The following is a 72,089-nucleotide window of genomic DNA, read 5'->3' on the forward strand; positions in this document are numbered from 1 at the left end:
GCAAAATTTTACGTAAAAGTATGAAGATGTTAAATGTAATTAATTCTTCTTATTGCACTTATGGTATGTCAAATTTTTCTAAAACTAACTCCAAATCACCTTTGTTACTATAACAAACACAAGAATAATTCTCCAGTCTCACCCATGATACTAATGTGATAATGTCACCCAAAATAAACCAACTAGGCCTAGCTTAGTTGGCCATTATGCCTTCCTTAGGATTTAGTCCCAAGAAGGTCATATGTTCAATTCCCCCTTAGGGGGTTGAATTAAGAGAGTGCAAGCACTTGGGTGCTTTGCCAATGGTGGTGAGATTTTCTCTCATAGGTGCTAATCTAACAACTAACATTTGTCGATCAAAAAAAATAATGTCACCCAAAATAAAATATAAAAAAAAAAACCCCATAATTGATTTATGTGAGAGCCAAGTGGATTAGCATTGTCACTACAGACATTGAATAATTTTTGCAGACTCATAATAAGAAGCAACAACAAAACACTTAAATTAGCAATACAACAAATTGCATTATTATTATTATTTTCAATAAGCTAAGTAGATTACATGTTGGGTCAATGTGGTGGTTGTCTATGGCAAGCCATATGGAGTGGAATTGGCGGGTCTGAAAATGAACCATCCACAATTTGATCAAAAATCCATTTATTTGCAGCCTCGGTGAAGTGGACCCCATCCCAATTGATCATCACTGATGGATCTTTGCATGGCTTCCCAACTAAAATTTCTTTGCCATGCACTGTTTTCTTTCCTCCACATCCTATGTGCTTGTTGTAATTGTACTTTCCTCCATGCCCACAACATGCTTGCAATGGGTGCACAAATCCTACAAATTTCACATTTATCATAGTTAATTAATCAAAACAAACCATGGACCCTCTCTTGAGATTTGAAAGTGCATCGAATTAATGGGCCAGGTTCTAGGCCAAGTAAATGGGCCAAACCATTGGCCCAACTCTTAGACCCAAGCCCGACCCACAAGTTATAGGACTGGACTGGACCTCGGACCCTGGTCATTGGGCTTTTTGAAGAGGCCCAACTCACTTATATATATACTACTAAAATGGGTATAGAAGGGAATATATTTACCATGCTTTGTAGCTTGGCTGATGAGGGAGTACTTCACTGAATACACATCTACATATGCGATTGCTGCCATTGGAAGATCCATTCGGAGTCGGACCACAGTTTCTTTCAACTTGACATTGAAATATTGGGCCACGTCATTGAAAGGACCCGAACATCCGGCCTTGTCCACCTGTCCGGCTGTGATTGGTAGACGGTCCATGATATACGGTAGACATCCAACTGGTCCTGTGTTGTGTATCCAAAATGATCTACCTCCTTGATTATATATATTCTGAAAAAAAAAAATGCACATTATAATAATCATCCACTTTAGCTACAACTAAAGCCAAAAATAGTAATATAATAGCATCCGATTTTTCATTCAATTTTTTTTTTTAAATCAATTTTCATTCTTTTTTTATAACAATTAACTCACTCACTCAATTTATTTTCATATGATTAAACTCTAATCATAATGGTTAGTTTGAGACGAATTAAAATTGATACATAATTTATCATATCATTATGAGTAAAATTAAAATAAACTTTTTAAGAATTTAATATTTTTTCCTAAAGTGAATATTTTTTTGGTGTACTATTAGTTAACAGTAATACTATACACCTAAATAATAGACTACTGAAAATGCTATAAATATTTTTATTTTTTTATTTTTTGGAAAGGAAGAGATTGATAAGCTATATAGATAAAACATGGTGACTCACCTTAATGACAGATTGAAATTGACCCAATACATCAGGAACATAAGCTCTAACTTGATCAGTTGACATGTTGAGAAAGTAACCAGCTGTGAGATCATTTTGGCCAATATCAAATGTGTACAATGCTCTGGAAAAGTCCTCTGCCTTGGGTAATAGTTTCATGAATACTCCTCCTACATATACCAATTGCTTTATTTTTAGACCTTTGCAATCATTTTAAATATTTAAAAAAAAAACATTATTTATAAATGAATCTTTTTATCCAATGATTTTATTACTACAATAAATTATAATGTAATCATGTAATTTATCTCTTGTGTTAATCTCTTTTTGTTTGGATCATAAATTTAGAAAGAGAAAAAGAAAATGTAAATCAAATGTGAATAGAATATAAATTTGTAATCCAAACACAACCTTAACTTGTATTTGGTTCATGGATTTAGTTAGAGATTTTGGGGAAAAAAGAAAAAAAAAGTTTGTAAAATATAATTATATTTCATTTAAATTTTTCCTTTTCCATTTCGGTGTCCTACCCAAATCTATAATCCAAACACAACTTAAAAAAGTTCTAACTACATCAATTTTGCGCTTAGGTTGTGTTGGAGCATGAATTTCAATAGAAATTTAAAAAGAAAAAGGAAACATGTAGGTTGAATATAATTATATTTCACATACATTTTTTCTCTGTCCTTTTTTTTTTTTTTTTTTGTGGGAACATCCGAAATCAATTACACAGAAACACTAGACAAAAAAGAAGCTAGAAGAGGAGGGGGACTAGCCACCCAATTCAAAGGAAGAGCATCTCTAATTCAAACACAACCTTAAAATTTCATATTGTGTCAATTAACAATTGATAACATTGTTATGAAATTGAACAGAAATGAAAAGCAAAATAATTTATTTAAAAATAAATGAATTATTTTAAATTGTACATCAACCTTTCAATCAATCTGACAAGAGTAAATAGAATATTTTACCGCTCCATTTCAATCAAATTTCAAAACTAATATTTGTAATTGAATAGAAAGTGTAAAAATCAAACTGACACAATAAATAAATTAAAGGGACTACATATTTAATTTGTGATTTAAATAAAGTTTGCATGTTGAGAAGTACCTTGGTTACGGAAAATTTGGGAGCGACGATGGAAATCATTGAATTCATACCACTGAACGTTCAAAGAGATGGGACTAAACCCACTTTGATGAAGAGTTGTATTCTGAGGTCTAATTGTGGACCCTGCTGTTGCAAAATTGGCTCCGTGTGTGAAGTTAGACCCCACTGAATCTAGGTATGCACTCAAATATGGCAGTCCCAAGCTTCCAGCTGAAACCCCCTCAAATCAAAACATGTTACGATAATTTCTTTTTAATAATAAGTTTGTGAATACAAAACCAATTATATAAAATATGTGTAAAATAATTTGAGTGATCACTTTGTTTAGTTTCGTTTTTCCAAAAACACTTTTCAGAAAATTCTACTTTCTTGATTTTCATTTTTTTTTTAGTGAATTTTTTTAATATTTTAAGTAATTTTTTTTACTTTTTAGATCTACCTAATATAAATATACTTAAAAAGTAAAAAAATTATAAATTTTTTTTTTAAATTTATTAAATACCAAATATATAAAAAAAATACAAAAACTCAGTATATTTTTTATATATTTATTAATTTTTTAAAATATTTTTCACAAATATTTTGGTGAATAAAGAAGATATGTGGATAGACTTTCTCTCTCAGAAACAAACGTGATTCTGTGAGCCGTCGGTGGATTTTGTTCAGAGATTGTAATCTAAAAGCATCCCACAATAAAACAACATTGCTTACTCAGATATCAGGGATGGGTTCACATGATCCTTTAAAACAAAGACCATTTCTTTTTTAAACTCACAATTTTTAAGGTGGCTTCTATTTTATAATAATAAATAATTAAAAAAATCAGTCCAAAAACATTTCAATAATGCATAAAAAAATGTTAATTTCATATCACTATCAAAGAGAATTGATCAGTTAAAAAGGAACAAATTCTTGACTGCGAATGGGGTCATTCCAAACACTACCTAGAGCCATCACGAATGGACCATCAAAGGTCATTTTTAATTATATAATATGATAAAAATATGATAAAAAAATTAATTATATAATTGAAAGATCATTGTGTAACTAAAAGTACACTAACCACAAGAGACCGAAGATTTGGTTAAAAGTAAATTTTTAATATTTATTTTGTCAATTAATTTTTATTAAAAATAATTTTTAAAAGAAAAAAACACTTAAATGTTTTAAGTTATATGGCATTCAAATTCATTTTTGTCAATAATTCGTCAATCAAATAAATTAAAAAATTATGTTATCATTGTTTTATTTATCCTTAAAACTTTGCACCATCTACTTAGTTCAAATCCTTTTTAACTTTATTAAAAATTACTTAGTATAATTATGTTAAAATTATAGGATTAGTCTAATTTACCCAATTTTTTACGTGTTAAGTAAATTTTCAGGCGGGGTGTGAAGCAAAACTGTTTAGTATATGGCACAAGCATACCTATAAAATCAATTACCAGACGGCCATCGCAGTACCGTCCGGCGGGCGCATGGAAATATGTCTCTCCGTGGGGCGGAGGGGCTTGTCCGAATGCCGCCGACAAACCGCCCGTGTCGGAATTCGAGTCTCCAAAGTTGAATACTGCCGCAAACTCACAATGGGTGGTGGTAGTTTTGCCAAACACTGAATTGGAGACTAAAATTGATGAAAACAAGACAACTAGAGTGAGTATGAGAAGACTCGGGCAATTAAACTCCATGAGAGAGCTCTTGAATTTGAAAGATATTGAAATCTCAAAGGAAGAGAAGATAGATAGTATAGTAAGAAGTAACGAGTGAGGACAATCAGTCACAAACAAGACTGTTGATGATATTGCATTATTGTTTGTTTGCTTTAAGCATGAGAGAAGTACCAAAATACCCTGGCCATGAAAGAAATTTTGCATGGTTTTTTTTAGCATAATCGTTTTGTGGAAGATTTACAAGGGTATTTTGGTCTATTCACTGGCACATGATCTCTCATTGTTAGATCTGGTCTATCATGTGAACTGTTTATTTTATAAAATTCATTAAACAAAAGCTAATGATTAACCTTCCCTTAAGTCTGCTTGTAAGTCCTCCCTGGCAACTTGTAAGTTTGTTGCAGATATTGTCAACCTTTTCTGTGAGAAGCATTAACTGTGGAAATTATTTTATATTTTCGGAGTATTACGTGTTTTTGTATTCTCTAATCAATAATTATTTAATATGTTTTTTTATATTCTTTAATCACTTAATATAATATATCATTTATTCATTTTTTTTATCAATCATAATGTTATGAAATATAACATATCCATATTTCAAAATTACTGAATAATTAGTCATTGCCCTCTTATACTCTGTTGTTGTTATTTTAGATTAATCCAAAAAATATATACTCTATATATATATATATACTAATCTTATAAGAGCATCTACATTAGTCTCACCAAATATAATTTTTAGTTAAATATAGTTAGTAAATCATAAAATTCTTACTCCATCAATCTCAACAAATTATTTCTAAATTAGCTTTTGATTGAATTTGCTACAGTACCTCAACTATTCATTAGTTATTTCATAGTTTATTATTTTTTTGAGACAGGTTATCTATTTTTTATTATATTTTCTCACCACCGGACGTCCAACGTCTTCCCGAATGTCCACCCGGATGTCCCTGCTGGGAAGGAAGTTTGCTGAATTTCGGCCTGATCGGTCGACCGTCCAGTCGTCCAATTAGTCGACTGGCCGGTCGACCGCTCCTCAGTAGGTTTGCTTCTTTCGGCTGCTGCTCTCTGTTGCTGCTGTGGTGCACTGAAAAAATTATATTTAAATTGAAAAAGATTAAACAACAAAAATAATATTTTAATACAATAGAATTTTAGAATAGAGAATTTGATGGATTGTGTACATATAAAAAAAGAGGTTGACTAAAATATAAAAGTGAATTTTAAATTATAATTTGGCTCAAAATTTGTTGAGGTTGAGGCTGCGGATGCTGTAAGCCACTTAAAGCTCCACTCTTCCTATTACTAGATTGATCTTCTTGTGTAACGGGTAAACTTTGTTAATGTATTTCTTTATTTAAATTATCTAATCAGCAATGCTAAATGTATTAAAAATCTTATTAAAAGCATAAGTGTCTAATATCATTAGATGTTTATTATTTTTTTGACAATTAATTATGAAATCTTGTATTTTTAATAAAAATTTTAATAAGAATATTACTATCTATAGAATTATTCTTATTTAATATATCTGATTTATAACACATATCATTTCAATAATAGAGAAACATATGATAATTTTATACCTTATTTTTAGTATTAGACACACTAACCAATATACTAATTAGATACCGTGTTACTTCGGCACCACATCAAGTGATAAAATTTATTTGCAACTCGTGTTTTAAACAAAATGGTGATCGATCCATCTCCTTATTATTGAATTAACAAATAACTATAGAATAGACCAGGATTACAATATAAAATTCTCCTCTTTCACTTGCTCGTGGAGGCCAAACTTGTGGAGCTCGCGCAGAGTTGCGTAGTCAGGAATTTAGTCGAGAAGCAGAAATTAATGACAATATTAATTTTTTTTTATAATAAAAAATAATAAGGTGTTATTAAATTTAAATATTAAGAGTTTATTTGGATATATGTAAATTTTAAATTAAAGGATTTGAAATTAAATTTTATGCAACTATTGGGGAGTAACTATTTTATAAGTGGATTGGAAATTTAAAAAAGAAGATAAGTTGAGATAGAAATGATATATTTTAGTAGAGAAATTTTATAAAACTTACTGCAATAAAAGTGTCTATCATATGATACAATTATGATCTTTGTGGTCTTTAGTTATAACACATTATAGTGTTAGATATAATTTAGTTATAACTTTTTGTGGTTGTTATTTTAGTTATGACTATATATCAAATAATAGTTAGTTATAACTCATTCTGATATTAATTATGATCTACTGTAATTTTATTTATTTATTTTTTTTATAATTGAAGATGTGTTACTTGATTATAATTTATATGGCGGTCATTTTAGTTATGAATGGAAAGAAACATATGGAGGATAAACTCCACATGTCAAATGTAACTAACAGTCCAATAAATTTCATATCTTCATTGAAATTAATTATGTTTGCATGTCAATAGTGATAAACATTACCATTACATTGAAATTTTCATAAATAATAATATGACTTATCATAATCTTTTTATTTTCAATTAAAATAATCATTATTGTTCTCATAATTTTAAAATATCATTGACATTTCACTTTAAATAATATTTTTAAACAAAAAAAACAAAATTCCCAAAACCGAGGGAGGCACGTGACCCCTGCGCCTAAAGTGCCTCCGCCACTGCTCACACGTAACGATCTTACTATGGATAGCATGAAAAACAATAACAAATTATCTTCATGGTCTTGAAATAGCATTTAAAATTTGAATCATTGTTATAAAAATTAAAAGCATAAATTGCATTAACTTCTCTTAAAATTTGAAAAAAAATATAATAAATTTTATAATTTTGACATAATTATGCCTGTGTTTGGCAAGGGCTTTTTCAGGTTTTTTTAGCTATTTTAGCCACAAAAAACAAAATAGGCTATTTTAGCCATAACAAACAAAACATCACATCCAACCTATAATCATTACATTCTTCTCTCACAAAAAAAGTCAAAAAAGCCAAAAAGCCCTTCCCAAACCAAGCTTTTTAGCCCAGGCTAAAATAGCCAAAAAAGCCAAAAAACCAAACCCACTTCCCAAACGGAGGCTATATTTAAGGCTATAAACGAGCCGAGTTTTGCTAAGCTCAAGTTCGGCTCATTTATTTATTGAGCTCATTTATTAAATTTGAGTTCGACTTGATAAGGAACTAGGCTCGAGTTTGACTCGGTTCGTTAATATTAATAAAACTTAAGCTCGGCTCAATAATTTTTTAATATTATTTAAATAAAAAATATTATTTATATTATATAAGTTATATTTAGCTTCTTTTTAGTAAAGTTTAATGAATTGAAAATAATCCAGATCTCCTAAAAATAAAAATAGTAAACCACGTAAAATATATATTTTCATATAAAATATATGATAATATCATTTTTTTTATTCATATAATTAACAAATTAGTGATGAAAATGAGATTAAATGTTATATGAATTAAAATCTCAAATAAGCTCAATATAATTATGTCAAAATTGTAAGACTTATTAGATTTTTTCTAAATATTAAGAGGTTAGTGTAATTTACCCAAATTAAAAAAATAATAATAATAATAAAATAAATAAATAAATCAAATCAAATCAAGGGTTAGATCACTTGAAGTCCCCTAAACCCCATTGTACATCCGAAAAGGTTGAGTAGTCTATATGGCCCGTTTGTTTGGAGTCATATAAAGAGGATTGAAATTGATAGTGAGGTAAAATTTATTATTTTAATGTTAATTTTGAGAGATAGAGAAGCGATTTGTAATCTCCTCTGAATTATGAGTCCCCTTGGGAAGGGGATTTGGATGAGCCTCTAACACTTGGCATTAGAAAAATAGTTTGCTGGACGATTTTTTTTTTATTTTTTATATGTTGGACATTTTTTTTTTGAACATTAATTTTTAATTTTTTGTATTTTTTGTTAAGTAAAATCATTATTTTATTTTTTCTGAAATTTTTTTATTTTTTATTTTTACATGTCAGGCATTTTTTTTTGAACATTAATGTTTAATGTTTTTATATTTTTTGTTTGTTTTATTATTTTATTTATTTTATATAAAAAAAAATTTAACAATCCCTACACCAACAACTATTATCAAAGCAAATACAATTTTACTTAATTCTGTCACTATTAATCTCCTCTTTATTAATCCTTTCTATTTTATCTCTCAAAATCAACGGGGGCTGTATATACATCGAGGTGGGGTTCGTTAATTTTATATAATTTATAATCCTTTTATCAAAAACACATTAGCGTGGGGTTGACTCCATGGCCCAATGGATAAGGCGCTGGTCTACGGAACCAGAGATTCTGGGTTCGATCCCCAGTGGAGTCGACGTCTTTCTTTTATTGCATTTTGGCCCTTGCAAACTTTTATGGTATTTGCTTGCAGGGTCACTTTTGTAAAAGCCAGTTAGTACTGTGTTACTTTATTCACATGTTCTCTCTTCACTTTTTGTTTGACAGCTTCAAAAAATTTAAAGGAATCTCAATCATGGCATATTACACTTTGCTTCTTTATGTTTCCTTATTTTTTTTATTTTGATCTTTTAATTGTTTATTTTTTATTTGATCCTTTCATGTTTTTAATTTTTCTAAATTTAGTTTAAAATTAATTTATTTTCAAAATTAAATAAAAAGTGACACTTTGATAGTCACGTAACATAAAAATATTATTATATAATCTATATCTTTGACACAAATTCAAATTCTAATATAATAATATATTTTTATGTCATGTAACAATTAATATAATATTTTTTGTCTAATTTTAAATAAAAATTCACTTCAAAAAAAATTAAAAAATAATTGAAAAATATGAAAAGTCAAAATAAAAAAATGACTAAAATAAAATAGGCAAAATAGAATTTCAATAATGCTTGAGGCATCGAATTCAAAGTCTTGAAATTGTCTCGAATTTCCTTTCTCTTTTTTTTTTTTTTTTGGCTGTGTTAGTTTGGTTTTTTTCATAATTTTTTTCCTCTCTTTTATTTTCTTTTTTTTTTTTTTTTTGCAATGATGGTTATATATTGGGGTGTGCCAAAAAACTAGACATCCCACGCCAATTCAACCTGTATGATTTGATAAGGTGAGTGAGTTAGATTGGACTGGTTGGGTGATAAATTGACTGATCAGTTAGGCTGCTGGTTAAAATTTATTAATTTCATATAATTTTGTATGAGTCCATACTGTATTTTTATTTCAAATCAAGAGAACTCGGAGGAAATTGAAATCAAAGCCATTTCTATTTTTTTGGAATCTTCTTAATTTGAAATAAAAATATAGTAGGGACTTGTACAAAACTATATGGAATTAACAAATTTTAACCAGCAGCCTAAGTGATCAATCAATTTTATCACCCAATCAGTCTAGCCTAACTCACTTATCTTATCAAACCACATAGGCTGAGTTTTTTTTTTTTCCCTTCTATTTGTTGGGTTGTGTTGGTTTGTTTTTTTATTTTATTTTATTTGTTAAGCTGTGTTGGTTTGGTATTTTTTTTAAAGGTGGTTATGTATAGGAGTGTGCAAAAAAATAGATATCCGACACCAACTCATCGAATAAAATTATATAAAATTAACAAAATTTAATTAGTAACCTAGCTGATAGATGTCTAATTTTTTAATACACTCCTACACATAACCACTTATTAAAAAAAAGAAAAAAAAAACAAAACAACGACGACAACAGCCACTAAAAAAAAAAAAAAATTCGTAACAAAATCGAAGCGTCTAGCACTGCGGATATAATTTATCCCTCAATCATCCATCCAGGCACGTGCAATACAAAGTCGAGTCCCTTTCTGATATATCAAAAAAGTATATGTATAAATTCATTTTGAAAAAAGTTCCACTTTACACATTGAGTTATGGACACACTCAACCCAAGAGTAGGTGGCAACCTGGTACAGGCATGGGGTTTAAGCCTTTAGGTCGTGGGTTTGATCTCCTTTTGAGCTAATTTTTTAGACCTAACACAGTTGGTTAGGAGGTTGATCTCAGAATGCCTAATTAGCAGTTTGGTGTGGGTTTAATATTCTCCCGCTGTGCGAGTTCTAACTTAAGCGAAACTTGTCTTGGAAGGTCGGGACAAGCTTCCAGGTTATAGTCTCTTACTCGGAACGGACAACAGGATACCCTGGTGATCTCCTCAAGGGGCGCTGCCTTGGACCTGTAGGAGAGTGGACGGATTTTCCTGTAACCAAAAAAAAAAAAAAAACTTATGGACACATGATTTGCATTTTGATTGGATTAATGTATATAATTAAAGATCTTTGGTCTTCAAAATCTTTTTCTCTAATGCATTTGTTGGAAATGGTTATAAAATTTTGGATAAAATCAGAATTTTTTTTTAAATTTGGTCTATTTTTTAGGTGGGCCCCGTGCATCGATTTTCACGAGTTAAAGTGGTAACGCGTTCTATGCCGCGTTGTGATTCACGTGGTATATTTGGTTGCTCAAAACCATTACCGAGTGAATGAAAAATTGAAGCCAAAGTATGCTCCATGGAAATGGAGTTTTAGTAAAAAAATCCTTAAAAGTATTGAATAAACTTGTCCCACAATGATTTGGTAGAAAGTTTTGAATGGGTTTATAAGGCATGGGTTTGGTACTTAGGGTGTGCCCCAAGGGGTACCCAAGTGTTTTAGAGGGAAAGGTTATGGGCAAAATAGGCTAAACACATTGGACCCAAAAATCACCACACGCGCATCGCCACCACCAACCGTCCGGGCTGGGCTTGGGTGTGTGGTTGGGTTGGGCTTGTTTGACCCAATACTAATCTTTTTGGGCCAAAAACATTTGAATTTTATTTTATTTTTGGTAAAATAACTGTTTGAATTGTGAATCCAACAAATTCAAATCTGTTTAAATTCAAAACCAAAACAGGTTTCATACCTGTTCAAATAGGTTTACACCTGTTTAATTTAAAATCTGCAGCCACCAATCCATCTATAAATAAGACAGCCCTCATTTGGATTTTGTAACTCTAATAATTTCGTCCTTCATAATTCTGCAAATATTCTTTTCATATTGCTGCATTATTTTCTTCTGTGAGAGAGTATAAACACTTAGTGTGTTCGTTAGGCAAACAATTTGTAGTGCTGCTATTGTTTATAGTAGATCATTTTATCCTGGGAGATAGACGTCCAAATTCTGAAAGTACCGCAGAGAGAACGAATCTGTTTTAAGGACACAGTGTCAAACACTGGACTTAATCAGATAGTTATTCAAAGAAATTAATCAAGTAAACTGTTTAATTTATTATTCTATTTTATTTATTTATTTAAATCAAATTTTAATATATTTTTGTAACAAAATAAAATCTGTTTTTATTTATTTTGTTTTATTTCTAGTTTGATTTTTATAATCAAACAAATTCTCTCATTTTCTTTATTTTTTTATATTTTAATTGTTATTTAATACACAAAAGAATTTAATCTACTTAAATAGAATGAAAATTATCCAACAGCATTTTTAATAAGAATTTTGAAATATTATAAAAATCTCACTGTACAACCATATACTTGAAATACATCCATAAAATAAAAAAATAAAACAAAACAAAACAAAACAAAACAAAACAAAAATAAAAAGTAACAGTAATTATTAATGTGACACGGAAAATTAAGATGGTGCTAAAATCCAAAGATGAAGAGAAGTGAACAGTTATGTAGGCACGTCAAACTTTTAAAAAAGAAAAACAGACAAAGAACAGAAAAACAAATGCTGAGCCATGTGTCCTATGTTGTTTTGTTAGTCATTACAATTATCAATGATTCGTTTGCACAAAAATCCAATGTTCCCTGGAAATTGTCATTTGTGTCCATTTTAATCATTATAGTTTTAATTGTATTATTTTTGTTCTTAAAATTTTTAACTAAGCACCTAAGTAGTAGTGACATGCTATGGATTCACCTCGTATATGGCTAATATGTGTATGTACTTCATGCGCCAAAGCCATGGTCACAGTGATGTTGATGATGATATTCCCCTGTATTCGTGTGGATTGTATCTGAACCATCATTGTGATGGTGGTTTTGATGGTGATGGTGGTGACCATCCATATAGGTTTGCATCATGGAAAGTTCTTGTCGTTGTTGATTTTTGCGATTCTTGTGATTTTTTTCAGGATCATGTAAGCAGATGAAGAGAATCATAGATATTATGGACACCGACATAACAATGGCACTCAATAAGAATAAGCCGCTGGAGATTTGAATCACACCACCATTGTCGTTGCCGCTGAAAGCATTCAAGATTCTAGTCATTTTGGCCACTCCTCTTCTGTCATGCCTTGGACACAAAAATGGGACGTATTATTGTCATATAAATTGGTTTATTACAGGCCAACTTAAACCTTATGTTGTCCTTCCTAGTTGCAGTTTGGCATTTTATGTGATGCTTTACTTTATATGGCATTAATCACTTTATTTGATTATTTTTATTTTTATTTTAAAAATATTAATATCAAAATTAATATAATTATGTTAAATTTGATAAATTTATTATATTTATTTCAACCTTTAAGAATAGTCAAAGTAATTTATTGTTTTTTATTTTAGGGCCTAGAGTCAGATTATTAATTTAGACTACCTAGGTAGGTCGGCTATGACATCAATCCAAACATGATTCGATAAAGAATTTCCCTTTCATGAATATATAACCCATCTAATCAGGACTCTTTTTATTTTTTATTTTACTTTTAATGGGTAGATGTCTTATTATAACAACAATGATAGAGAGCACTAATTTTGGAGCTCTAAAAATATCACTAATGACATGGCACTCAATAAAAAAAAAAAAAAAAATACAACACCAAGGTCAAAACATCAAATCATTCATGGTGGGGTCCACTGCCACATCATTAGTGGTAGCACTAATTAGTGCTCTCACTCATTTTCCTTATTATAATTTCAATCCCATTTCGTAGCTCGAAGGAGCATGGGTCGAAAGGTCCGAATTGCTTTGTACACTCACTTCTTTTCTTTGTACACCCACCTTTTCTCTGTTCATCCCCTCCCTCTGGAAAACTCACACACACCCACACACAGCTCCGTTCATCCCCTCCCTTTGTGTCATTTTTTTTTTTTTTTTCAGAAGTAGAAAATCAGAGGAGGAGGAGGAAGAAAGAAGGAGGGAAGAGGAGAAGAAAGGAGGAGAAGTACTGGAGGGGGCCGAATTATTAGGGCTGGAGGCGGAGGCAGGGGGCGGAGGCGACGAACGAGCTGCGAGCTGCGACGAGGACGGCGGGCGGAGGCGACGAGCTCTTCTCTCCTCTCCTCTCTCTTTCTCCCTCTCTCCTCCTCTTTCCCTCTGTTCTCCTGTGTTCAACGAAGTTCAACGAAGAAGAAGAAGAAAATCGCAAAACGACGTGGTTTTCAAATTTCGGGCCATTCGACCCTCACCCATTTCGAGCTACCACCTATTTTTCTTATAATTTTTGGTCTGATTTGAATGAATAAACAACTCAACATTTGGATTAGAAAAATTATGAATGCACTCATTTGGATTTATCCCCGTAAAATAAATACTCGAAACAGATTTCACAAAATAGTATAGAAATTCTCAAAGGAGAGAGAGAAAAAAAAATAATACCTGAAATTACTCTGTATTTTTATTTTTATTTTTTTCTATCTTTTTTAACAAAATCCCTTCCTCAATCTTCATTCTTCAATTATTTCTTTCTTTTATTCTTTATTTTTCTCTTTACCCTTCTTTTTCTTTTTCTTCTTTCTTCTCTTTTTCTTTTTTTTTTTTTTTCTATACTCTTCTCTTACTTTTTTTCTTTTTTTCTTTTCAATTACCTTGGATGGCCCTTTTTTTTTCTTTTTCTTTTTTTCCTCCCTTGGAATGCCCACAATGAATGCCTCTTTCCTCTTTTTATCATGCAAAGAAAGAGGGCAAGTGGGTGGTTTAAAATCCCCTTTTCTTGCAGACCATAAAATCATTCTTAGCATATTTTCATATTTTTTGGAACATCACATTAATTGTGTCTTCCTCTCCAACATTTTTTTTCCCAACGACCATTCAACGGTTTATCTAAAGACCACAGCTAATAAAAATAATTAATTATTAAATTGTGATATTTGAATCAACTATTTAATGACAACTAGATGACAAAGGTGGATGAAGAGAATCATATCCGTTTTGTTTAATAATGAGAGATTATATGCTTACATAGTCCCAAAAAAATCTGTTGTGTTTGGTTGGATTTTTAAATCAATTTTTGAACACCCATTTATTCAACTATTAAAAAAAAAATTACAAATCATTTCAAAACTATTTTCAAAATATGTAATCAAACAAGTTTTCAAATATTATCAACTCTTTTAAAAGAATTATATTTTAAAATTGATTCTCAAAACTAAAGCAAACGGAGTTTGTCACTTTTCTTTAACTCATGTACCAGGAGGAAAGGAGGCCCAAATTGAAAGCCTCCCCATCAAGGTTGTTTAAGAATTAAATAATTTTAAAATTTTTATATTTTATTACATATTTCCACCATATACGCGAGATATGTCTTGTTTATGATTCCCATTGAGGTTGTGCAAGAATTAAATTATTTTAAAAATTTTAATATATATTTTCATATATGAGTCTTTAATATACACTTTAAAAGCACATGTCAAGTGGAGATGTTTGCGGGTTGCATATCATCTACCATCTCATCTCATCTGCCATCTTATGGCTTTGAAATTTAACCGAAAGAGTTTAGACCAGAAAATCTCATCCACATGTAATTATTGGCTTTGAAATCGACCCATTTTGACAAAATAATTACTTATGACTTCTAAATCAACGGAGTTAGGCAGCAGAATGGCAAATGGGCCAATTTTGGAAGTTGGCTTAAATGTTAAAACTTATTTTGAATCCTATCATCTTTCTATTTTTTTATATATATTTTTCAAAAAAGTCAAAAAAAAAATAAAAAAATTAACTTTTAACCAACTTCTCAAAATGCAAATTAATTGAGTTAGCAAATTTGAACAAATATGGCCAACTTTAAGAACCACATAAAATAGGCAAAAAGTAAATTTTTCTCTTTACTATGTTACATCTTTTTGCAAAAAAAATCTACTTTTTTGCACAATTTTTTGTAAAAAATTAATAAATAACTAAAATAATTAATTTCTAAAACAACCTAATTTTACAAAAAGAACTTTAATTTTTACCAAACAAAAAAATTTAATATTTTTATAACTTATAAGCCAACTTATTGCCTTTTTGATTTATTTAAATATCTCATCATTTCCCTAATTTTTACACATTTTTTATAATAAATAAAAAACCAACTTATTTAACTCTTCTCAAAATAAATAATGGAGGTTGAGGGTTATATTTAAAGCCATGAAAAAGCAACTGATGCCACAAATTTTAGAACTGTTCCGGGTTTGGGTGCACCAGGCCGAGGCAGTAGTGCAAAGCCCAGATGACGCTCGAAAGCCCAAGTAAGCAGCAAGCTACCGTAAGTGGGCCTTCCCCCTAATAAAAAATAAATTTAATATAATGTGGGCCGATGGTGCATGTATTATATTATATATTAAACTCATAAGAGCAAATACTACATACCCAAAAAATCATTAAATACACTTAATTTTTTAATGCATCCTATTAAATTATTTAAAATTATAAATTACGCTCAATATGTTGGATGTTTTTCCTAGATTTTCTTTCTAGGTACACTTAAATAATTGATGGCTCGCTACACACACCAAAAATAAACACTAAACTATACCAAATTCTTTCAGAATAATGACAAGTCCAGGTATCGATCCACAAGGACAATTATGAAATTAGACTAATTTAATCGCTAAATTTCTAAATTAATTTTGATTAAAATGATTGAGAGATTTTATGACTAAAAAGAAATTAAATGAAATTAAGAAATTAAATTGACAATTAAAAATTAGGGTTCGAGATATTAATTTTTGGAAAAAATCCTAGGGCAATGAATTCATCACTAGTTGCGTAAATAGGATTTCAAATTGAAATCAATTATGTTACGATTCGAACGGAATAATGTTTCGCAACTACAAGTTCAAAGTATTTAATAAGAAAATAATCACGTTCAATGTACAGGTACGAACCATCTCAAGTAGTACAAATCGTTCACTCTAAACTAAGGTAGCGACACGACTCGTCCCTCGTAGTATGGTTCGTCTCATACATTGAATGTGAAAGAATATAAAATTATTGTATGAAAAACATTCAACAATCACAGAAAGCCGAATACTTGAAGAAATAATGGAAAATATATATAAGAAACTTCTAAAACACCATACAATTGTTCAAACCTTTACATAATTAAAAATCAAAAAGAAAACCTAATTACATGATTAGGGTTTCATCAAAACCCTAGAAAAGAATAACCTAGCCACTCATGGAGGAGTGGGAAGAGGTGGAAAAGATGGGAGAAATGGAAGCCCCCATGGAAGTTGTCTTAAAAGCTTGAGAATCCTTCTTTCTCTCCTAACCCTAGCCTCTCTCTTCTTGGAATTAATTTCAGAATCCTAATCCAACCTCCTTCTTGCCTATTTATACTTTTGTTGCCTTTTAAACAGGTTTAAAACATCGGACCCGTTTTCCAAGAAAAGTCAACGCACGTGTGGGAAGCTATTTTCTCTCCAAATTCTGTATTTTTGCTCATTTTATGCTCCGACTATGTTCAACTTGATTGACATTAAACACGCATAAAATATACAGTTTGACAAGCAAGTAAAATTAAAAGATCTTAATTAACGGCCTTAATGTTGTACAATTCGGCCTTAATCACATCTCCCAACTTACAACTTGCTAGTCCTCAAGCAAGTAATAAATAAAATAAAATTAAACAAAATCTAGCTATGTCCTCTTTTGTGGGAAAACGATTGCATTTAGCAGATGCAACAAGCCTTTAAACTACAAAGTTACCCCAAGTGAACGAGTAAAGTCTCGTGAAAGTTTCCAGAAATGATACCCACAGACATTAACATATTCATATATGCCCAACAATTGACCACACTACTCCACCTAACAATCAACTTATGTGCTACTACAGTGTGATATTAAGACATAATGAGTCATTAAAAGCACAGTGGACAAGCATGAAGGAATCTATTGAGTCAAAACCACAATTCAGTTAATACAAAAGTAAAGTCCTCTGCACTTGTGCATGCTAGTAGACAAATCATCAGTACCCTCGGTGTAAAGTGCAATCTCCATATTAGTTAACTGTCCACTATATAAGCCCAGTATAACTCATAATAACACCCAACATATATAGAAAAACTAAACTGTTGCAGCCAAGATTCTCAAAAGTTTTTTTTTTTTTTTTAAATGACTGTGCAATGTCCTGATCCATTAAACTTTCTAATCAACCCATGTAACAAGCATTGGGCCAATGACTTCCAAACCAGACGGCTTTAGGACACTAGGTGTGAAGACACCCCTACGGGCTTAATAACTCGAGTTGAAAAGGTTACGAATCCGAACAAGTCATTCTACTTATTTTTCCTTAACTGTGCAATGTCTAAATCCCTTAAGCTTTCTAATTAACCCATGTAGCAAGTATTGGGCCAATGACTCTCAAACCAGACGGTTTTAGAGCACTAGGTGTAAAGATACTCCTACGGGCTTAATAACTCGAGTTAAAAAAGTTACAAACCCAAAAAAGGCTATGGGCTTAATAACTCGAGGTGACTGTGTCATTCTAAAAATAGGCGAGTTGGAATTGTGTGAGCTTTTGAAGTGGGCGTGAAGCCCACTTCGGCCGTGGCAAGTCAATCGGTGGTGGTGGCGAGGACGGTGGTGACGGTGGTGTCGAGGAGGTGGAACCTCTAGCCTTTTTGGAGGCCTGGGCGGATATCCGTCGACTCATGTCCTGCACACACCAACAATAGACACATATACTTGTGAAACCAACATGAGAATCAAATAAAATATTAAAGCACAAGTCTGCCCACTGATGTACCACATGCAATTCTCATCATTTTTTTTTATGTTTACTTATTATTTTTATTTTTTTTAACAAAAAACAAAATAAAATAGAATAATATAAACTTACATATTAACATTTTGACAAGTGTTGAATTAATCTAACAAATAATACTGAGATAATAGAATATATCTAAACAACTAAATAAATAGATGGACAATACACTGAATTAGAAAAGCTAGGTATTAGAAATTTTTTTTTTTTTTTTTGTATGTATTTATATAAAAACGAAAAGAAATAAATAAATGAATAAAAATGACATTAAATTAAATTAACTACTGAACAACAGTACAATTTTATTGAAATAACTAATGACTAAATAATTAAACTAACAGAACTAAACTATCAAGTAAAGAATGAAGTAATAAAATTAACAGAAAAATAAGCAACTAAATAAATAACCTATGAAGTAAACAAAAAAACTAAACAGGAATTTTATTTTATTTCTTTATTTATTTATTTATTTTTAAATAGGGCTATTTGATTTATGTAACTAATGATTGAATAATTAAAACTATCAGAACGAAATTATTTGCATGAACTAAACTATGGTAAGCAAGCCAAATAATAAAAATAACAAAACAAAACAAAATTAAACTTTTTTTTTTTTAAAGATGAGCCATAGATCATGATTTGAACAAAAATAAAAACAAAACTCTATTTCTCTACTCCTACACCCACAAATCTAAAGAAAAAGTAAAGTTTATCTTCAAAAGGTGGAGAAAGAGGGGGAAAAAATGAAGTTTCGCCGGAAAAAATGGTGGTCACCGGAGATTCGACAGACGGAGAGGAAACAGTGATGCCGGTGGTGAGATGGTGGTGAAGAAGAAGGAAGGATGGGTGAGAGTTGATGCAAGAAGAAGGAAGAAGAAGTTGGTAATGGTGGGGATATGATGAGTTGGTGGGTTTGTGGGGTTGTAAGAAAGAGAGAGGTAGATGATGAAAGGTAGAGAGAGAGAGAGAGACAAAATCTGTGAGAGTGATGGGGAGAAAAGTGGGTCTAGGTTAGACAAGTTTTTTTTTTTTTTAAAAAAATTGAAAATAAAATAAATAGAATAAAATAAATAAAATAAGTTGAACAAAGAAATCAGATTTTTATTTTTTTTTATATATGTAAATAAAATAAGGAAAAAAAATTAATAAAGAAATAAAATTGTACATTTATTTTTTTTATTATTTATTATTATTTTTATTTTATTCATTTATTTTTTTTTGAAATAAGTAAATAAATTAAAATAATAATAATAATAAATAAACAAAACAAAATCTACAGGTCCTTATTTTTATTTTTTATTTTTTTTAATGTTGAACGTCGTCACGCACATGCGAGATTGTTCCACACACGAGCAGACTCACCCCGCACCAAGCCACGCACTTGCATATAAAGCAAGTGTGGAGTTGGATTCAAAAAAGTTCCCGCACGTGTGGGGCCCAGGCCACATGTGCAGCGTTCCCTTTTTTTTTTTTTTTTTTTTTTTTTGGGAATGGCGTTTCGCATGTGCAGTGATCAAGCTGCAAGTGCGGCTAGGTTAACGCACCTCCTCCACGCACCTACAATTAATGCAGTACGCAACTGAGGATTGAAATTTTGTGCCGCACGTGCGGGACTTTTTTCTTTTTTTTTTAAGGCAATCCAAATAAAATTATAAAGAACTACAACCCCGGTAAAAATTCAAATCATTTCTACCTTAGTTTCGCATCCGAAATAAATAAAGCATTATAGAAATAACTAAATACTCACTAAAGGTATAATCCTCATGCGAAAACCATGGGTACTACTTTTCTCCCTAACAGTGTTTGTAACTTTCTCTATTCTCTAACAGGGTGACAGACTAGGTTGATTCGGTATCCAGAATCGAGGTGCCTAAGGCTAACTCTACCTATGGGGCTGCCATACAGAGTTCAAGCCGGGATGGTTTTGAAGCAATCTCCACACCCCTGGGTATTCAAACCAGACTTTAATCTCGGAAATTCCAAACATTTGCGTTCTAGGCTTTACCATTCAAACTCTAGTTTCCACAGTCTAAGTTGGTCTCCTAGGAACTCACTACAAACACAATTAGGTGGCTATACCAGACCTTCCGATGTCGTTCGGGCACGACAAACACCAAAGGAATTTCACATTTAGAGAATTTAAAGTCTCCTAGACGCAAATAAAGCACAGTAAGAATAAAGAAAAATATAATAAAATAGAAAGGAAAGAAAAAAGGAACAAGACATCAATCTCTCAATCATAGTAAAAAGGGTCCATCAAAGCAATAGACTCAATCATATCTCCATTCCTAATCCCCTCTATATATGGTTTCAATCTTTGGCCATTCACTTTGAAAGTATGGCCATTCTTTGGATCTTGCACCTCAACGGCGCCATGAATAAATGCCTCTACAACCACAAAGGGACCATCCCATCTTGATCTAAGCTTACCCGGAAAGAGTCTCAATTTTGAATTTAAAAGTCACACTTTTTGGCCGGGTTCAAAGGATTTTCTATTAATGTGCTTGTCATAGAATTCCTTAGTCCAAGCTTTAAAAATTCTCGAACTCTCATATGCATCATTCTGAATTTCCGCCAACTCATTGAGTTGTAATTTCCAGTTGAGCCCAGTCGCGGCCATATCGAAGTTAAACTTCTTTATGGCCGATAATGCTCGGTGCTCAAGTTCAACCGGGAGATGGCAAGCTTTGCCAAACACCGCCCTATATGGTGACATTCTAATAGGTGTCTTATAAGCAGTGCGGTAGGCCCATAATGCATCAATCAAACGTTGTGACCAGTCTTTCCTATCTGGTCTCACCGTTTTCTCTATTATGTGCTTCACTTCCCTATTCGAGACTTCCACTTGGCCACTAGTTTGAGGGTTGTATGGAGTGCCAACTTTATGAGTGATAGAGTATTTCTTGACTACCGACTCAAAGAACTGGTTACAAAAATGCATGCCCTGATCACTTATTATGGCTCTAGGAAGCCCAAAGTGACTAAAGATGTTTTCATGCAAAAATTTGATTACAACTCTATGATCGTTTGTTCGGGTAGCTATCGCCTCCACCCACTTAGACACATAATCCACTACCAAGAGAATATACTCAAACCCGAACGACGACGGGAAAGGGCCCATAAAATCAATCCCCTAAACATCAAAGATCTCTACCACAAAAATAGGGGACATTGGCATCATGTCACGCCGAGATATCGAACCCATTTGTTGACAGCGCAAACAAGTTCTACAAAAATGATGGGCATCTTTAAAAATTATGGGCCAATAAAACCCGCTTTGTAAAGTCTTGGTGACCGTTTTATGCCCACTAAAATGACCGCCACATGCAGAAGAATGACAAAAAGTAATAATGCTATGCACCTCACTCTCCGGCACACATCATCTGATCGCTTGGTCAAAGCAATATTTAAACAACTCCGGATCCTCCCAAAAATAATACCTAACCTGCAAAAAGAATCAGTCTTTGTCTTGCTTAGACCAATTTTGAGGAATTTTTCCAATGGCCAAGTAATTCACAATATGTGCAAACCAAGAGAGGCTCGTTCGTGACACCACAAGGAGTTGTTTGTCCGGAAACGAATCATGCAAGATTAGAGGGTCATTGGTATACTCAACAAGGATTCGGGAGAGGTGATCTGCCACTACATTCTCAGATCCTTTCTTATCTTACATCTCTAAGTCAAATTCCTGAAGTAACAAAACCCATCTAATTAACTTAGGTTTGGTCTCTTTCTTTGATAGTAAATACCGCAAAGCGGCATGATTAGTGAAGACTATTACCTTGGAGCCTAGAAGATAGGACCAGAATTTATCTAAGGCAAAGAACACAACGAGCAACTCTTTCTCGGTAGTAGTATAATTCAATTGTGCATTCAAGAGAGTGCGACTAGCATAGTATATAGCGTATGGTGCCCTATTGACTCTTTGACCCAACACAGCCCCAACAGCATAATCTGCGGCATCACACATGATTTCAAAGGGAAACGACCAATCCGGTGATTTCATGATTGGGGTGGTGGTAAGGGCCATTCTCAGTGTTTCAAAAGCCTCCAAGCATGCATCATCAAAGATAAAAGGTGCGTCCTTAACAAGTAAACTACACAAAGGACGTGATATTTTACTAAAGTCTTTAATGAACTTACGGTAAAAACCTGCATGCCCTAAGAAAGGCCTAATTTGACGTATGGAATTGGGTAGAGGAAGGCCTGCAATGAGGTCAACCTTAGCCTTGTCTACCTCTATACCTCGAGGGGACACAATGTGTCCCAACACTATACCCTCACGAACCATAAAATGGTTATTTTCCCAACTCAAAATTAGGTTTGCCTTAGTACATCGTTCCAACACTCTAGTCAAGTTCCTAAGGCATTCCTCAAAAGACAGTTCAAACACCAAAAAATCATCCATGAAAACCTCTAAGAATTTCTCCACCATATCGGAGAAAATGGCCATCATACACCGTTGAAAAGTCGCTGGTACATTACATAGCCCAAAGGGCATGTGCCTGTAAGCAAAAGTGCCAAAAGGGCAAGTGAATGTGGTCTTTTCCTGATCAGCGGGGTATACCGGGACTTGATTATACCCCGAGTAGCCATCAAGAAAACAATAGAAACCCTGCCCCGCTAACCGCTCTAGGATCTGGTCAATAAAAGGTAAGGGAAAATGATCCTTCCTAGTCGTGGAATTCAGTCGTGGAATCCACTCGCCACCCAGTAGTGGTTCATGTGGGCACTAACTCTCCTCTCTCATTCTCAACAACAGTGATGCCCGATTTCTTGGGCACCACTTATGTGGGACTCACCCACTTGCTATCCGAGATGGGGTATATAATACCCGCATCCAACAATTTTAATACCTTTTTTTTCACCACCTCTTTCATATTGGAATTAAGCCTCCGTTGCATTTCACGAGAAGGTTTGGTGTCCTCCTCTAGGTATATATAATGCATGCACACGGAGGGATCTATCCCTTTCAAATCAGCCACCGACCACCCTATAGCACTATAATGTGCCACGAGAACACTCATTAACTGACTCTCATGCTCTGTAGTCAAGTCAGATGTAATGATGACTGACAAAGTATCTTAGGACCCTAAAAATGCATACTTGAGTATGGCTGGGAGCAGCTTTAACTCAAGTGTAGGTGGTGTGACCAAAGATGGTATGGAGGGCTCTCTCAACAGAGGAGAAAGTGACACAAACTGGGCTTTCCACGGAGGAAAATCCAGTGTAGAAGAAGCATTAAGTAAGGCATTCACCTCCTCAACCGACCCGTCAATATCAAAATTTTCAAACCCAAAATGAACTAGACAATCCTCTAGACCCTCTACAAGAATGGAGGGCAAAGCTTCCAACACAATCCCATCCACAACATTCACAAATAAGCACTCCTCTCTCTCATGGGGTTGTTGGGATGCTTGGAAAACATTAAGTTTCACTTGCATGTTACTAAATGAAACTTCCATAACCCCAGTACGACAATTTATGCATGCGTTGGCCGTAACCAAGAGAGGTCGACCTAAGATCACCGAGATTTGTTTCCTCGAACTGGCTACCGATTCCATATCTAACACCAAAAAGTCAACAGGAAAGTAAAATCTTTCAACCTTTACTAGCACATCCTCAATCATGCCACGTGGCACTTTGAGGGACTGGTCAGCCAACTGGAGAGTAACAGTAACAGTAGTGGGCTTCAACTCGCCAAGCCCAAATTCCTCGTACACAGAGTACGGTAACAAATTGACACTAGCCCCTAAATCTAATAAGGCCCTATTAATGAAATGGTCCACTATAATGCATGCAATCGTTGGGGCACCCGGGTCTTTAAGCTTAGGAGGTGTGTCATTCAACAAAATTGTGCTTACTTGCTCCGTGAGTATGACCTTTTGGGACACGTGTGTCCTAGATTTACGCTTTTGCGTACAAAGGTCCTTCAGAAATTTAGCGTAGGAGGGTACTTGCTTAATCGCCTCCAACAAGGGGAGGTTGATTTTTACCTGTTTAAAAACCTCCATCATTACTTCCATGGATGCCGCCTTCTTATTGAAAGGGGACTGTGTATCAAGGCATTGGGGAAAGGGTGCCTCGGGCTTATTTGAAGTGCTAGGGACTAAGTCATCCCTCTTAGATGTTTCCCCCTCACCCTTTCTCTCATTGGGTGGACCACCGTGGTCACCATTTTTAACCTTAGTTACATCAGACGCAACTGGCTGAGGCTCTAACTCCCTCCCACTTCTCAAGGTAATTATCGCTTGCACCTGCTCATGGTGCTTTCCATTTCCACCCGACCCTTCTGCCCCGTATTGACCCTTAGGGTTGGCCACAGTCTGACTAAGTAATTTTTCCTCATCTTTCCTATTCATGTTGTTAGCCATTTAACCTAATTGGGCCTCTAGCTTGGCAATGGAATGAGTATGGGAGTGAACTACTAGTGCTAACCCCTTAAGTTCTGAGAGAACTTCTAACACCTGAGTCTCAAAGGTAGAGTTGCCTTGAGGAACAGGTGGGGGTTGTGGTTGCTGGTAACGTTGTGGGGGTCAGTAAGGTTGTGGTGGCCGGTAGGAAGATTGGTTGGCAAAATTATTAAAATTCTGCCTTGGTGGTGAAGGGTTGTAAGAAGTGTCTTGTGAAGGAGGTTTCCATGAAAAATTAGGGTGATTTCTCCATCCTGGATTATATGCGTTGGAGTATGGATCATTACCTGGGTTAGAGAATCCTTGAGCCGCATTCACATGCTCTTGGACTAATTTTGAAAATTATGATGCCGCAGGGCACTCACTCAAGTCATGAGCAGAGTTCGCACAAATAACACATGCCTCGTGAAATTGAGGCTGATCTTGCTGTGTAGGGGTATGTCCCGCAACTAATAATTGGTCCATTTTGTGGGACAGTGCCTTTACTTGTTGGGCTAACTCTAGGTTTTGCCCCGACCTCATAAATGCCCCCTCTTTTTGAGGCTCCAACGACTGGTTGCCGGACTTGCCGGGCTGCGGAGGCATGGTGAAGGGAATTATCACTTAGGTTCTCAAACAATTGCCATGCCTCGGCATCATTTTTGGACATAAATGTCCCACCACATGAAGAATCCACCATTTGGCAGTGAGGCTCAGTTAAGCCATAGTAAAAGGTCTGCACAAGTTGCCAATTAGGCACTTGGTGGTGGGGACACTGTTAGAGAAGGTCACAAAGTCTCTCCCATGTTTCGTGAAATTACTCCGCATCAATTTGAGCAAAATTGGTGATGGCTCGCCTAAGTGTAGACACCCCATTTTTGACCGACCTTAAGACTCAGACGTCACCGATTGAGTGCTCGGTGATGGTGCATATTGTACTCGTTCAGAAGTTTCAGAGCCTCGGCTGCAAGCCTTGCCTCCGGACTTTCGAACTCTTTCATGCCTTACCTCGGTTTGCGAACCAGGCTCGGTTTTCTCTGTTTCTCTTCCCGAAGGGAGGGAGAGGTCTCGTAGATCATCTCTTAGTGGCCGTAGGCTACGTTTCATGGTCATAGGCCATTTTGCCCGTTTGAAGTCCGGTTTCCGGTTTTTCAGAGCCGTTGGCCGTGTGCCTCGGTTCGGGACCGCTTAACCACCCCCGTTTGCTCCGGCTTTTGGCATACATCTTATTTTCTCCCTTTTGATGGACACTATGGCTCGGGAGACCAACTTCATGGTCGAACACCACTCCCGGTGCCTAACAGCCAGTTTTCGGGGTCTCGGGCTGCGCGTTTCGGCCCCCGAACCTTCATTTTGCATCGGTTTTGGTTCGTTTTTGGCAGGGACCTCTGTTTCATTGGTAAGAAGGCCGTAGAAGGGTGGGAGGCCAGCAATTGTTCAGACAACCAGCTTTATTCCTCCATCGCCCTCCGTCGCCCGTTTTTCCTCACTTCAAAGCCAATGTTGACCACCCTTGGGCCATTTTCTTGAACCCTAAATCCCATATTTGTGATGTACACATCTGGGAGGCCACCAATATTTGGTGGCCGGCCAGTAATTGCTTCTGAACCTTTTGAACCCCTTTGAAAAGTGGGTTGTTCTCTCTCCTGGTTCACTTTCTCCAGTTTTTGACCACAGGGTTGTGTTGTGCACACATGGGAGGCCCTCTTTCTGTGGTGGCCGGCCACTAATTCTCATTGACCCTTTTGACCCTTGGCCGGCCGGCCATGCTCCTTGCTGCAGGCACATTCCAAATATGCATCTCTTTTCCCCACAGATTGTGTATCCGGGGGGGTGCATTTTTAGAGGGAAACTTGGATTGTTTTCCCTCCATTTTTTCCCCCATTTTCCCCCCGCTTTGGTCTATATAACAGCAGCTCTAGCTCTGTTATGAGGGTTACAAAAATTCCCCCCTAAGCCTCTTGTTGTATCTCTCTCCCTCTATACCTCCAAGCTCCATACCTCTTAAGTCCCATACTCATTTCTTCATCAACCCATACCCCCACCCTTCCATCCTCCATTCCAGCAGTTTGAGGTTGTTCTTCAGAGCCTAGGAGTGCTGCATTTTGGTCCAAAAGTTGTCAAAGGCATAGTCTTCAAGGGTGAGCTTCCTTTTGCCCTTTTCTAGCCTTTTCTTGATTTATTTGTAAGCCATACTTGCTTGCTGTTTTGGGCTCCGACCCTAACTGGAACTAGGCTTATTTTGATCTATTTTTCATGTTTGTTTAAGGGCCTCTCACTGTTTGAGGCCTCCTTGTTGCACTTACTTCATTACCCCTCTTGTATGCCATTTTCTTGTGTAGTATTTTTGGCCTATGTATAAATTGTTTTGAGGCATGTCATAAACTGTAAAGTTGCTTATTTTGAGCCCTTCTTCAACATTATTGAAGGGCTCATCACTGTTTGAGGCTTTCATTTACCACTTGCCTTTATATCTCTCTTTTGGCTCCATTTTTGCATGATTTATTAGCCTCTTGTGCTCCTGTTTTTGGGCTCTGGTCAGAAATTAAAACAGCCTTATTTTGATCCCCTCTTCATATTTCATTAAGAGTCTTTCACTGTTTGAAGCATCCTTTTGGTACTTTGTGTTATAGCTCTCTTTTTGGCCTTGTTTTGCATGGTATTTTGAGCATGCTTGTGTACTGTTTTTGGCTCGGTCATAAACTGTAAAAGGTCATATTTTGGGTCCCTCTTCAACATTGTTGAAGGGCCCTCATCTGTTTAGAGCCGGAAGCCATGACTTGCTTCTTTATCTCACATTTAGGGCCATTTTTGCATGCTAGTTTTGCCCTATTTGTGTTTATTGTTTGACCTTTATTAGAACTGTAAATGTGCTTATTTTTGGGCTGTATTGACTCTGTCTTTACATTCCATGTTCAAATAGTGCATTTTTTGTATAGCTATAGGCCAATGCATAGGCCTAGTTTTGTATTTCGGTTTCATTTCATGCATTGGGAGCCATGTTTCCATGATTCGGGACTGTTTTGGGGCATATTTTAGTGCTGAAATTTGCATGCTTGTATGCCATATTCCATGCCTTGCCATGTCTTGTTAGAGTGGCATTTCGTGCCTTAGGTTCGGTCCTCGATTTGCGTGCATATGTGCACGCATTCCGAGTTGTCTCATTTTCATCTTTTGGCCTCCTATGTGAGTGTGGCTGAGGTTCACTTGTGTTGGTGTAAGTCCATTGTGCATTGTGTATGCCATTTCATTTCATAGCATTGCGTATGCTAGGTTGTATGTTAGAGCATTGTGTATGCCATGTTACCTCGTGCATCGTGTATGCCATTTCATAGCATTGTGCATGCTAGGTTGCATATTAGTTGCATTCATGCATATCATGCATATTGCATTGTGCTTGGGATAGGAGTTAGCCCGAGCACGGGAAACGAGGTGCGTTTCGTACTCCGAGTGACGGAACGTGTCTCAATTCCCTGTCACCGACACTCCGGATTATCCATGATGGAGTTAGGTTTTAGTTTTGTTTTCATGTGCATTCATTCTATATTGAGTTGCACAATTCGACCCCTCGGCCATCATGCATCGAGATGCGAGATTGGTGGCACAAGGATCGAGACATGCATACATATGTGAAAATACATTGCTATGCCCCTTTCCTGCTCTCTGTTGCAGCAAATCAAGAATTAGCAACCTTCCGGAGCTTGGTGCGCTTTCCAAGAATAATTGCAAAACAGAGGCTAATTGGGACATCCCAGTGGATTTCCGGGCAAGGCAGCCCAAACATACATCATTCATCAGAGTCGAGGCAGTCCCTGGCTTGCATGCCAGTTTATAGCTTTCTTAGATTAATTTGTAAATTAATTAGGATTTTTTGTATTTATTCGGGACTGTATTATTTATTCATTTGGGACTGTATATTATTTATTCGGACCCTCTACGCGAGGGCAATGTTGTAATAAGTGTGGGTGAGTGTGATGTATGTCTTCCAACCCCACGTCTTTCTTTCCTTTTATTTACCTGCTTATGATGGTTAGATTAGGGCATGTTTCAATTAGCATACAGTATGATAGCATGTTTGCATTCATTCATCTGTCTTGCACGCATCGGGCTCGGCGCATCATACTAACTGCATTCGTATTTCAATTCCAAGTTGAGTACTTGTTAGCTGTTGCATCTCATATGCCATGTTTAGAATAGCCGAGCCTGCTATAGTTGCATTTTTGCATGTGTTGCATTAGGCATTTCTGTATAATTAGGATCATGCATGGATTTCTAATTAGCTTTTGTTTTGGCTTGGAGTACTCGGTAAGTTTTATGCTTTAGCATCCTTGCATGCGTGTGAGTGACTGCCATGAATAGCATGCTTACCATGAGGCTAATTGCTTATGTGATATAACTGCCTGAATGCCTGTGGGTGAAGGTTGGGTTATTTGGATTGAAACAATTCATCAACTGTGAGTTTTAAGCCCACTAGATAGTGGCAAAATCATGTTTTCTAAGCCCACCTGAGGGTGGCAAATCCACGTCTTAGCCTACTTGCGAGTAGCACCATCAAACCATCTTTCAAAAACAAACATGAAATGTTTTGTTCCAATTCAGGCGATCCAGTCTATACTTGTATGCTGTGCGCATCACATAGTAAATCTAGGCTAATAACCGGAATAAGAACACACAATGTTTTCAAAAATAGATATCATGGTTAGTAGAGGCCGATCTTTGATCGGGCGAGCGGGGGTGCTCACGAAGTGACCTTCCCCAATCGTACCCAAGTTCTCGAGCCGAGGCAACTTTGGTGATGACAGACACGTGGCCTTAGGCAAAACGAGTCAGGGTTTCCTAAATTCCCCCAAAATAAAATATTTAGGTGGCGACTCTGTATCTGGCAAAGTAGTCCATGCTTGGCACTTCTTTCAAAAAAATCTATTTTCTCAAAACGATTTGCCGGATTTAGACTCTTTGGTTCAGACGTAGAACCGTGACAATTTGAGAGTCCTGAGCTGTAGTGAGCCCGATATCGAACGGAACGGGGGGGACTCGTTCCTCTCCCGGGGCGTTCGGGGGACGTCTACACTAAGTTGGTTGGTTTTACCGATGGAAAAGTACTTCTCCAAGAACCATTGTTGTAATTGGTCCCAAGTTGTGATTGAATTAGCAAATAAGGAGTTCAGCCAGTGTTTGGCTTTGTCCTTTAACAAGAATGAAAACAAACGCAACATTAAGGCCTCATTTGTGAAATTCTGAATCCTCACTGTAGAGCAAATTTCCAAAAATTTATTCAAATGTTTATAAGGATCATCATGAGCTAGTCCATGGAATGATGGGAGCATTTGTATGGTGCTAGACTTAATCTCATAATGAGCAGCAGTGATGTCGGGTAATTGGATGCATGATGGTGATGTATATGCAGTGGGTGTGAAATAATCCTTAAGGGTCTGGTTGGGCACATTCAGGGCATTTGGATTTTCCATCTCTAAAGGCTCAATGTATGGATATGAATATTCAAGCCTAGGAACACGGGCAGAGGCTCTAAGTCTCCTAAGAGTCCTTTCTAGTTCAAGGTCCAAACTCCACAATTCAGGGCGACAAGAATGGCGCACGTGCATACACTACTCACACACACACACTAAGTTCCGATTCTGTGCACTAAGTATGAAAGCAAAATACCAAAGGGAGAAATACTCACAGCGATGTAACAAAAACGCTTTACTCGTCTTGCGGGTGCTTGACGTGTAGGCGTTGTCTCCAACCTCTAATTGAGCTTTGTCTTTCTTCTTAGCACTTTGGTGCTTTGCTTGCGAGTATTTGCTTCTGTGTTTTTTTTTAGCACTTTGGTGCTGCGGTATTTTTTTATTTAAAAAAAAAAACTTGGCTGCACTTCACTTGCACTCCAGTGATGGTTCCAATTGCAAATACATTGCACACTTAGCAACACAAAAACATAAAATCCTAAACTAAAAGTTAAAATAAGAATATAACTTTAAATTAATTAATTTCGTCAGAAGTCCCTGGCAACGGCGCCAAAAATTGATGGCTCGTTACACACACCAAAAATAAACACTAAACTATACCAAATTCTTTTAGAATAATGGCAAGTCCAGGTATTGATCCACAGGGACAATTGTGAAATTAGACTAATTTAATCGCTAAATTCCTAAATTATTTTGATTAAAATAATTGAGAGATTTTATGACTAAAAATGAATTAAATGAAATTAAGAAATTAAATTGACAATTAAAAATTAGGGTTTGAGATATTAATTTTTGGAAAAAAATCCTAGGGCAATGAGTTCACCACTAGTTGCGTAAATAGGGTTTCAAATTGAAATCAATTATGTTACGGGTTGAACAGAATAATGCTTCGCAACTACAAGTTCAAAGCATTTAACAAGAAAATCATCACGTTCAATGTACGGGTACGAACCATCTCAAGTAGTACGAATCGTTCACTCTAAACTAAGGTAGCGACACGACTTGTCCCTCGTAGTATGGTTCGTCTCATACATTGAATATGAAAGAATAGAAAACTATTGTATGAAGAACATTCAACAATCACAGAAAGCCGAATACTTGAAGAAATAATGGAAAATATATATAAGAAACTTCTAAAACACCATACAATTGTTCAAACCTTTACATAATTAAAAATCAAAAAGAAAACCTAATTACATGGCTAGGGTTTCATCAAAAGTTGGAAAAGAATAACCTAGCCACTCATGGAGGAGTGAGAAGAGGTGGAAAAGATGGGAGAGATGGAAGCCCCCATGGAAGTTGTCTTGAAAACTTGAGAATCCTTCTTTCTCTCCTAACCCTAGCCTCTCTCTTCTTGGAATTAATTTCAAAACCCTAATCCAGCCTCCTTCTTGCCTATTTATACTTCTGCTGCCTTTCAAACAGGTTTAAAACATCGGGCCCATTTTCCAAGAAAAGTCAATGCATGTGCGGGAAAGTCAACGGACATGCGGAAAAAGTCAACGCACGTGCGGGAAGCTGTTTTCTCTCCAAATTCTGTATTTTTGCCCATTTTATGCTCCGACTATGTACAACTTGATTGACATTAAATACACATAAAATATACAGTTTGATAAGCAAGTAAAGTTAAGAGATCTTAATTAACGGCCTCAATGTTGTACAATTCGGCCTTAATCAATAATAAACAAATCAAAATTTTTAAAATACACCATTTTAAAAAATCAGATTTCTCGCAACTATTTTTTTTATTCACATATAGATTTCTCAGTATCAATTAAACTCATCACCAATTTTTTTCAAAATATATAGGGGTCTTTTGGGAAGCAAAAAAAAGCCAACTTTTAACTTTTTATCCATTTGAGTCACATTGCCTCTCACATTTTTTATTTATAAAAAGTCAAAAAAATTAACTTTTTACCAACTTTCTAAAACATCACATAAAGTAGTTATTTTATCGATTTTTGAAAAGGGTTTTTCAGGAAAGTGTCAGCAATTATTGTGTTCACCATGCCAAGTGCCCATTTGAGAAGATCATTGATGGGTTGCCCAGTTCTCTCTCTCTCTCTTTTTTAATTTTTTTTATTTTTTTTGAACGATGCCAAGTTCTCTCACTTGTCTCCCGAATCTCTCCTTGTATATTTTAGTACAGTATCTATATCAAGTTTCTTATAATTTTGTTTATCTTAGCCTCGAATCCTTATTTTATTTTTTCCCATCCAAATGCAGTTTTAAAGAGTTTTTTCTTTTATCTGAATAATACCCTAAACACAAAAATTAATAATTGTAATTTAATATTTATGTAAATACTTATATCATCTTTGATGGGTTGCTTCAAAAAATAATTTTGATTGTTATTCTTATCCATTATTTGATTTTATTCAAACTTTCTTCTATTTGCAAGTAACAAAACAGTAAGAAACAATAAAAGTGTTGACAATGATGAGTTTTAATGCGTTGAATTGGAATTTTGAAGTGAGAAAGAAAAAGATAAAATAATTGAAATTTAGAGAAGAAGATAAGAGACTTGAATCTAACGAATACATATAAATAATTAGAGTGTACCATGAAAATATATATATATATATATATATTTTTACTTTAGGGTTTATATGTGTTGTCCTTATTAGTAAATTTATATTAGGATATAATAAGAACTAAAATTTCAAAAAGAGTGTTGTTATTAGCACCCTCATCAATTATTTTGGATGTCCTATTCTTTGGACTCTCACTTATAAATTGTAAAACCCTTAAAATTTCTTTTTTTCCATCAAATAATACCAAAATTATCCTTGTAAAAATATTTCACCTATTCAAATGTACACCACCACATCCCAAAAAAAGCCTCTCTCCCAAAACCCTAACAAAACCCATAATGGTGGAACCTCCCAAAATCAGTGGAAAAAATTTTGTGGTAATTAAAAAGTGTTTTCTCTATTTCATTACAAGGTTTATCAATCTGTTTGAATTTTTTTTTTTATTACTTCTTTTCACATACACAAAAAAATTCACTTTCATATTTCACTAGTTGGCTTTATGTCATTCATCAATGGCCTCACTATACTTGTATACTCTCTGTGTAAACAAAACTGGATAGGATTTCATCCACCAGTCGACCACCCAAGGATAGTCCGACCACCTTTGTTTGTCTGCTTTTGCTGCTGCTTCAGTTATCTATTTCCAAACAAATAAGAAATGTTCGGTTATCCGTTCCTGAACAAATAAATAATGTTTGGGCATTTGTTCCCAAATTTCAGTCATATGTTCGGGAGTTCAGTCCCAAAAAAATGACAAATAATTTTTATTATTTTTGCTAATTTTTTCAAGAAACTTACCTTTATTAGGTCAATCTCCTCTGAGCTAAGAACACCATCAAAGCTATGTACATCTTCTAAATTTTTATTGTTGTACTCCTCTCGTTTTATGGAGTTGTGGTTGTCAGAAAAACTTTCACTTATTGTCATTGCCGGAGAAGCGTATGTAATCAAATAGTTATCATTATTGCTGGCAAAGGATTTTCAAGATTTTGATGATAGGTAGGTTTTGAATGTGAGATTTGGAGAAGATGAATGGATGATGATGGAGGTGAGTGTTCTCATAAATCCTAACTCATAAAACTTCTATTTACACACACCACTTCTTCTTTTTCCACACACTTAATGATTTTTTTTATTACATTTTTGTCCTAAAATTAAATTACCAAAATATCTCTTTCCCCAAACCCTAACTCTAACTCTCTCAAACCATCAGTTTCCACCATCACCCTCCATGGCCACCGTCTTTCCCCTCCTTCACTTTTCCTGTCGCCTTTTCCCCACCACTATGACCTCCCTTTGCCTGAGAAGAAGATCAGCGCACCACTGCAATCTCTCTCCGCCTTTTTTGCCCACCACCGCGATCTTCCTTCACCTATGTCTCTCCTTGCCGCCTTCACTTTCTGCCCCCTTTGCGACTGTAAGGTTCGGAAGTATATTTTTGAACCGAACACATTGATTCGGAAGTACAGTGTTGAACCAATGTGTTTGAATGTTGAAGGTCGAACCAATGTGTTTTGTTCGGATGTTGATGGTCAAATCGATGTGTTATTTTCAACCCTGGTTTAACAAACAGCGGAGGGACCGTCGATCGTCTTCTCAGGTGGAGAGGGTGGTGGTGCTAAGGGAAGAGATGACGGGAATCATCGTCTCTCGCTGAACTAGAGACAGAGAGAGAAGATTCATGGAAAGTAGCTCCAGATTATGAAGATCGAATCCAAAGACGACTTATTTGCGTATATATATATATATATATATATGAATTCAATGACAGACGTAAAAGCAACGAACAAAGAGAGAGAGGGGGTAGAGCTCGATATGGATTAGTAGAGACCAGAGAATAGAGAGGAATAGGTGCCGCCATCGGCGGCGGCAACAACGGTTGGTGCTTGTTAGGGTTAGGGTTTGGAGGATAAAGATGGTAAGGGTATTTTTGGTATAGTAGGATGTGTATTGAGTGTAAGTTGATAATTTAAATTTATGTAGTGTGTGTATTGAGAAAGATGTGGAAAGAGAGGAAGAGGTGTGTGCAAATAGAAGCTCTCCCTAACTTATGATGTAGTAAGTGTGTGAACTTAATTGTGAGATGGGGTGTCTCAAAATTATTAATGTCTTTTTTAATAATTTTATTTGACATTATTGTTGTAATTAATAGAATACTAATAACAATAATTAATAGAATACTAATAACAATACTCTTTTAGAAATTTAATTAAACTTTCTAAGTTATTTTTTTTAGTGCAAATAGAACCACCCCTACACTTGATTTTGCCCAAAAAAAAGCCTAGAAAGGTTGATTTCTACAAGGCCCAAGCCTTCTCTTTTATAGCCCTATTTCTTTTTCACCCTCTCTCTCTCATGTTGATGTGGGAACAAACCAAAATCAAAACGAAAACCTAATAAATCAATCAAAACCCACAAAGTTACTTCTAATTTTATTCTGTTTGGTTTAGAATTTTTAAAAATATTTTTTTGAGTTTTTAATCCCTTTGTTTTTGTATTTTTTTTAATATATTGATATTATTTTTAAAAAAATTTAAATTCACTTAATTTAGATACACTTAAATAGTATGGTATTTATGTAAAAAATTTCATAAATTCATATTGAATACAAAAATTTAGTGAATTTTCATATTTTATTATATTCAATGAATTTTTAAAAAAAAATTTGTACAGATTTTATATTTTTTAAGTGTCTAGATTAAGTGGATTTAAAAATTTTAAAAAAAAAATTGATTAAAATGTTAGAAAAATTTACTGAAAACAAAAAAAAAAATACATACTGAAAACTATCAATTATTTTTGAAAACTCCAAACCAGAACTCTAACACAGATTCTCAATATCAAACTTCTTTATTTTGGCTCATTCCATAGTTTTCTGTTAATTGAGTCTCTGTTTGAGCTCATTACCATGACTGAAACAGGACTCTGTGAGAATGCTTCCATTACTGGAATCTGAAGATCTGAGACTTAGAGGGAAACCAAACCACTGTGAGTTTGGTTGAAATTATTATCATAATTCCCGGGGCAGAACCCAGAGGGGACTAACCAGAATCTGCAATGCCAAATTCAGAAGAACTACATACCATCGATCACTTTTCATAGTCACCGGTTGCTTCCCAAATCATCATATGGCAGTGAAATTTTCAGAGGTCAAAATGCTAAAACGAGCAAAACACCTGCATTTTGTGCTTGACTCAATATTCATACATTTGTAACCAGTTTGCTTGTGTTCTTCATTTGCAGAATCACTAAGAATCTGAATTTTTAACCATAAAAAATAAAATCGGTTTGGTTTTCATTTTTAAAATTTACTTTCCAAAAAAATTTACTTTTTTATTTTTCGTATTTTTTATTTTTACTGAATTTTTTTAATATTTTCAACAATTTTTTTAATTTTAAAACACACCTAACATAAACACACTTAAAATATATAATATTTGTGAAAAAAATCTTCAAAAAATTCACTAAATACCAAAAATATAAAATATATATATATGAAAATTCAATACATTTTTTATATTTTTGTGTATTTATTAATTTTTTAAAATATTTTTTCACAAATATTTTATTATTTAGATACATCTAAGGAAAGTGCATTTAAAAAATATATAAAAAATTGCTTAAAATTTTAAAAATATTCATTAAAAAAAAAACAAAAAACATGTAAAATAAAAAACTCTATTTCCAAAAAATTGTATTCAAAAAATTAAATACAAACACACTTCGGTGACGTTTGGTAACACTTACGTTTTCTGTTTTATGTTTATATTTACAAAAATTTAAAAAACTCAAATAAAAACTTATTTGGTAAAATTTTTGATTTATAAATCAGTAGTCTCAATTTATAAATTTGACCAAAAAATGAAAATACAAAAAATGTGTTTCCATTTTAAATTTTCAGTTTTTTTTTTTTTTACCACCCAACACTAACCACCACCCGCCACCATTTTCCACCACCGTTTTCCGCCTCCGCCACCACCACCACCCACCCGCCACCACCACTCACCACCCACTTGCCACCACCCGCCACCACCACCCACCCACCACCCATTCGCCACCACCATCCACCCCTCGCCGCCACCACCACACCACCACCCACCCGCCACCACCCGCCACTACCATCCACATCCCGCTACCACCACCACCCGCCACCTACTTGCCACCACCACTCACCATCCACCTACCACCACCAGCCACCTGCCACTCACCCGCCACCAGCACCCACCCGCCACCTACCTACCACCACCCATCACCACTACCACCACCACCCACTCGCTACCCGCTACCACCTACCACTCGCCACCGTCACCCACCACCACCACCACCACCACCACCCGCCACCCGCCACCACCTGCCACCTGTCACCCACCGCCACCGCCACCACCCACCACTTGCCACCGTTACCCACCCACCCACCACCCGCCACTACCACCCACTCGCCACCACCCACCACCCGCCACCGTCACCCACCTACCCACCCACCACCACCACCCGCCATCTGCCAACCCCTTGCCACCACCACCTACCACCCGCCACCACCACCACCACCACCACCACCACTAGGAATGGCAACGGGGCGGGGCGGGGCCGGGGATCACCCTCCCCGTCCCCGATCCCCGATGGTAGAAACTCCCCCCGTCCCCGGTCCCGACCCCAACGGAGAGCTCATCACTGCCCCCGCCCCCGCCCCTTAACGGGGATCGGGTTTCCCCGACCTCAAAAAGTCCCCGACCAAAAGAGAAGAAAAAAAAAAAAAAAAAATTAGTTCCAGGAGAGATCTGTCGTTCATCACCAATTAACAATCTCATGAGCTCAAAAATTTAAGATGTAACAAATGTAAATAAAAAAAAAAATCAGATCTAACAGATCTGTTGTTCATCACCATTAACAATCTGATGAGCTCAACAAAAAAAAAAAATAGATCTAACATATATATATATATATATATATTCAGATCAGATCAGATCATATATATATTGTTATCACCAGATCAGATCACACACACAGACACACACACAGATCTAACACACACACACAGATCTAATCTAACACTGATCACCGTTGTGGGAGGAGGGAGAAGACGTCGAAGATGGGAGGAGGAAGAAGGCGTCGGAGATGGGAGAAGGAGATCGCCGTGATGGGAGGAGGGATGGGAGGAGCCGCCGTCGCCACTGCCGACGCCATGACCGTGAGTGAGTAGCACCTGATGGGAGGAGTCGTGATGAGAGATAGGAGGAGGAGATCGCCGTGATGGGAGGAGCCGTGATAGGAGGAGGAGATCGCCATGACCGTGAGTGAATAGCACCTGCAGAGAGAGAGAGAGAGAGAGAGAAGAGACAGTTTGTCTGTGTGTGTATGAGGAGTGTGTTTACCAAGCCCTAACATATACACATATATTATATATATAGACGGGGGTAACTTAGTAATTTCCAATCGGGGAACCGGGGCGGGGATTGGGGCCGGGGTCGGGCCGGGTCCGGGACTGAAATATGCATCCCCGTCCCCGGCCCGAATGTCATCGGGGATTAAAATTTTAATACCATCCCCGGCCCGTCGGGGGTATTTTTCAGGGAATAACCATTCAATTCGGGGTCGAGGGATCGGGTCCCCGTCGGGCCGGGTTCCAATTGCCATCTCTAACCACCACCACCCGCCACCCGCCACCGTCACCCACCCATCCACCCACCTACTACCACCACCACCACCACCACTCACCACCACCAGCTACCCACCTTCCACTGTCACCACTTTCTACCACCGTCTTCCGCCGCCACTTGCCACCACTTGTCATTTCTCACTCTTTTTTATATTTTTAAATTTTTTAAAATATTTTGTCAATTACCAAACGCGTTTGTAGTTTATGTTTTTTTAAAAATAAACAAAAATCAATTTATAAAATTTTTGAATCAGAAGTTAGAAGGATGACACAAATTACATTAAGAGCATTTACTACTTTCTCATCCCATTGTTTGCAGAACTTGACTTGAATCTTGATGATTGAGCTCATTATCGTGAGTGGTGGCATGCTTCGGTGATAGGAATCTGAGGATCTGAGAGCGAACCATTCATAATTCGGCGGCTTACCCAGTTGTTTGCAGCTTCAGTATAATGTATCTTATCCCAACTAATGTATTCAGACGGATTGATGCAAGAATCTCTGTTTACTTCAGTTCCATTCACAATTGTTCTTTCCCAACAATCCCCATGATGCCCGCAGCAGTAACCAAGAGGATCAACAAAACCTGCATCCTCGAAGAGAGAGAGCAAGAGAGATAAAACAAGCACTCATAAGTTACTTATTATTCTCTTTCTTTGTTAATGCAAACGCAAAGTACTTTTTTTTTCGTTTTTCATCCCTACTGCTGATAGAATTTTGCATTTTCAATTTTTTCTTCTTCTTTTAATGACTAAGCCTTTAACGCTTTTGTTTTTGAGTTTCTAATATTCATAGCCCTCAACATGTACAATTATTTAATTATTGAGAGTGCATTAACATTTATATAAGTTTTAGTTTTTGCTACTAAATATTCTCAAACATTTTCAAATTCTTTTATCATTTGCCTTGTAATTTCGAAATGTTTTCAAAAGGTTTCCATTTTAAAACTACAGAAACCACATATCAAAACAAAACGCCTTCCAAATGCACTCTCAATTGTTCATTTTGTTCATTGGGATTTAGTGACTAAAATGTAATTAATCAACTTACCATGTTCTTTCGCTTCACTGATTAGAGAATATTTCGCTGAGTAGATATCAACATAGATCAGTAATGCATCTTGAAATTTGGTCCTTATTTGGGACATCCTGTCCTTAAGCTGCTTGTTGAACTCTTGAGCCACCTCATTGTAAGACTTGACACAACCAATTTGGTCAGCATTGCCAGGCTTTGGAGGATAATTTACTACAAAGTAAGGCAAGCAGCCTATGGGGCCTGTATTATGTATCCAAAATGCTCTTGCGCCTTGGTGGTAGAGTTTCTGAAACAATAACAGGAAAAAAAATACAAAAAGACTAGAGAGAAGTTAGCAACAAATGAAGGATACACGTGTGAAGATGGGTGCTTCTAGCACTTTCAAGCAAATTCTTTTAAAAACCCCTATCCAAAAATATGATCTGGCAAGGCTCAACACCTATACGAGAGATGCACAAGACAAGGCTTATGTGGAAAACCTTCTAACTAACCTATTCCCTCAAGTTGTGAGGACCTAATGGATGTCTGCCTCAATATTATTGTATTTATCAAATTAGGCCTTTTTATTCTCTTAGCCCTCGGGGTGAGAATGTGTTTAGGTCCGCCTAGTCTCTCAGGTTGTAATAGTTTTATTTTAGTGTAGACTAGTTTAATTGTCTTGGAGCACATTACTATTAAGGGCATGCTCCTTTTTGCCTCCAGGCATTTTTGGGCACTTCATTGTATATCTCTTTCTCAGTTAATATAACCAAAGCTTACTTACCTAGCGGGGTTGAAGAAGAAAAAAAAGGACCAAAAAAAAAAAATGGGGAAGGAGGAAGAAAATTTTATATGAAACTCAAGTCATCCACTTGTAAGTTCGAGTTCATGGTGATCGCAATATAGGTGTAACTTTTCGAATGTTTTTCAGTTTCCTCCGTGTGCAACAGTTTATGGTATTTAACGTAAGATGAACTAGCAAGTTTTCAATATGAGTATCACCATGTTCAAAAGCAGGAATCTGAAATAAAATGATATGATTCCAAATAAGTAAAATGATGTTTTATATTCTGTAAATGAGTTAGCCATAGTGATATACATGATTCAGAGGACTATCCAGGTGAGAAACAGAACCAAATAATAAACTAGGTTTCAGAAAGATGTAGTTACCTCTACGACTGAAGCAAAATGATCAATTATACTGGGAATAGATGTCCGCACTTGCTCCTCCGTCATTGATGTCAACCCAGCATGAAGATCATTCTGTCCAGTGTCCATTGTATAAAGGGCTTTTGAAAAATCCTCAGGCCTTGGAAGGCTGCTTTGGGCATATGATCTCTTAGCTGAAACAGTGAAACCACATTGCCCACTCACAAGTCACCACAAGATATGAAAAGGTCACTTGCTCCGTGCAAAGGTCAAGTGATTTTCTCCAAATTTAGAGCACATTATTAAGACCTCATTTGGGAACAGGTTAATTTAGTAACTTTTTGGCTATTTGGCTAAAAAGGTAGGTAAAAAAAACTTGTATGTTTGGGATGACTTTTTGGCTAATTACGAAAAGATGTGCAAAAAGTAGAGAGAAAAGAGAATCTTTGACTTTTTGGTATGAGTTGTTGGCTTTTTGGCTAATTTAGTAACTTTTTGACTAATTGGCTAAAAAAGTAAGTCCCCAAACGGGGCCTAAGTACAAGTTTTAGCCAAAACAAACTGCTAGAATTATTTTCTAACCTTGGTTGTATAACTCAATAGTGCGCTCTTTTAATTGTTCAAATTGTGAAAGCTGTATGCTGAGATGGATAGGGTTCATGGAAGTCACTGGCTTTATGGTTGACCCACTTGCAGCAAAATTTGCTCCATGTCTGAAATTTGATTCGACAGAATCCAGATATGCATTCAAGTATGGTAATCCCAACTTCTCAGCTGCACAAATTCATAAATAAAGTCCAACTCTCAGACAGGTATGGGAAGAACAAACATGTGCCACAAGAGTATTTCAGTTGCTTCTAAAATTTAACTAGCAATTGGTGAGAAGCTCCAAAAATTCAGGGGCTCATTAAAAAATTCACACAATCAAAAGGCATGACGCATTTTGCAAACATTTTAATTAACTACACAATAGATTTCAAAACCGTAATTGAAATATGAACTCCCAAGCTCTGCTCCAAAATCATCACAAGAAATATGAAGTTATAAGGTATTGAATGATCTCAGAAAGAAGCACTTAGCATAATTATTTATGCTTTTATCAATGGGTTATGCAGATGCTCCTAACAAATTTTCTTCATAAAAAAATCAGTTTGAAAAATCAGAATACAAAGTATAGGTTTTGGCGGTCTTGAATAGCTGGGCCTCGGGAAGTGTGGATCCAGATGTCTTTTCTTTTTTAGATTTCTTGGATTCTCTTTCTGTATAAATTAGAAGGTGGTTTGGGTGGCTTTCTTTTGTATTGATTGGCATCCTCTTGATGCTTCTTCTTTAATAATATCTTTACTTAGCAAAAACAAATTATTCAAGATAACTAAAATAGTAGGAAGCCCCAACCATGGAATTATTTACCAAACCCATGCCATACTTAAGCAAATTTTCCAAATACAAGTTAATTTGAACTTATTTTTCCAAACCCAGCTTGTTTTTTGAAATTATGTTTTCAAACATGACCAAGAAATTGTGTTTTCAAAAACAGGACTTCAAACACAACTAGAGTTAAGGAAATAACTTCAAAATAACATGGGTTTGTTAAAAAAAAAAACTCTCCAACCATGGATGCTCAGCCAACCCAAACACAAATTGCCATTGCACTTGCACTTGAACTGTTTGCTATAACTACTAAGACTATCACATCCTTAGACCACTGAAGGAAAAGGTTCGGTTAGGGCATCTTCAACCGCGGACTCAAACTTACATCAAATTTAATTTGAGTAAAAATCACTCAAAAAACGTCTCTACTCCTTCGACTTGAACTTATATCAAACTGACTTTTACCTAATTTTTGACCCAAATCAAGGGAGATTCAAATGTTTACTCAAATTTTTCAAGATTATTTTGTAACTTTCAAATCTACAAATCTGCCATTACGGAGCTTTTACTCGAATTTATGATTAAATCTGAGTTGTCCATTGGAGTGCTTCATATCAAATAAAGCATTTACTCAAGTGTTTACAAAAATTTGAGTACGGAGTGGAGATATTTGAAAGAAAATTTTCCAAATACTAGTTATATTTTGAACTTATTTCCCAAACTCAATTGTTTCTTGAAATTATGCTTCCAAAACAAAACCACCAAGTGTTTTCAAAACACTTGCAAAAAACATGACTTCAAACCCAACTTGAGTTTGGTATATCTGATTCAAAAATTGCCATCGTACTTGGAACTATCTTGACTAATTTAGGAAAATGATCAAACAGGTGGTGTGCATCCCTTACCCATAAAATCAATGATGAGACGGCCATCAGAATAGCGGCCAGAGGGTTTGCCGAAGAAGGAACGGCCGTTGGGAGGTGAGAGACGACCGAACACGGCTGAGACGCAGCCAGTGTCAGAATTAGAATCGCCGAAGTTGAATATTGCTGGAAATGGACAAGCATTCGATCCTTGAAGTTGAAGACTCAATTTGGTTCTGTGATTCGTGGCAGTGAAAACCCAGAAGGCGGCGAGGAGAGTAACTCCGATTGTGGCTGCTTCCACAGTCTTTCTCCGAGTCCAAGGACCCTTCCATCTCTTGATGCTGATAGTCGTGTCCATGGAAGCCACCGAGGCATTTCTGTTCTTTACATTTTCTTATTGATCAGAGAGAGAGAGAGAGAGTAGATGGCCTGTCTCACACTCACTCTAGTTTAATAACTTGAGTTGTTGGAGAATTCTAGGTAATTTTTTGATTTTTTTTTTTTTTTGAAAAAATATGTAAAAAAATAAAGAGATGATGTGATTTAAAAAAGGGGTTTTTTTTTTAAGGTACCTGGTATTATGATTTTATAGCATAAATGACACCAAATATTTTCATAATGTCTAAGGTCCCTCAACAATATTTTCATAATGTCTAAAGTCCCTCAACTTTGATCTAGAGAAATTTCAGTCCAGAGAAATTTCAGTGCAGAGAAAATTGGTCAGAGAAATTCTAGCCCAGAGAAATTTCTCTGGATAAGTTTCTCTATTTTTCTTCTCATTCACATCCAAATCATTCTGTTTCATTAGGTAAGCAACATTGTTCAACTGAATTCAATTGGAAAAATTCCACATTGTAATATGCAAGCAACATTAGAATGGGATAACAGTGGCAACTTACCAGAACCAGAGAAATTCTGGAAAAATCTAAGTATTTCTCTGGTTTGTTATTCAAATATCAATTGAGAATTTCTTTGGTTTATTAAAAATAACAATTGAGAATTTCTCTAGTTTATTAAAAATAACAATTGAGAATTTCTCTGGTTTGTAATATCTGGAAAAATTTCTGCAACTTACCCAAATCTGTTCTTCGCTTTTTTCCAGTTGAATTTTTCAATCGAAAGTGTTTCTCTGTTGAACAATGTTCAACTGAATTCAACTGGAAAAATTCCACATTGTAATATGTAAGCAACATTAGAAGGGATAACAATGGCAACTTACCAGAACCAGAGAAATTCTGGAAAAATCTGAGAATTTCTCTGGTTTGTTATTGAAATATCAATTAAGAATACTTTCTATTATCAAATCCCTGCTAAGGTTTCTTATGTCCTCAAACATTGATAGCCTGCTCTAAGCAACAAGTTACAAAATTCTCTGGTTTGGTTGGTCTGAATTTTCTCTGGGTTGTTGGACTGAATTTTCTCTGGGTTCGATGTGTATATAAAAACCAGTTTGCGTGTATAATTTTAAAAAAATCAAATTATTCATTTTATTTTTTCCTTTTGTTATTTATTTGTTTAGTTTATGATATTTGAGATCAAACTCTAGGGTGTAGAAATTTCAGATTTAAGGTTGCAGAGTTTGTGTTTTGCCATTACTTTTCCATTCTTAGTTGGAATTTATGCCAAAAAGAGTTTATATACATATCTCAGTAACTATACATATCTGTTTGGTCAATCCAAACCATAGAATTTCTCTGGATCAACCCAGAGAAATTTCAGTTCAAGCTAGAGAGTTGAACCTAGAGAAATTCTGAATTTTCTCTGGGTTAAACCTGAAAAATTCTGAATTTTCTCTAAAACTATAAAACTCTGATTTGAAGAGTTTAATGTGACCAATGTAATTTGCCTTTTGAATTATGAATTGAAATACCTGGGGGGGACTCTTTTCTTGAAAGTGATGAGGAAGACGAAGATGGCAGTGAAGAAAGGAGTGGTGGAGCCAATGGCTTGGTTGAATGAGACAGGTAGGTAGTGTGGTTAATTTTGGCATTACAGTTTTCTTCATCATTACGATACAATAAACATGCAGAGTCAAACAAATGAATGTTTTCCTAGGTATCTCTGAGATTTAATATTTGATGTCATCAAGATATACAAAGGAAAGGAGCAGCATTGTAGTTATTGGGCTCAATGTCCACACTAAACCTATTGAAATGCGTGAAAAACTTGCCGTTCCTGAAGCAGAATGGCCTCGAGCCATTGCAGAGCTGTGTAGTTTGAATCATATAGAAGAAGCTGCTGTTCTTAGTACTTGCAACAGGATGGAGATATATGTTGTAGCTTTGTCTCAACATCGTGGTATGGCGAAGAAGCTGCCGTTCTAGATCTGTCAACAGGATGAAGAAGCTGCTGTTCGAAAAAGCGAGAATGGCGAACGAAGCATGTGGCTCGTAAACCCTAGACGAAAGACAACCGATTCATCGCCATCGAGTCGATCGATGTGTCCCTGGCGGAGGAACTGAGTGTAGGAAGGAGAGAAACTGGTCAAGGGTTGGGGATTTGGAGCCAGCGGTGATCAAGCTCAGGACAACGTGGATGGAGAGGGGATGGGGTGAGGGACCTTAGACTACAAAAGAACAGATTGTGAACCTAATCCATTACTAAAAGTTGAATAAGGACCTTAGACCGATTTTCTCTTTAAAAAAATCAAAAAGTTAAAAAAAAAACTGCTTTTAGCCGAGTTGCCAAAACAAGCCCTCATGCAGTTACCCTATTTATTTATTTATTTATTTATTTTGGTTACAATTAATTTTTTTCTTTAATTATTACATTATTTAAAGATTTTTTTGTATTTAATTATGACTTTTTTTACTTAAAAGTATGAAATTATATCATTTTCTTTTGTAATTGTAAAGTATCCTAATTTGTTAATTCTATAAATTAAAAATAATATTTTAATTTTTATATTACAATATATTTTTTATTTTTTATTTTTAGATATCAATATAATTATATTATATTTGTGAGATTTATTATATTTTTAAAATTTTCGAGAGTAATCAGCGTAATTTAGCTAAAATAAAAAGTTACTTTTTTTTTTTTTTTTTTTACAGGAAAATCCTCCCACTCTCCCGCAGATCCAAGGCAGCACCCCTTATCACCAGGGTGTCCTGTTGTCTGTTTTGAGTAAGAGACTACAACCTGGAAGCTTGTCCTGATCTCCCAAGGCAAGCTCCGCTTAAGTCAGGACTCACACAGCGGGAGAGAATTAAACCCACACCAAGTAACTGATTAGGCATCCTTGAGGTCAACCTCCTAACCAACTGTGCTATGCCCAGAAGATTTGCCTAGAGGGGGGTTAAACCCAGGACCTAGGGCTTATTTATTTTTTTCTATTATATAAGACCTCTTTATTTTACTGAGTTTATTTCTTCTTATTATAAAATTTTCTTCTATTAGATACCAAACTAACAAATTTTATAAATTTTTCATACCCATATATATTCGCATATGTGCAGTTAGACCATCTCCAACGGTGAACCAAACCTGGCATCAAATTTAAAATTTGGTGAAAAAGTCACTTTTTTAAGCTCCAACGTTTTCACCAAATTGATATCAAATCCAGAATTCAGCAAAAATGGTACCAAACTGAGTGCAGACGAAGCATTTCACCAAATTACTGTTCCTAACCGTTGGGATGAGACGAACAGGTCGACCATCCGGTTGACCAACCGGTCGCCCCGGAGAAAGTTCAGACAGTTCACAAAAAGGTTGAAACTAGTCAAAAAAAAAAAAAAAAAAAAAAAATTTGCCTAGGTGGTCGACCGGCCGGTTGACCACCCGGTCGACCACCAAAAGTTCAAAAAAAAAAGGTTCAAACCGGTAAAAAAAAAAAAAAAAAAAAAATTTTTGCCGTTACCGGTTGACCGGCCGGTCAACCAACCGGTTGCCCAGCGCAAATTTGATGAAACAGATTTGATGTTGAACCGTTGGAGCGCGAAGTATCAAATTAAGGAAATGACCCCTTTTTGACTCAAATTTGATAAAACATTTGGCACACCGTTGGAGATGCTCTTAAGAAGTTTAAATTTTATTACCAAATTCCGAAAAAACAGAGCAAGTGGTGTAATTTGGAACTTTGGGATCCACATAAATAAAGCAAATCGGATAGACACAAAATACGTGTAAATAAAAAATTTCAAAAATAAACTCCATTAGTAAATTTTATAAAATTTTATTCATCTGCGTATATATTTGATGTTCAATTTGATGTTCAATTCTATAACCAATTTATGTATGGAAAATGATTTGGAGTCCTAAAAATACCCCCCCTAATCCCCTAATTTCCAATTTGGGCAACTTTTTCTTTCTTTTTTTTTTTTTTTTACTTGATATGGAAATTAAGGAGATTAGGGGGGTATTTTTAGGGGGATGTAGCAATACCTTTTATGTATTTATAACAGAAATGGTAAGATTATAGGGTCCCCGTATACTGCTGCAACCTTAAAAAAGGAAATTGAAATTCACAACACTTGAAACCACATTTAATTGAACAGAACCAAAGAGACATACTCACTTTACTACATTGCAGTATCCAATTTCACTTTTGTTTATGACAACTACAGAGAGAGAGAGAGAGAGAGAGAGAGAGAAGAAAACAGAACCAGAACCAGCACGGCCAAAAATCTATTATCACAATTAACAGTCTTAAACAACAATAAACAAAACAGGTTTCTTGCTTTGGCACAGACTGGAAAACAAAAAAACAAAAAGTGGAAAACAAAAACAAGCCAAAAAAAAAACAAAAAAATTGCAATTTTTTACATTGTTTCAAGTTGTAACAATAGATCAATGCATCGGTTTCCCAGTGCCAGTGTACTCTATAATTTTAGTCCTATTCCTCAGCAAAATCAAGAGAAATAAATCAGAGGTGACAAAATATTATTTCTTCTAAATCGCCAAAAGTAGAAGAAGACAGAACTCAATATATCCACACCAACGGAAAGTTCACCATCTCTCCCTTGACCTTGGCCTGTCAAATAACAAAATGATGAACATTAACAGATTTTCGAAACAATATGAATTGTATCATACATCAAAATGTACACAGGTAGTAGTAGTAGTAGTAGTATATATACATATATATATACAAGTGTTATGCACATGATATGTGTCCAGATTGCTTTCCCTGTAGAAACAAATAAACAAGAGAGCTGGGAAAGTAAGAATTGCACTCAGACAAAAAAATAACAATCTACAGAAATTTCTTCAATTTACTTCTCAACTCTGGAGGAGGGGGAGGGTATCGACTAGGTACAATCCCAGCTTCCAACTTTATTTGCATTTTGCAGAGAATATCCCCTCAGTTTTTGGGTGCAAATGGGTATTTGACATCTTGTACCTAACTTGAATGTGATTGGTTTTATACAGTAGGACGACACAACAATATTATGTTGGTGTTTTACCTTTTTTTTTTTTTTTTGATCAGCAACAAAGAAGAAGGTGGTGTTTTACCCCATGGGGATGACAATTGGTGATTGGTGTGGGGGTAATGTCATGTGGTGCATAAACTTTTTCCTTCCTCAAAACCCAATTTCTGACACTAGAAAGAGAACCTACCCTCAAAGAAACAAATAAGAAGAGTCCAAATGTGTTTCAATATTCCATTTCTTACAGAAAATAATTTTCTTACAGCATATTCCACCACGGTGCTAGTACTTTATATTTGAGTTTAAATCTAGATGAAAGTGTAATCCACTCAATTACAGAAAATAAGGAAGAGTGATATGCTCACTATAATATGTAAGCGTACGAAGAAAAGATAAAATTATACCATAGTTGTTAAAATATGAAGCGGAAAAGGAGCACTACAATATACATTCAATTCAAGTATAACAAAATGTAAATGAACAATGAAAGAGAACATACATATGCACATAGATCTTTACTTAAAATATTACAAGTGCCCAAAAGTACAGGATTGAAAGAACAGCAACATTCATACATTATTTCTTCACATGTAATGTTGGAACTTCTTTATGATAACCAATCAAATCAAGCAGTGAAGAAACAGATTCACTTTTTCCTTTTTCTTTTTCTTTTTTTTTTTTTGGAAAGAAGACTTGAAAGCAAGTTTGAATATTTGAATCCCATATTTATCTTAAACAAAAAAATCCAACAAAGTGAGCTAATGGTGACAGAGTTGGCACCATTACTGGTCATACTGTCGTAGTTACAAATTGCTTAGACAATCAACCATAGATAAAGATTATATTAGAGATGCAACAAAACATCTTTCAGAACTATAATGGAAAAATGAGTTTTTTTCATGATGTAGGCTATATTAGATGCTTAGTACACGTATGATATGATTCAATCCAGAAAAGTGACTACTTCTGGTTTTGTCCCCAATGTGTATGGCACAGGACAGTTCTTTGATTTGCATGTACTTGAGAGTATCATCCATATTATATATACACACACAAAACAAATGTTTGCTATGCCATGTATAAATGCATATATCATGTATGCTGCACCCACCTGTGATATTATCATACTTCAATGTTCAATCATGTCATTCGTTTAATATTACAACTTTGTATCAAATAAAGTCTTAGTTTCTTAACATAATGGAATACTAAAATTTCAAATTAAAATCTTCAATTTTCCAGATCAACTTAGTACACCAGTGGTAAAACTAGTGACCTGCCGACCAGTTCCTTTGCTGGGTTGGCCTCCAGGTCAGGTTTGACAACAATGAATCTGTTTGTCTTCTATGAAATATATGACCAGAGGAAATTTGGGACAGAATACCACGGGGACCTCTAAACCAGTGTCTGAGGATGATATAAACTGAACAAAGTTAAATATTTTTGGCAAAGTCATGCCAATATAAGTAGAACCTTTTTAATGCCACTGAACCCAGATAAGCGCATGAGCTATTCCAGAGAAGCCAAACCACTTTTAACAGCAATAGATACTATTCTCTGTTGGCTTGAAGTCATTAGTGTCTTTCATGACACTCGTGGGAACCAATTTAGTCAACATATCCAAAGTCCTGACTACTTGCTAACTGCTTAACTTGGACAAAGGGTGCAGATGCTATTATGGAAGCATGGTGGAGTTGAAACATACAGTTCTAAAATCAGGAATTCCAATCTTAAATGAAAGTAATAAATCATGGTTAGGTTGGTTTCCATACCTGTCCATATCCCTGTTGCCCAGAAATCCTCTTTCCCTGCCACCTTGGAAGGATCTTCTATCATCACCCTGCCTTGTCCACATGTCTCCTCCAGTGCCACGTGATCGAGGTCTCTCCATGAACTCCATACTTCTGGACTCTTCAAACGCCCCAGACTGTGAAGGTGGTCTCTCAGGAAAGCCAGAAACCCTACCTGCTCCAGAACCCGGCCTTTCAACGGCTTTCTGGCCAAAACGGACTTTGTCATCCATTTCCCGGATCAGCAGTTCCAATTCCTTTTCTTTACTAAGAATCACATCATTTAAACTGGTTTGGTCTTCGCTAGACCCTTCCAGGGGTTCTCTGTTACCAATCGACACAGATTCTTTCTCGAGTTCTTTCTTTAGATGGTCTATTTCTGCTTTCAAATTCCTCTCTGCCTCGGTCTCAGGCCTGAAACAATTTTTACCCTTTAGAGACCAGGAAAGTTGTCTATCAAGCTTCAAGAACACATGAAAAATTTACAGCAAACTCACACAATATTGGCAAGCAAATAAACAGTCATAGTGTGTGCCCAAGCATGCATGCAATAGTATGACACTAGGTAAGGTATCAGAGAACAAAAAAATGGGATTCAAAATAAATTAAAAAACAAAAGGAAGCCCAACACTATAGAATCTTAGCAAAGGTTCTCCGTCAAGTCACAAAATAGTAAGAGTATCACATCAGCATAAGAAACCAAACTAACCCTTGTAACCCAATCAAATAGGATTGACTAATCTTTTTTTAGCCATTCTACTCTGTCAAGGACTATATGATCAATTAAAATTAAATAAATTCATATATTTTTTTACTATTACATCCCATGTCAGTATAGGTCTTTCTCTCCCACTAACATTTGTAGATGAAGAATATGAGGGCCAGGCTTATAGTTGGTTGAGTGAGAGTCCAACGGCAGCCAACCTAGTAATGAAAAGTAATGAGTCAGAACATAAAGCTTTAGCAAAGCGTATCACATGAAAGGCCTTAGTCACAATACAAACACATCAACCAAAATAAGTAAGAACCTATCTAAGAACTGAACATTCACTAACACAGCTGTATGCTTTACTAAACAGATCGTCCCAGTCAAGTTTCTGAAACTTTCTATTGCTTGTGGAGAAACTACGGAATGGATACAACTTATTACAATTACAATTATTATTCTAGTTAGTCAGAATTCTCAAGTTCCTAATTGTCAGGCATATTCCTAGTAAAATTAAGAGAAGTTTAATTAGCCCATAAATATACATGTAATCAATCCACTAAATGAAGAGTCGCATTTTACGGCTTTGTGTGAGATTTTTAAAACTTCAGTGATGCATCATGTAGCCTTACTTTACCAGAGCTCCTTCCCAAGAAATTTGAAGCTAGAATCCTAGAGTCTTCATTTTCTTCCACTTCTCTTACACAATATCTACTCCCAAAATACAGTTCACATCCCCAAAACAGGGAACTTTTCAATCCCATGACCCTAGCCCATCAAAAGCCTACATCAAGCTCAACCTTGTCCTTTCCATGGCCTTTGAAACTTCCATGACTAATTCCTAAAATCCAATAACCACGCGCTGCGGAGACCAAGTAAACCCCACCCTTTCTCATGCAAACACCCTAGAACCCTTTTCAACATTTTAAAATCCCAAAAACCCCAAGGGGTTGGCCTGGTGGCAAGGCCTTGGATCTTGGGGGGTGCTCTCTACAAGGTTTTGAGGTTTAGGGATCAAAACCTCGTAGGTACTAACAATTCCTTGGAACCATCAGATTGTGAAAAAAACCCTTGAATTAACCATAATGTACTTGCGGAAAACTCTTTACCGGGAGCTTGTGCACCGCTAGAGATCAATTGGGCTTTGATCTGAACGCATCAGTACCAATAAAACAAAAAACATTTTAAAAACCCAAACCTACAAGCTACACTTGATCTAAGCCCACCAAATATAATTGTTGGCCACTATATCACAAGTGTCATAAATTTATTCTACATGGTTTATTTGGTAGATCATTCTAGGTTAAACTACAGAAATAAAAAAGAGGTAAATTAAAAATATTATTTGAAAAAAAAAAGATATGGAAACCGACTTCATCTTTCAGTCATAACCAAGAGCAAAAAGAAACAGAAAAACTTCATCGATGCCATTAGAAAGAGAGAGAAATTGGTTCTAAGTTTTTCAAAAAATAGAAGCTAGAAATGACCACAAGCCAAAATCTTTCGATATTTCAAATTTTGTGTTTCTTCTTATAGAGACCCATGCTCGGATTTGAGCTTGCAAGCAAAGGGAAAGCATTAGAATGTGTAAATGTAAATTAAGTGCAATCCAATCACAAATGAGCAGACATTCATCACCTAGTTCTTCTGCTTTCAAGGATGTGGAGAGATGATGTAGATCTTAAGATTTTGACGGGTGCAATTAATTTTCCTGTACTTCAAGCTTTTGAAATAGCATAAGGGAACATTAACACTCTTTATTTTTTGTGCAAGTACAAAGTAACACCAACATTTATAAGTTCAATTAGATTGAACTTTTCTCAGCCATTTGGTTGATAATGAAAAGAACAGAGACAAGACAATAAATTTTGCAAGGATTGCCCCCTTCCAATGTTGGTCTATTTAATGAGGTGAGAAACAAAAAAAAATTATAGTGGTTAGGAATAAAAATCTCCTCAATCCCACAAAATTTATCATCTCAAGAGTCAAGAGTGATCTAATTTAAAGAAAATTTCATAATAGGAAACAAGGATACAAGTAGAGGCATGGATAAGCCACCCCTCTTTCCTTGTCATTCTTTTCTCTCCATTTCTTTTCTACCTCCATTGTGGTCATGGTTCTAAATTGCAGTATCGAGACATGCAGCAGAATCAGTCATGGCATATCAGGAATCAGCTGTTACGGTCATGATTTTTTTAAATAATTAGTAACCCCTCTAAGACTCAGTGATATGCGTTTTTTGAACCGGCTTGGTTCACCAATGAATCACTAATTTATCTGGTTCAGGGCATTATGTATTATGAATGGACCAGTTTGTATGCAATTTTAGATCCAAATGGTATATGGGAGTGTATTTGAACCTAAGGAGTCAACTCCCGATACAAACTGGCCAGTTCACTATGTACCAACCAATTTTTTAAATTATGACTGGCCCAATTCACTATATTTCTGAATTTTGCCTCTTAATTCTACTCAACTAATTTATTTTCATCGACCTCACTAGAAGTTCAACATTCTCCAAAAGATAATGATGTCAAAACAAGGAGGAAAGCATGGTAGGCTGTTTATAAATAAGGTAAGGCCCAAACTCCCTCACCTCATATTCTTTCAGTGCATGTCCATTTTAAGAATTCTCATTGCATCAACAATAAAGAGAGAGAGAGAGAGAGAGAGAAAAAAAAGACAATCTACCACTACAAAAAAACAGACGAACAAATGTAAAATAGACTGATTGTTACATGAACAAATACCCTGAATGTATTCTTACGAAAAATTCTTTATGAATTAGTTAGCAATATAGTACATACTTCCTTCTTTCTGTAGTTCTTGTATCAAGAAGAGGAATAACCTACATAGTCATCAATAGCTACCAATAACTTCAAATGGGTTATATTATCCTCCTGGTTGATGCAAAAATGATGGAAGTTAAATCTACACAGTTCAACACAATTCTTCAAGAACCTTTTAAGACTTTGCTTATTACATTTATTTCTTACCAGTTACCACAAATGCAGGTTATCCATTCATGTTGCTCTGTATTGTGCAGTGCCTTTAGAAAATGGTCCAGATCACTTCTATAAGGAGCTCATTACAATCAACACAATCTGATTTTAGCAGAATTTGGGAGATTTGTACTTATTCCAATTATGCAAAAATTAACAATGACTAGAGGAGAGGATATAAATCCGACTAATGGGTGATAAGAAAACATGGGGTAAATTAACAATCTTATCACCATACTTCATTTCTTTTTTCTTTCCATCAAAAAAACAATCTCTCTCAACGCCCAGTCCTAAGGTACATACAATGACAATATCCCAATTACTTTTTAATATAGAATTACATAAACTCAGGCACAATAGAAGAGCCATCTTAACCATTTCATAAAGAAATTATGGACGAGAGAAGGACATGAATAAATTGCCCAAGTTGGTTCTAATGAGGGAAGTCTTGAAAGGTATTCCTTGGTTGGTTAGGATCATGCCTATGCAAGTATCCAATAGTTGAGCTAAATGGGAAACACAAAAAGTCAACAAGATAAATTATGAGTTCCCAAAATCACTTAACTGGAGATGTATGCAATAAATAAACCCGTCTTTAAACCACATGTATGTCTCATCACAAAAATGGTGAGACATCAAACAACTTTTATAAAAAGGCACAAATAGACAGAGAATGATAACTAACATGGTAATTAAAGCATGCTAGGCATAAAGCAATTAAATAACATACATAGATTAAGTAGCTTCAACAACATTTTGGGGTGCAATAAAAACAGAATGCTCCTACTATATCATCAGTGGTGATCAACAAAAGGCACAGCAAAATGTACAACACGAACCTGTCCACACCGCGATGCTCCAATTCCAAATCAATTTTCCTCCAATCCACACCTTTCTCTTGAAGTAAAATCTCCCTAGGCTTTGCATCCCCAAAAGGATTCACCTTTGGCCTTGGCTTCAATACCCCTTCCATTCCCTGCAGTGCTGGTCCTTCAGACCTACTCGACTGCGCACTCGAAGGCCTGCTAGAATGCGAACTGGTTGGTCTACTCGATTTCTTGGCCTCAATTTCCGAGTCCAATTTCTTCCAATCCAAACCCTTCTCCGCCAAAACCTCTTCCCTAGGCCGCGCATCCCCAAAAGGGTTCGGCTTATTAGTTTTCACTGGCTCAACCACAGGAGGAGCTCCCTCGGCCCGCTGTGGATCCAAAACCAATCGAGGACGCTCCCGTTCATCACGAAATCCTCCTCCCCTAGTCCATCGATCAGGTTCTGGCCCTGAATCACGAAACCCCGAACCGAAATTCGAAGATCTGGTTGGAATTGCCTTCTTCCCAGCTCCCCAATTATCAACCTCATCAGCCCTAGACATACCAAGACCACCACCACCACCACCAAGCGAACTATACCGACTAGGGCGCCCAGAATCAAACGAAGCTAGTGGTTTTTTCCCCATTGCCCAATTATCGACCTCGTCAGCCCTAGATGGTTGGTCGAAATCAGAAACCCTAGAAGGTGGTTGAGCTCTACGATCGTCCTCAAATCCACCGTACGATCTACGACCACCGCCGCCGCCCCAAGAAGTATCACCACCGCCGTCTCGGTCGCGCATGGGGGACCGGCCATAGTTGGAGAAGCCGCCGCCGAGCCGTCCATACTGCATTTCGTCCTCGGACCGCTCCTTCGGTCCCGTAGGAAGCCGGAACATCTCGTCCGGCGTCAAACCTGAATCTCTCCGACCTCGGCTGCCGACGGATACGGTGCTCTGCATATTGAACTCCTGCAAGCTCATCTTCTTCTTCTTCTGCTTCGTGGCCGCAGCTTCCTTCAGGCTCGGAAAGCTCTGCGAATCGCCATCGCCCGCGGCTGCGGCTGCGGCGGCAGCCTGTTCCTTCTCCTCGGCCTCGGCTCGCTCGGCTTCGGCGGCCCATGCGCCGGCTCCGCTGAAACTTCCCCAAGGTTTCGACATTTGTGTAGCTTTAAGATCTGAATAAATGATAACGATCTATATATGTTGAGAGAGAGAGAGCTAGGGCTCCGATAAGAGGAGCCGGAGCTCCAATAACATGAAGAGGGAGTGAAGGGTTACAGTTGTTGTTGGAGGTTTGTTTGCTTGTGTGTGTGTGATATGGCAAAAATGACCCTTTTGTGAGAGAGAGAGAGAGAGGGGGGGGGTTACGCGCGGTGGAGGAAAGTGAAGGAGGAGGGTGGAGAGAGGTGGTGGGTGGTGGCGGTGAAGTCGGAGGAGCGTGTGGTGGCGGGTGACCCACACTTGACATGTCTCTTGTTTGGGATTGGTTGTGGCTAGTAGGGCTGAGGAAGGAATCCGTGAAATCCGTAATCCCATCCAGTCCAGTCCAGTCCAATCCAATAGGTTTGGATTGATTTTTTGAATCTGTGGTTCGGTTCCGGATTGAAAAATTAAAAATTCGTAGTTCACGGATTGGTTCCGGATTGAATCTCACGATTTCGGATTGGAACCGATCCGGACCGTATACAAATAGTCTATATTTTTATTATATACCCTCCTGCATAGTATCTCCTCTTATTTCATATAAAACTTAAATCCAAACCTAAACTTGCATAGTATCTTCTTTTATTACTTTTGTTTGCTACTTTTTAGTGTTAATTTGTAATGGTCTAAATACTTATGGTGGAACTAGTTTCTTTATGGTTGTTTAAATTCTAGAACAGTTTGTCACTATTACGAAAAGACATATTGCTATTGTGAAACTAATATGGTGCTATATTTATATTTTTATGAAAATAAAGTGTTATATATATTTTTGTTATTTAATTATATAAATCCGTAGTCCTAAACCGATTCAATCCGTATTTAAATGGATTGGTTCGGATTGGTTTCACGATTTAAACGGATTGGATTGGTTCCAATTTTTCAGGATCCGTAGATAACGGATTGGTTCTGGTTTTACTCCAATCCAGTCCAATCCGTACCATGCTCACCCCTAGGCTAGAGATGCAAATTTGGCCCATCAATCCGAGCCTCAATGCGGCTTGGCCCAATTAGGCCCGTTCAAGCCCGAATTCAACCCTAATTCGAGACGTTGGATTTGGATCATCTATTTCAAAACTTGACTCGACCTGCGAGCCAGGTCAAAAGCTGATCTATCGACCCACTCAAGACTCGGCTCAAAGTCTAGTGTCATTTTTTATTGATTGGAAACAAAAATTAATAAAAAAATAAAACAATTGGTTAGGCAACTGACTTGGCTCAGCCCACCAGCTCATCTAAGGTTCAAGTACTCCCAAGGCCTAATTTTTTGACCCTCAAACCTGTTGGCTCGAATTTTGACGAGAGCCCACGTGACTCAACGATGAGCTAATTAGGCCGGGTCAAATTTACATCTCTAGTTATGATTGATGGGAGAGAAAAGTTATGAGAAAATGTCACACACAACTATTTTTGAGGGGTGTTTGGTTGCAACCTCAGGTTGAGGTATCCTTTTGATATATTTATTTATTAGCATATCATATGCGTTATGCACATAATTGGATTTAAAAATTTTATTTATGATTATGCCAAACATATTTTAAATTGTTAGTATAGAATATACGTAATTTTGAAATTGAAGTAATAAAAATAAAAATTTATTATTTTATTCTAAATTCACTGAATAAATAAAATATATTATAACTAAAATCTAAATTGTTATGCGTCTTCTATCAGCATTTCTGCATTGTCAGCATGATAATTAGTATTATAATTGATAAATAACACATATATTATGTATTTATAAAATGTTATAAAGTAAAAATGTTATAGTTACATATTATTATTTATTTATTTTGACCTTTTAAAAGGTATAGATATTTTTCAGACCAATCTATATTTAAAACAAATGTCACGCAAGGTGCACAATGTAGTTGACGTAGCATTATTGGTACATGTATGATAAATGCATAGGCACAATCTTCACATGATGCAATATAATCTTTAATCATTTTAACTCCATTATGCTATAAAATTTGGAATTATAGCATTGTTTTTGAAAAGGTAAGAATAGGTTATTTATAATAAATTTTATAATTTCCTACCTTTGATCTCATATTCTTCAAATATGATGGTTGACATCGCAAAATAAACTCTATCCGTTTACCTTTGATCTCATATACTCTAGAGCTTACTCGTGACATTCTGAATATTCGCTCTATAATGTAATTATTTGTCACGTAAAACACATACTCTTAATCGACATACTCCTTTTTGAAGTTGTTTCAATTTATCCTTAAATATGAGATTATCATGATCAGTTTGACATGAAATGAATAATTTTCTTTTTCAAGATATTCGATTGATTTAGCAGTAACTATATCACGTTCCATCTTGTAAAACACACAGAGATTGTCACAACACAAACAATTTTTTTTTCCTTATCGTGTGATTGAAATGAAGTGTAAAAAAACCCAATCAATTAAAAAAATTCACCGTGTGATCAAAACAGAATATAAAAAAACACAATCACATTTTCACCCATAATAAAAATAAAAATAAAAACAATGAAGTAAATTGATAGCTAAAAAGCTACTTTGCTTGGTTGTGTTTTTTCAGAAAATTCTACTTTCTTGTTTTTCCTATTTTTTTGTTTTTGCTGAATTTTTTTAATATTTTAAGCAATTTTTTTTACTTTTTAGACATACCTAACATAAATATGCCTAAAAAGTAAAAAAATTGTGAAAAAAACCTTTTAAAAATTCACTAAATACCAAAAATACCAAAAAAAAACGAGAATTCAGTACATTTTTTATATTTTTATGTATTTATCAAAATTTTAAAATATTTTTTTCACAAATTTTTTACTTTTTAGATATATCTAAGTAATGTGCATCTAAAAAAGTAAAAAAAAAATGTTTAAAATTTTAAAAATATTCATTAAAAACAAAAAAACACAAAAATCAAAAAACTAAGTTTTCAAAAAACTTAATTCAAAAAACTCAAACCAGACACATTGATTATTTTTATTTTTTTTTCAAAAAACACAATGAGTTAAAAACTCAATCACAAATTAAGTCAATTAATAGTTAAAAAAACACAATCATTTATTTTTTTAAAAAACACAATGAGTTAAAAAAAAACAATTACAATTTTTTTTTAAAGACAAAATACAATATAATCATCATCAATAGTAATGAATACAATTCATTTTTGTTTCAAGAAACACAAAGATTGTCATAACACAAACAAAATTTTTTTTCATCATATGACCGAAATGAAGTGCAAAAAGCACAATCAATTAAAAAATGTGATCAAAACATAATGTAAAAAAATAATAACTTTTTTGCTCATAATAAAAATAAAAATAAAAGCAACGAAAAAATACAATCATTTTTTTTCAAAAAACACAGTGAGTTACAAAATCTTTTTTTTTTTTTTTTTTTTTTGCGAGACAAAATACAAAAATTTTTTTTTTTGATATTTAGAAAACACAATCATTTACAATCTTTTTTTTTTGTTAAAAAATACTATGAGTTAAAAACTCAATCACAAATTAAGTTAATTGGTAGTTTAAAAATGCAATCATTTTTTTTTTTTTCAAAAAACACAATGAATTAAAACCCAATCAAAAACTAAGTCAATTGGTAGTAAAAATATAATCACATTTTTGCTCATAATAATAAAAAATACATAGTGAGTTAAAAATTCAATCCCAAATTAAGTCAACTGATAATTAAAAAACACAATAATTTATTTTTCAGAAAACACATTGAGTTAAAAAGCTCAATTACATTTTTTTTTTTTTCAAAATACAATCTATTCATCATCAACAATAGATACTTTATGTGAACCTAATGAATACAACTTTTTTTTTCCCCCCCCAAATAACACATTGAGTTAAAAAAATCAATTACAATTTTTTTTTCGAAATACAATTTCGTTTGGCAAGAGGCTATTTTAGCCAAAAAGTCAAAAAGTTACTAAAAAAGCCAAAAAGCCAACAACTCATACCAAAAAGTCAAAGATTCCCTTTTCTCTCTACTTTTTGCACATCTTTTCGTAAAAAGCCAAAAAGTCATCCCAAACATACTAGTTTTTTTTACATCACATTTTAGCCAAATAGCCAAAAAGTTACTAAATTAGCCTGTTCCCAAACGAATCATCAATAATGAATATTTCATGTGAACCTAATGAATACAATCCAGTTTTTTTTTTTTAAGAAACACATTGAGTTAAAAATCAAATAAAAAATTAAGTTAATTGATAATTAAAAAAACACATAATTTTTTTCAAAAAACACATTGAGTTAAAAAAATTAATTACATTTTTTTTCAAAATACAATATAATCATCATCAATAATGGGTACTTTATGTGAACCTAATTAATACAATCTTTTTTTTTTTCAAAAAACATAGTGAGTTAAAATCAAATCACAAATTAAGTCAATTGAAAGTTAAAAAATACAATAATTTAAAAAAAAAAAAAAACATAGTGAGTTAAAAAATCAAATTATAAATTTTTTTTTTGGCTAGACAAAATCCAAATCACAAATTTTTTTTGATGTAGATATGCTAAACACTTGGAATGAATAGTTGAGTATTTGGGTTTAAGTTTGGTTGTTTTACAGTTGTTATACTAGCATTGTGACTGTTCATGTTTATCTAACTACAATCACATTTTTCTCATAATAAAAAAAATGAAAAAAAGAACCATTGAACCAACTACAATACAATTACATTTATAAAAAAAACAAATAAAAAAAATATTGAACTAACTACAATTACATTAAAAAAAAAAACATTGAACTAATTACAATCACATTTTCCTCTTTGTGACTGTTTGTGTTTATCTAATTACAATCACATCAAAAAATCAAATTATAAATTTTGTTTTGCTAGACAAAATAGAAATCACAATTTTTTTATTTTTTATTTTTTTTATGTAGATATGCCAAACACTTGGAAATAATGGTCTGTTTGATAACGTTTATGTTTTCAGTTTATATTTACAAAAATTTTATAAATTGGTTTTTGTTTATTTTTAAAAAAACATAAACTACAAACGCATTTGGTAATTGACAAAATGTTTAAAAAAATTTAAAAATATAAAAAAGAGTGAAAAATGGCAAGTGGCGGCGGAAGACGGTGGTGGAAAGTGGTGACGGTAGATGGTGGCGGGTGGGTGGGTGGGCGACGGTGGCGAGTGGGTGGTGGTTGTGGTGGTGGCAGGCGGTGGATGGCGGGGGCAGATGGGTGGCGGATGGCGGGTGGTGGTGGGTGGTGGCGGGTGGCGGCGGGTGGCGATGGTGGGTGGGTGGGTGATGGTAGCGGGTGGTGGGTAGTACCGAGTGGGTGGTGGTGGCGGCAGATGGGTGGGTGGCGGATGGCGGGTGGTGGCAGGTAGGTGGCGGGTGGTTGTGGTGGTGGTGGGTGGGTAGGTGACGGTGGGGGGTGGTGGGTGGTAGTGGTGGTGGGTGGTGGTAGGTGGGTGGCGGGTGGGTGGTGGTGGTGGTGGTGGCAGGTGGGTGGCAGGTGGCTGGTGGTAGTGGGTGGCTGGTAGTGGCGGATGGTGGTGGTAAGTGGTGGTGGCGAGTAGGTGGCGGGCAGTGGATGGTAGTGGCGGGTGGTGGGTGGTGGCAGGTGGTGGTGGTGGTGGCGGCAGTGGTGGCGAGTGGGTGGCAGGTGGGTGATGGTGGTAGCAGGTGGGTGGTGGTGGCGGAAGACGGTGGTGGAAAATGGTGGCGGGTGGTGGCTAGTGTTGGGTGGTAAAAAAAAAAAGACTCAAAACGGAAACACATTTTTTGAGTTTACATTTTTTAACCAAATTTATAAACTGAGACCACTGATTTATAAATAAAAAATTTACCAAATAAGTTTTTATTTGAGTTTTTTAAATTTTTGTAAATATAAACAGAAAACTAAAAACGTAAGTGTTATCAAACGGCACAGTATTTGGGTTTAAATTGGATTGTTTTACCGTTGTGATGCTATCTTTGTGACAATTCATATTTATTTAACTACAATAATATTTTTCTCATAATAAAAAAAGAAAAAAAATGAATTATTAAAAAATAAATGAAAAAATTACTTACAAGTTTTGAAATTTTCTATTTTTCTCATTATAAAAAGAAATAAATGAAAAAAAAAATCATTGAGAAATAAATGAAAAGATTATTTACTAGCTTTGAATTTTTTTCGTTATCTTGCGTTGTCCTTCTAGTATAAAAAGTAAGTGTAGAATAATGTGTTATAGATATATAGATGTGGTGCACGTAGAAAAAGTTGCAATAGGATGGAAGAAATTGAAAATAGTGTGTATAGGAGGACTCAAAAAAGTTTAGAAGAAATCAATAAATTCTAAATTTTTTTTAAATAAAAAAATAAAAAAATTAAGATTGAAATATTAAAATTCTCAAAAAAAAATTTGTAAGTTAATTTTTTTTTTTTGGAATATAATATATAGATTTTGTAGAGAATTATATATATACATATTTTAATGGGATTAAAGTTTAATTATAATAAAGATGAAAAGTAAATTATTTCTGAACTTATTGCCTCCGTTTGAGAAGTGAGTTGACTTTTTGACTTTTTTGGTTATTTTAGCTTGAGCTAAAAAACTTAGTTTAGGAAGGATTTTTTAGCTTTTTGGCCTTTTTGACTTTTTTTGTGAGAGAAGAGTGTAATGAATATGGATTAGATGTAATATTTTATTTTTTATGGATAAAATAATCAAAAAAGTCCCAAATAGCTCTTCCCAAACGGAGCTTATTAAATTATGAATACAACTTCGTTTTTTTTCTATTTCCTCCTATCTTTTTCTATTTCCTCTACTACAACTCTGCCAACCCTTATTTCTCATCGGAAGTGATATATCTCTTTAATTTATAAGCTTTAAAAGAACATTAATAATATAAAAAATCAAAACTAACACATCAGAATTCACACATCAATTAAAATTATTAGAATTCTTAATTTAGGACTTTCAATCTCTTTTTTATTTGACACTAACCATACTTAGGCCAAATTTGGCAAGTTGTCAAAAAGTCAAAAAGCTAAAAAGTTATTCAAAAAGTTAAAAAGTTATCACTATTCATTAAAAGTGAAAAATTATGACTGCACAACTCCCAATCCTAATTTTTTCCTACACACTAATTTATACAATTTTTTAATACATATTTTCTATAAAAGTCAAAAAGTTAATCCACACATTCATATTTTTTTTTTCAAATTTTTAATCTAAAAAAATAAAGAGTAATGCTAAGTATCATGAAAAATCTTTCATGAAAATGATCATGAAAGATTTGTGACATTTGGATTACACTTAAAATAAAGCACCACACACTAATCAAGGTAATCTAAGGGTCACAGATTTTTCATGATCATTTTCATGAAAAAATTTTCATGATCTCTAACATTTCTCAAAAATAAAAAGTACACCTATTTAAAACACCCCAAACAACCACTTAATGCCACTGCCACTCCAACCCTTCCTACAACTTTCCCTATAGCCCCCTTCACTACAAACACCTACCCTATTTTTGAAAACTAAGGTCAAGTTTGGAAAGACTAAATAAGTGTATTTTTTTACTTTTTATGAAATATGGGTTGGATTTGGGTTAGGTTTGAAGTGATGTGTTAGAAAGGTGATGTGACTTAAATAAGATGATGTGACTTAAATAGGATTGTGACTTTTTAACTTTTTGAATTTTTTAAAAGATGCCAAACTTGATCTAAACAACCAGTCATCACACCCCAATCGACAACTAAACGACCAATCACCAATCCCAAATCGTCAACCCATCAACAAATCAAAACCACCAAATCAATAGTGCATGACGACCAAAACTCATGTTTCTCTCTTCCGTGCCAATGCTCGGATTCAAGAGTTTGCACAATGATAGTGTTACGTACACTAATCAGGATATTAATTAGTGTATCAAAATTAATTATGATATTATTATTAATTTTATTTATCATATAAATCATAAGTATTAAAAAAAATTTAAATTATGTCATATTATCAATTAATATATTAATTAGTGTATATAATATTATTTTTTTGCAAAATAATGCATTATCAACCATCTTAATAGTGGTGAGGGGAGAGAAGATAGAGGTTAGACAATGGTGAGGTAATGACTTAAAGAGTTTATTTGTCTGGTTGACTCGAAGGGTCGACTGGAATATGAATGAGGTAGGATTCGCGAATAATTTGTTCAGTTGATTTATTTGTTCTAGATTGTTACTCCGGATGAAATGCTACTCCTACATTGTAATGGAATTAACTTTTCATGGTGGGAGATAGGATTATGAAAACAATCCAACGACTTAATATTGGAATTTATTTTATATTATATTTTATAATTTAATAATATTATATATATTTAATAATATTAGATATATTATAATATTGACCATTGGTTCAATGGTTAAGATTTAGCCTAATAACCTCAAGGTCATGGATTCAAGTCTTGGGGCCACCACAAATTTGTGTATTATATGCCAAATGCTAGATGTGTACTTAATCTTTCTCCTCCAAAACACACATTGTGTATTAATTGGGCGTTATTTTTTAATAATATTATCATCTCTCTACTTTTTTACATTTTTTTTTTTCAAAAAAAAATTAAAAAGTGGTCTAACCAATTTTTCCAAAACCACCCAATATATATATGGTGGGTCATCCACCGAATCTTTCTCTTATTATAATAATATTATAAAGATTAATTATATCCTATTTGAAAAAAAAAAATTATAACATATTATTCATAATAATTTTATATAAACACTTAAAATATATAAAAAACTATAAAATCATATAAAATTATAAAATAATATATATTGTTGTCATGGTATTACTAATCCAATGGTGTATAAATAAATACTCTTTATCGTATATCTCCAACTTAAACCATTATATTATTAATCTGCTTATTTAATCTCACTGTATTAATAATCTCATCTAACCTAATCCACTAAATAAATATAGTCTAAGAGTATCGTAATAGTAATAGAAGGGGTAGAGCCATCGCAGATATGAAAAAAAGGTTGTGGATGGCCGAGGAGATGTGGAGGTGGTTAGAAGAGAGGTGAGGACGTTGCAAGTATGAGAAAGAGGTTGTGGGTAGTAAGGGGTGATGAGGGTTAGGGATGACAAAGTGGATTGAAAAGGAACTAACAGTAGAAAGGGATGGTGAATGAGAGGGGGCAGTTGGCAACAAGTGAGGGCTACTAGAGTTGCAAAAGAAAGAGAAACAAAGAAGAATGATAAGGGAAAAGAGAAAAAGGGACAAAATTATCTTCAAATTGAATATTTCACAAGATTGTAAAAATTATTTTATAATCTTTCTATTATTATTGTTGTTGTTTTTGTTATTATTAGTTGTCCAATGTCATTGTACGAGTAAGAAATAATGTTCTCGTATAATCCTGTTGATCAAGTCTGCGCTCCTCCAAACGTCGTCACTTTACTCCCTGAAAACACAAACGTAAGCTAGCCGGCGGGTGTGTACCAGATACCTCTCTGATGCCTAAGTCAGCAAAATAGACAAATAGACAAAAGCTCTGTATATTCGAGAATTAAAGTTGTGTTACCTCTTACATAGGTTCTGTTATGAGCTTTTATAGGTTCTGTGTGGCACAATCCTAGTACAACTCTTATTCCTTTATATAGAGTCCTCATAGGAATCACACTCCTGAAAGATAATACTTATCCTTCAACACCCCCCTCACTACTTAAACCAAGTGAGATGGTTTTACCTCGGTAGTATGACAAAATGACCGGGCTAACATGACCATGCTAAAGCGATAGAAACGACCAAGCTCCAACTAGCTCGGTTCTTTCCTTCATTGTTTGTACCTCGGTTTGGTCCATTGAGACCGAGCTAACCGCAGTAAGCTTTGACCGAGCTAACGAGAGTAAGGTCCACCACAAGAAACCCAAATACCTCAGTTCTGAATACCATGACCGGGCTAAACATCACCATACCGACCATGGTAACCATAACCACAATTGGACCGAACTAACTGCAAGGTCCTTTCACTGGGCCTTTTTTACCGCGGCCCACAGAACGGCCCATTACCACGCCTTGGCCTAGCTCAGCCCTAGTGCATATAAAAACTTCCCTCTCAATTGCCCCTTAATTCCATCTGCGCAGCATGATTTGGGATTACCTATTACCAGCCGAGCTAAAACTTTTAGCCTTTTAACCGAGCTAAATTGACACCGGGCTACTCATCTGTCCGGTCAAAACGTCTTTTTAGTCGCTATAACTAAATCGCTTTCTATTCCATGTACACGTGGCTAGCTTTTATTGGCCAAATACAGCTGCTACGCCACCTTCGTACTTCACAAAATTTGAACAGTCCCGTATTTTTCACACTCCTTAAACAAAAACCCTATGTTTTGAATCCACCACTTCTACTATTCATCTTTTCTCTCTACCTTCTGAGCCTCCATTTTTCTAGACGTAGTGCCTACGAATCTCTTCCTTGCGACTTCGATCTTCATCTTATCGTCTCCATACTGTAAGTAACTCAATCACATTTCCTCTTTGTTTATATAGTTTCTGAAGTATGTAGCATAATACTCATATGCTTTTCAAAACACATATACCATTTTTGCTTCCATTTTTCTGGGAAAAAACCATGTAATAGAATCACTGTATTCACGAACAGTCTGAAGAACGACGCATTTGATCCAAAATAGAATTCCAACCAAGCTAGGAACCTGTTTGTACTTAAGGTGTGCACCCAGCCGAATTAGATTGAGTTCCAATAGGTCTTACTTTCTGTTTCTGTAATAATCTCGACCTCCGATTAATGCTAATTCATGATTAATTATGCCTAACAGTAATTTAGGAGAAATCCGGAAATTAATTTGCATACGTGTTGCATTATTTTTGTGTTTCTATCTGTTCGATGTATAACGATCTGTTCATGTTTTGACTTTGAATTGCAAATTGAAAGCCTTATCGGCGCTCGATTCCGGAATTGATTAGTGTTATGTGCTAATTAGAATTTATGTGGTTTTATGGTAGATTTAATTCAAACTCGATTCGGTATGATTAAAGTAGATTAATTAATGTTGAATCACATTAGTTTGGTTTATTTACCTAATTGCCACTAAGTGGATTATTCTAGGCAAACACCTAGTCTTGAGGCATAAGAGGTTGAGACATCACTTATTCATCTTCCTAGAGACAAAAAAACGTGAGAAAGAGTGAGAGTGTGAGAGACTTGTTTTCAACAAGAGATTTGAGCTTGAACTTGGAAGAATTGAAGAATTGTGTGCATACTTGAGCTTCTAGGCTTGGAATTGAAGACTTAAGGTAGGAGAATTACCTTCTTAATTGTGAATTGAGTTAGTTCTTACATGGTTCATATGAAATTACTTACCTAGGTCTATAATTAACTCAAACATGTTGAATTGAAGCTTGTATCATACATGCATGTGCATATCATGAAGTTTGAGGTGGTTTCATAGTAATTCTTGCATACATGTCCACATTTTTGTTATAGTCCATAAACTCACCATGTTTTGAAGTTAAATCTTGCATTTGATCTTGTTTTAGAACTTTGGAGTTTCAAGGAACCCATGCATGTGTTAAATTTTGCATTGTTCTTCATGTTCTTGAAGTTTATTTGAAAATTGTGTTTAATTGAACTACCTTTGGGCTTTGATTTCTTAAATTGATCTTTGAAACATGTCATATTATGAGTTTATAAGTGTTTTCCAGAAAATTAGCCCAAAAGGATCGAATTTGGTGCATTGTAGTTGAGTTTTGAGCTTGAGGTTCGAATCTGGAAATTCCAGATTTTGGACTCACACTCGAGCGTACATACTGAGTTCATGCAGTACGTTCGAGCGGGTAAAATCACGCTCGAGCCGGAATTTCGTGTATCCAGTACTTTGCCTGTGTTTGCAGTCCGCTCGAGCGGAGTAATGCACGCTTGAGCGAGGACTTGTGTCTCACACTCGAGCGGGTATCGAGCGCCCATCGAGCGTGAATTTCGTGTATCCAGTACTTTTACTGTAGCTTGCAATCCGCTCGAGCGGAGTAATCCACGCTCGAGCGGATTCCTTTTGTTTGCATGTCCGCTCGAGCGTATAAGGCCACGCTCAAGCGTGACCCCTGTTTCAACGAAGTTTTGAAAAATGTTGTTAAGTGCATTTTTGCATCTACATCCCATCCTAGGCATTCCTAAGCCATGTTTAAGACTCGATAATGAGGTTAATGGTTAAGCACACACTAAGATTAACGAAGTAAGTTACGTCGAACTTGAGCGTGTGTTTCAAGCGGATAATTGTATGCGTGTTCGTGTAGGTCTCTCACCTCAGGACAAGTGAAGAGCCATTTTACCATCTAGTTGGGCCGACCAATTGTTTGTGAGTAATAACTCTGTAAAGTTATGTTTAACTTTAATTATTTTCCAATGACATGAGATGATAAGTTCTGAAATGTTATGTTTTGAATGAATGAATGATTGTCCAATTTTCTTTGAAATGTAAACGTGGTACCCTTAGCCGAGGCCCTCGCCCAGGGGACACAACACTGAGGCACATGGTCATGAGGCCCTAGCCCGGGGCTTAATACCGTGGCACAGGCCCTCGCCCGGGGGAAACAATACCGTGGCATGGATATGTTACCCGGTACCGGAGGTTCCATTATAGGACTTACTATGCTTGACTAACATGATATGTTATACTAAGGGGAATGTACCACACATGATTTGAATATGGATATGACTATGATTCTTTTTTTATATGAATATGATTATGTTTCTAGCATGCTTATGAATATAAATAAATTTGACTTACTCTGTCCCATGTACGTCATCACAGCTCATTGGACTTTGTTTATTTTGTCTAGTTGCTTCCGCAGCCCCTTATTACTTGCTAATCTGCTAAGAGGCCTTTGGTAATCCGAGGATTACTGGCCGTTACGACGCTAAACCTATAGGGGCGGGTTTGGGTCATGACAGTTTCACTTAGCCGAACTAAAGAACTGTATTAGGTATGAGCACTACCAAACTAGAAAGCCTTAGCTAATGACCGGGCTAACACTTGGAATCAAACCAGCTTTCTGACCTAGTAAAAAATCGAACCAAGAATGCCACACCCAAAGCTTCAACCGAGCTAGGAACCTCTCGTTCCATTTAATCGAGCTAAAGTCCTTCGTCTCAACCGAGCTAGGAACAAACTGTATAGCACGTAGCCGAGCTAGGACTCCATTTATTTCGCCTTTGTTTCTTCTAGCACAGTCCAATAGATTTGTGCTTAACACTTTTCCTTTTCACTTTGCAGACTGACTAGGTTGGCCAGGTACACCTTTGCACGCTCAACCGAGATACTGAAGGTCATCTCAACACCGAGCTAAATTATACATATTTTAAGTCCACATGGGTAAATACAGATTCTTAGTAAACTCTCCAGGGGCTATGGCTGAGTTCCGAAGGGACTACAACATACAAGATGATGTTCATCTTAGTTTAGCCGAACTAGACACCACTCCTTGGGGAAAACCGGGCTTCGTTCTCTTCACCCTGCTTTCTATTGTAGAAACCGGACTCTGATTCCCTGTACAGCCTCTTCTTTGTGAATTCCTCAGGCAAACAAATCTTTGCCCAATCCAGTTTTCCACAAATTCGTACAGAATAATAAATGGCACGCCGAGCTAAACCGCCGGCCTGGCCTTAATCTCGGTTTAGCCGAGTTATTTTACCAATATTCACTTGGCCAGAACGAAGATAGCTGGGTCTATTATTTAAGAATAAGAAGACGTCGAGAAAAGGTAATAAAAAACACCCCAGACAAAGATGTAAACGATGATGACTTTTTCTGAGTCTCTGGTAACTTTGAAGACCAAGAAGCCCAGATCCTAGGTAACCGAATCAACTGGAATAAAGGAGTAGCCGGTATAATTACATCGTCTTAGTTTTGTGCATTCTTTACTCCGTTTGTAAGCTATGAACCGTACTAACCGTTGCTTTTTTTCCTTATGCAGATTTGGACTTTCTGAAGTCGCAATACAGCTACCCCAATCTTGACGCACTCCGCGTCGCACTCCGGTACCGCGAACGAGGCTGGGCCGAGCTACTCAACTTTGAGCCGACATACAGATACAGTAGTAGAAGGAAGACTAGGGTAACAGATTTTCCTCTAGAACCCTCTCCTGAACCTGATCCACCCCTTCCACAAATCAACCTTATCTCATTGACTGTAGAACAAGAAATGGCCAAAAAGAGAGCAGTAAGAGCCCTCATCACCGAAACAAATCAGGCCGAGGTACCACAAGTCGGCCAGACACAAGAGGCCATGGTAGCCCTTCCAACCTCTTAGCCTTTATCATCTCGGCCAAACAAACATGCTCGGACTTCAACAACCAAGCTACGCCTTGTCGACAAGGGTGAAACCGTGCTTCCCCAAACCACACAACCAAGCCCACAACCAGAGCGCTCAGACCGAGCTAACTCCTCTGAGTGGGTACCAAAGATCAACTTCAAGAACCGTGCTGTTACTAGCACTGATTCGGTTGTCGCGGAGAAAGATCATTCGCTGGCTTTTAACCTTACCAAGAGCGTATGTCTTCCAGCCGACATGGAGCACCACGACCATCTTACCGAGTTGAAAGCCATTCGCTCGGTAACAAAATCAATGGTGCTGGCAAGTTCTCATTTTTCTTGTCTTAATTTACACATCTGTTTGCTCTATTCAGTTCAAAATTGTTCCTCTTTTTGCAGGCCCTACAGAAGAACCACGTCGCTCACAAGCGTATGTTGGAGCTTCAAAAAACCACGAGGCAGGCCGCGGCAGAGGTCAATGCTAAATCAGCCGAGCTGGAAGAGTTCAAAAAGAAAATGGCTGGGCTACATATCGAGATGGCCCACCTAACCGGTCTTGTCAACTCGGCTGAAGCAGATAAGCAAAAGGTTGCGGCCGAGTTGAAAGACAAATATCTGCGCGAGCTGGCCAAGCTCGAGAGAAAAAAGAATGCTGAGATCACCTGGTTGGCATAGAGCGTGGAAGACGCTGAAAGCCGGGGTTACAAGGAGGGGGAGGCCACTTACATCCATCAGTGCGAAACAGCGAAATATATATTCTTCAAATGTGGATGGAAGGCGGCTGTGGTGCAGCTCGGTCATAGCCAAGAGACTAAGGTCTTCCTCACCCTCCTCCTCATTTCATACCGAGCTATATGGTGGAGTATGCTATTGTCATTCAGCAAAAATTTCTTCAAGAATAGGAGGACGACGAGGATCTTACTCATAAAGACAACGTCCAGCTCGGTCGCCAGTCTATCTCTCCCACTCCGGTGGTCTCTATCCCGCCTTCCCCTACTGTGATAAACGCGGTGCCCTCGACCGAGCTCAATGAAGGTGTGCTTGCCACAGCCGAGCTACCTTTGGGTGAAGCCCGGATTGATTTGGACACCGATCTGGAAGATCTCTTTGCCTGATTTTGTATTTTTCTTCTTTTGCTATCAATGAAGTTTGTAACCGGGCTACGACCCCTCCTTTTGTAATGCACTTTTGGAATGAAATCTTCATTTTTTTTATCTTTTTGCTCGGTTTTATTCCATACCTGTCAACCACTCTTCAGCCTAGATCTTTATCTCGGCTGAAGAGTACTAAAAGTTAGTTATTCCAGCCAACCGCTTTTCAGCCTAGATCCTTATCTTGGCTGAAGAGTACTTAAAGTTGGTTATTCCAGCTAACCACTCTTTAGTCTAGATCCTTATCTCTAGGCTGAAGAGTACTAAAAGTTGGTTATTCCAGCTAACCACTCTTCAGCCTAGATCCTTATCTCGGCTGAAGAGCACTCTTCAGCCTAGATCCTTATCTCGGCTGAAGAATACTCAAAGTTGGTTATTCCTGCCAACCAAGAGTAAAGTGTTTGGTTATTCCAGCCAAACTTCCTGCAGCCCAGATCCTTATCTCGGCTTAGGAGGAGTAAGTGTTGGTTTTTCCAGCCAACCGCTCTTCAACCTAGATCCTTATCTCGGCTGAAGAGTACTCAAAGTTGGTTATTCCTGCCAACCAAGAGTAAAGTGTTTGGTTATTCAGGCCAAAATTCCTGCAGCCCAGATCCTTATCTTAGCTTAGGAGGAGTAAGTGTTGGTTTTTCTAGCCAACCTCTTCAGCCTAGATCCTAATCTCGGCTGAAGAGCAATAAATGTTGGTTTTTCTAGCCAACTTCCTGCAATCTAGATCCTTATCATCGGCTTAGGAGAAATAAGTATTGGTTTTTCCAGCCAACC

The 72,089-nt window shown here is 35.7% G+C and overlaps 3 protein-coding genes, 2 non-coding genes and 1 pseudogene across 5 annotated transcripts; 1 reads left to right on the forward strand and 5 right to left on the reverse strand.

The window, feature by feature from the left end:
- Positions 1–388: 388 nt before the first annotated feature.
- Positions 389–4,922, reverse strand: LOC114295746 (GDSL esterase/lipase At3g26430). Its single transcript, XM_028240057.2, has 5 exons — positions 4,347–4,922; positions 2,918–3,127; positions 1,805–1,974; positions 1,103–1,373; positions 389–839 (listed from the first exon to the last, which is right to left on the reverse strand). The coding sequence occupies exons 1-5, from the start codon at positions 4,804–4,806 to the stop codon at positions 571–573; spliced, it is 1,380 nt and encodes a 459-aa protein (XP_028095858.2). The 5' UTR covers positions 4,807–4,922; the 3' UTR covers positions 389–570.
- Positions 4,923–8,854: 3,932 nt separating this feature from the next.
- Positions 8,855–8,927, forward strand: TRNAR-ACG (transfer RNA arginine (anticodon ACG)). Its single transcript has one exon. It is a non-coding gene; the product is annotated as a tRNA-Arg (tRNA).
- A 7,055-nt stretch (positions 8,928–15,982) lies between these two features.
- On the reverse strand, positions 15,983–16,178 carry LOC114295767 (U2 spliceosomal RNA). Its single transcript, XR_003640999.2, has one exon. It is a non-coding gene; the product is annotated as a U2 spliceosomal RNA (small nuclear RNA).
- Positions 16,179–20,792: 4,614 nt separating this feature from the next.
- On the reverse strand, positions 20,793–24,933 carry LOC145800879 (uncharacterized; annotated as a pseudogene).
- Positions 24,934–38,810: 13,877 nt separating this feature from the next.
- Positions 38,811–43,479, reverse strand: LOC145801442 (GDSL esterase/lipase At3g27950-like). Its single transcript, XM_082892848.1, has 5 exons — positions 43,049–43,479; positions 41,355–41,546; positions 40,794–40,966; positions 39,660–39,930; positions 38,811–39,195 (listed from the first exon to the last, which is right to left on the reverse strand). The coding sequence occupies exons 1-5, from the start codon at positions 43,365–43,367 to the stop codon at positions 38,960–38,962; spliced, it is 1,191 nt and encodes a 396-aa protein (XP_082748974.1). The 5' UTR covers positions 43,368–43,479; the 3' UTR covers positions 38,811–38,959.
- Positions 43,480–47,609: 4,130 nt separating this feature from the next.
- LOC145801443 (eukaryotic translation initiation factor 4B2-like) lies at positions 47,610–56,166 on the reverse strand. Its single transcript, XM_082892849.1, has 3 exons — positions 54,716–56,166; positions 50,151–50,582; positions 47,610–47,981 (listed from the first exon to the last, which is right to left on the reverse strand). The coding sequence occupies exons 1-3, from the start codon at positions 55,843–55,845 to the stop codon at positions 47,957–47,959; spliced, it is 1,587 nt and encodes a 528-aa protein (XP_082748975.1). The 5' UTR covers positions 55,846–56,166; the 3' UTR covers positions 47,610–47,956.
- Positions 56,167–72,089: the final 15,923 nt, after the last annotated feature.

The sequence above is a fragment of the Camellia sinensis genome, chromosome 10 (assembly GCF_055761805.1).
Source record: "Camellia sinensis isolate YWXY chromosome 10, ASM5576180v1, whole genome shotgun sequence".
Lineage (NCBI taxonomy): Eukaryota > Viridiplantae > Streptophyta > Magnoliopsida > Ericales > Theaceae > Camellia > Camellia sinensis.

Coding starts and splice junctions, on each gene's coding strand:
- LOC145801442 (XM_082892848.1), bottom strand. CDS start 43,367: ATGGACACGACTATCAGCATCAAGAGATGGAAGGGTCCTTGGACTCGG. Junction 41,547..43,048: donor TCTCATCATTGATTTTATGG/GTAAGGGATGCA, acceptor GAATTTGTGCAG/CTGAGAAGTTGGGATTACCA. Junction 40,967..41,354: donor TATTGAGTTATACAACCAAG/GTTAGAAAATAA, acceptor TCACTGTTTCAG/CTAAGAGATCATATGCCCAA.
- LOC145801443 (XM_082892849.1), bottom strand. CDS start 55,845: ATGTCGAAACCTTGGGGAAGTTTCAGCGGAGCCGGCGCATGGGCCGCC. Junction 50,583..54,715: donor GAGCATCGCGGTGTGGACAG/GTTCGTGTTGTA, acceptor AAATTGTTTCAG/GCCTGAGACCGAGGCAGAGA. Junction 47,982..50,150: donor GGCAACAGGGATATGGACAG/GTATGGAAACCA, acceptor GTTATTTGACAG/GCCAAGGTCAAGGGAGAGAT.
- LOC114295746 (XM_028240057.2), bottom strand. CDS start 4,806: ATGCTAAAAAAAACCATGCAAAATTTCTTTCATGGCCAGGGTATTTTG. Junction 1,975..2,917: donor CCAAATTTTCCGTAACCAAG/GTACTTCTCAAC, acceptor TGGTATATGTAG/GAGGAGTATTCATGAAACTA. Junction 840..1,102: donor CAGCCAAGCTACAAAGCATG/GTAAATATATTC, acceptor TGAAATTTGTAG/GATTTGTGCACCCATTGCAA.